The sequence below is a fragment of the Erpetoichthys calabaricus genome, chromosome 11 (genome assembly GCF_900747795.2).
Source record: "Erpetoichthys calabaricus chromosome 11, fErpCal1.3, whole genome shotgun sequence".
Taxonomy (NCBI): domain Eukaryota; kingdom Metazoa; phylum Chordata; class Cladistia; order Polypteriformes; family Polypteridae; genus Erpetoichthys; species Erpetoichthys calabaricus.
In genome coordinates this window covers 29,217,331-29,271,188 of record NC_041404.2, presented here as the reverse complement: position 1 = coordinate 29,271,188, position 53,858 = coordinate 29,217,331, and the positions used below count along the sequence as shown (strand labels likewise).

Here is a 53,858-nt window from a genome sequence, read left to right as displayed (position 1 = left end):
AGGATGAGAAAATAATCGAGAAAAGAAATTTAATACAGTGCAATGTCATGTGTCCCTTCAACAGGGATTCAGAATAAGTTTGTGGGGTCTGGATTCATCAAAGCTCTGTCTTGTGGGCTGCTCTGGCCAAAACTGAAGTCTCCTTCCTGGACGCCTGGGTTGTATGTCAGCAGGACCAGAAGGGGTGAGGCTAATTGCCTTCACAGGGTGGTTTCTCGGAACTATAGGGAAAGAAGGAGCTCAAGCCCAGCAGGGCAAGTGTACTTGACCATGAGGTCATGGGCCCAGGAAAGGGTGTCAGCATTGTCATGGAGGGTCTCGCGCCTGTGCAGTACCTTGAATTAAAAAAGCTGGAGACATAGGAACGAGCAGGGAATCCAAGGGTTTGAATTCCGGTGGGAGCAGAGCCACTGCAAAGGAGTGTTGTCTGTCACGTAGGTAAATTTTCAGCCCAGTGGGTAATATTGGATCTGTGTAATGGCCTAATTTATGGCAAGGGTCTCTCATTCAATCACTGCATACCTCGTCTCCCAGTCCAGCAGTTTTTGGCTGAGGTACAGGGTGGGATGTTGCAGTCCATCGACAACTTGGTTCAACACGGTTATGAGGCTGGTTTCCAAGGCATCAGTCTGGAGGAGAAAAAGTAGAAAAAAGTCATGAGATGACAAAACCAGAGTGGACATTAGGGCCATTTTTAGAAAGCAACTTCGGCCGATGGGGTCCACACCACTGTGTTAGGCGCCTTCTTCTTTGTCAGTTTGTGAGAAACTCACTCGGAGAAGCAGGGCACAAACCAGTAGTAATAACTCACTAGACCTAAGAAAGCCTGTACTTACCTTTTGGTTTCAGGCCAGAGCCAGTCCCGAATGACACCAACCTTGGATCACCACGGCTTGACCCGCCCTCCAACCACCATATAGCCAAAATACTTAGCCTCGGTCAACTCAAAATAACATTTCTGGGGGTTGATCCGCAGACTGGCATCACATATAGTGTGTAGGACATTCTTTATGTACAGTAGGTGTTCCAGGTACTGAAATAGACAACGATGTCATAAAGGTAGGCAACGCTGTAGGCAGTGTGGAGTGGGAACAGTCTGTCCACCAGATCCTGGAAGGCTGTGGGGGGCCTCGTACAAACCAAAGGGTAGGATACGGTAATGCCAGTTGACACTAGGGTTGCAAAACGTAGTCTTTTATTTCACTGCGCCTGTCAAGGGAATCTGCCAGTAGCCTCACATCATGTCAAGGGTGGACAGGTACTGAGCATTCCCTAGTCTGTCTAGGAGGTCATCCACCCTTGGCATGGGATGGGCATCAAACCGGGAAACATGGTCAAGCCGATGGAAGTTGTTGCAAAAATGTAAACTCCAGTCTGGCTTAGGCACTAATACAATTGGACTGGACCAAGGGTTGTAACTGGCCTTTATCACTCCCAGTTCCAGCCTCCAGCATATTTGGAGCTCCACCTCTGACCTCTTGGCCTCTGTGAAACGGTATGACCGTTCACGTATGACTACACCTGGTTCGGTGATAATGTCATGAGAAATCAGCATAGTTTGTCCTGGCCGTAGATCAACAACCATCTTGAATGAGGCAACGACATTCTCTAGCTCCTGGTTTCCTTGGGAGTTGAGGCTGTCCCTGCAATTTAGCCATCCAGCATCTGAAAAGAGTGACAGGACTGGAGAGGCTGCAGAGTCGATAGAGTCATGGTCAACCCATGGCTTCAGGAGGTTGACATGATAAAAATGTGCTCTCTTGATCTCTGGCTGGGCTGGTAGATGAGGTAATCAACCAAGCCCTTTCATTCTGGACTTCATACAGACCCTGCCAATGGGTGAGGAGCTTGGAGTATAATGTGGGGAAAAGCATTACATACCTCAACGGAACCTGTGCAGGAGTCCTTCAACACACATGTGTGATACTACTCAACACCCAGTCTGGCAACCGCATCTTATACAATTTGAATTGTATGCTGTTTCCTTTAAAGTGTGGTGTTGTATTGTATAGTGTTACATTTTTTGTTAGTTCTTGGCATTGTACTGCTGCCAACAGTCTGTGGGAGACATGCAATAAAGAATTTCATTGTATTGTGTACACTTGACAATAAATATAACCTGAATTGAAAGTAGGATTAAGCAATTTACAATGGTAAGTCAATAATTATCTGCACTTTTGTAATAATTTTGTTTGGGTGGTCTGTACACTTTTCCCCACTTGCATGTGAAAACATGTGTTTGTGACCACTTGGGTCATGTTTCAGTCAGTTTTTCTCACTGTTGTCTTGGAGTAAACATGGTCACTTTGCTCTCTGTTTTCACACAAGAAGAGCAGAGAGCAGTGATTGGCTTTTTATGGGGTGAAAGTGTACTGGGGGGCAGACAATCTATAGAAGGCTTTCTGCCCAATATGGAGACAGTGTTAAACCATGGCAGAGTGTTTACAAATAGGATTGAGAAATTCAAAAATGGTTGGATAAGTGTCAGAAGGGAGCCTTGTTTTTCGATTTCCTGGATAATCCAGTTACTGATTGTGTCAGGGTTGTCTGCAGGATTTAGGTATTTGCTGTCTTGCAAAGGAGTTACCGCTTTGAAGTCTGGCTGGATGAGTATACAAACAATACATTTTGTTAACTTGTGTTTTCATTAATTGTTAAACCCAGGAAATTTAGATGTGCCATTGTTTAATCCGATTGTCCAGAACTGATAATGGCAGGGACTGAAGGACATTTAAACTTCTGTGCAGGAGAAGGCAAGAAGGAGGAGCAAGGACAGTCCACAGAGAACGCTGCCAAGACACTCGGACAGAGCACAGGGGCTTGCAGGCAGACAAGGGTACGTGGTTGGCACGACGTGAGGCACAAGGACGGCAACACTTCCAGGGAGGAAGAGACAGCTCCACAAGGAGACGCTGGTTGTGGGTCCAGCGAGAGAAGGAAGCCGCATGAAAGGACCAAGCAAAGTTGGCAGATGAGAAATGAGGCGTGCCTAGGTCAACAACAACAACAACAACATTTTTTTATATAGCACATTTTCATACAAAAAGTAGCTCAAAGTGCTTTACATAATGAAGAAAAGAAAAATCAAAGACAAAATAAGAAAGTAAAATAAGACAACATTAGTTAGCATAGAAAAGGAGTAAGGTCCGATGGCCAGGGTGGACAGAAAAAACAAAAAAAAAAAACTCCAGAAGGCTGGAGAAAAAAAATAAAATCTGTAGGGGTTCCAGGCCACAAGACCACCCAGTTCCCTCTGGGCATTCTACCTAACATAAATGAAATAGTCCTCTTTGTAGTTAGGGTTCTCACGGAGTCACTTGATGCTGATGGTCATACAGACTTCTGGCTTTTAATCCATCCATCATTGTTGGAACATCATGGTGCTTTGAATAGATGGTGGTGGCACAAGCCACCACCAAAAGGACACCAGAAAAGGAAACAGAAGAGAGAGTAGGGGTTAGTACACATTTTAGAGCCACCATGAATAGTTATTATAATGAATTGGATATACAGAGTATCAGGATTTAAATTACAGTGAAGTTATGAGAAGGCCATGTTAAAGTAATGTGTTTTCAGCAGTTTTTTAAAGTGCTCCACTGTCAAAGCAACACAAGGAGCCCAGAGTGGGAATAAAAAGGAACGACGAAGACACACTGACAGGGATTCAATGTTTTGACACAACTTCTGTTGGGAAACGAGTGTCCGGTGAACAGAGTGCATCCGTGGACAGTTGAACAATCAAGTGTTGGGTCAGCACAGTGTGCCACAACCCAGATAAAACTTTTGGGGAAGTGCATCAAGAGGCCCTGCTGCTGGAAGAGGAATGTAATTATACGGGACACAGGGAAGCAACTTGCGGAGTTGTTGGTGAGTTCTCTGCAATTAACTCTCATTCACAGGCAGACTGTAGACTAGCATTCAAGGCCGAGATTCTGGGTGACCTGAAAACACAGATGAAGGAATGGACTCAAGAGCTGCTGAAGAAACTGAGGCCAGCAGTTCCACAGGTTGATGCTGCCAAGCCACTAGTACACTCTCAGCAAGATAGGAGGCCTTGCACTAACAGCCATTATGCCTGGGATTCACAAGGTAGGCCCATTTGTAATCAGTGCAGACAAGCAGGTCATTTGGCACGGAACTGTCCATCCTCTAGTAGGCGCCCTACTTTAAACTTTTAAGCTCTGCAGCTGTGGGCCGGGTAGCAGGGTTGGAGAGTGATCCCCGAAAGGCCATATCCCCACTTATTGGTGAGTGTCCCGTGGTACAGGTCATCATCGAAGGCAAAACATTAAATGGTCTGTTAGACACAGGATCCCAGGTTACCCTGATGCAAGAGAGCATTTTCAAGCAGCATTTTGCAGATAACATAGAAGTTGGGCAGGCCCCATTTCTTCTAACCCTGAAAGCTGCCAATGGGTTGGATATCCCCTATACAGGGTATGCCACCATGGATTTTGAGGTGGCTACTGTGAAGTTACCAACCATGAATAAGTACAGATATGCTGATTAGAAACCAATAGCGTCAGACATGTAATCTCCAAGGACTGGAGAGGCTGCAGAGTCGATAGAGTTGTGGTCCACCCAGGGCTTCAGGAGGTTGACATGATAAAAATGTGCTCTCTTGATCTCTGGCTGGGCTGGTAGATGAGGTAATCAACCAAGCCCTTTCATTCTGGACTTCGTACAGACCCTGCCAATGGGTGAGGAGCTTGGAGTATAATGTGGGGACTAGCATTACATACCTCAACGGAACCTGTGCAGGAGTCCTCCGACACACATGTGTGATACTACTCAACAGCCAGTCTGGCAACCGCATCTTATACAATTTGAATTGTATGCTGTTTCCTTTAAAGTGTGGTGTTGTATTGTATAGTGTTACATTTTTTGTTAGTTCTTGGCATTGTACTGCTGCCAATAGTCTGTGGGAGACATGCAATAAAGAATTTCATTGTATTGTGTACACTTGACAATAAATATAAGCTGAATTAAAAGTAGCATTAAGCAATTTACAATGGTAAGTCAATAATTATCTGCACTTTTGTAATAATTTTGTTTGGGTGGTCTGTACACTTTTCCCCACTTGCATGTGGAAACATGTGTTTGTGACCACTGTGGTCATGTTTCAGTCAGTTTTTCTCACTGTTGTCATGAGTAAACATGGTTACTTTGCTCTCTGTTTTCACACAAGAAGAGCAGAGAGCAGTGATTGGCTTTTTATGGGGTGAAGGTGTACTGGGGGGCAGATAATCTATAGAAGGCTTTCTGCCCAATATGGAGACCATGGCAGAGTGTTTACAAATAGGATTGAGAAATTCAAAAATGGCTGGACAAGTGTTGAGCATTAAAAGAGAGAGGAACACCAGTTCACGTCCAATACTGACAACAACATTAAGCATGTCTGCACCATGATTCTGACTAACCAACAAGGATTTTAACCCCTGGTACACGTTCAGCCAATGAAATATGGATCACTGCACACTGCTCTTCTTTGGTGCAAATGGAGAGTGGATCAGCCATGTTTACCCCTTGAAAACAACAAGAGAAACTGACTGATCAAGTTTGAAACTTTATCGCTGTGACCACAGACACACATTGTGACAACATTTGAGATACAATTGGATACACTTCTTTTGTTTTTTTCCAACTGGAGCACATGCAGGTGAAGTGACTTACTCATGGTCACACAATGCCAGTAGTGGAATCTGAATCCATGTGTGTATGGAGGTGCTCTTTCACCTCATATCAATTTAGGTTTTCTTCTAGGTACTCTGGCTTCCTCTCACATTCCAAAAAAATAAACACTAAGTTTGTTTGGTTAACTCCATATTGTTCCTCTGTGAGTGTTGTTATGGACATGTGGCGCAAGGAAAACCTAATATAAGACAATGTGTGAACGCAGCACAACTAAAGCGGATGCGCATTCTCACGGAGCGCGCAGAGCCTGCCTGTCTGTAAACAATAGCGCGCCAAAGAAATTAAACTAATTGACTACGCTTGTATAACTGTTGAAGAGCTAGTGGATAAATGAAACGATGTGTACGAAAAAACGGGACGAATCGCGTCCCTTATTGGTTCGATACGGTACGCAGTATTTTCTGTTCCAGAACGGGACGGTCCCGCATTATAAGATACAGGTGGCAGTACTACTGTTGCGTGTGGATGAAGATTATCAAGAAAAAACATGGAAACCGATCACGCGCCGATGTGCCGCTACTACTATCAATAGACTTGGTGTTGGGTTTTCCATATTAAACTGTAAAACAAAGGATCTTCATAGATGTTTTCTGGATAAAATGTTTTTATTTCTTTACAACTCACAAACACGTACTCGCACTTTCGTACTTCGTGGGAGGATCTAAGAATATAAATAAAATCCATAATACCCCGCTCAGGTCATTAGTCTGCCAATAACATTAATTGGGAGAGTATAACCTATCGATTCATTTGGCGCTGCTAAATTAGCAAAATGTGACGTACCGACAGATTAACCGGATTAAATAATGTCTTTAGGGGTTAATTGCAGCTCTATTTGTTGATGGTTGAGGTCATTTGAAAAAGTTATTTTTAAAATAAAGTTATTTAAGACGAAGTAAATAAACTGTATCAATTGTTTTTTGACTACTTAATTCCTTATCTGGTTCTATGAATCAAGTAACTAAGTTAAACGATACTACTCTTTCAAAAATCGTCATATCCTTGTGCCATACCCCAAGACATTAATTTTTTTCATCTTTACCAAAGCTTAACACTAAGCATTTAAACTGACAGTGATATACCTCAGTAACCTACTATACCCTTAGTAATCAATCTTGTTTTATTAATAAAACATTTGCATTCCACACTTCTCTTTCAGTAATTTTCATGCGAGAGAAGCTGGACTGAAAGCACACTGAAACGTCTACTTGTATTATAAGGCCATTAAATGTTTATGTCATAATGGCGAGAATCCTCTTCTTGGGTCCCAGTATAGTATCGATTTTCTTTTTTGGGTCTTCAGATTAAAACGTTTCAGAAACCCAGCTCTAAAAGCAATTTACACAGAGAAAAGAAAAAGGTAAAGACCCGACAGTGCATATGACATACACCTGCTCATGAAGTGGTGAGAAGATATGCAAGTATTCTCATAAGGTTACTTGCTTATCAAGCCTGTGGTGAGGACACAAAATTACAACTGGTCTGTGTCTGTCACATTACACACTTAGTCCTTTCTTGTAAACGTTACAGATGGATACATACAAGGCACAGTTTAAAGCAATCTTCGCATGCGCACTAAGCCATCCATGAACCCATCACCGCCAGTCCTATTGTCACGTGTTCACAGACCTTCCAATCACGATTCCAAGATCCATTTACCGCCCTCGGCGGTATGGGGCTGGGTTCGTTTCTTTCAGGAAGTGGATTACACAGACACAAATTAGTAATATGCTTATTACAAATTGAGACAGAAATTGACTATTTGGCGTACTATTTGTGGTCCAGCATGGCCAAATCATATATTATAGTACATTTCTCTGTTCCTTTATTTGGATAACGTATATGGGTTTGTGTGCGCTTTTGCTCATGTTTACCTCCTTCCAGATCCTTTGTTTTGTGTTTATATTAGTGCGTCAGTAACATGCCTCGCAAAAGATGTACGCGGACATCAAAATTAGAAGAGACGACAGTACCGCCGAAAAAGCGACAACGAAAGACCTCGCATGTATCCGCTGGCACTGACAGAGAAAAGGAGGTGAGTGTCACATGCTATTTACTGGAATGGAATTGAATTGAATTAGAACTTTATTTATTGCCAGGCAACATACTGTAGTTGCTAGGAATTTCTCATGGTGTTACATCTATACACATACCAAGGTAAATCCAATTAACCGCACAATATACAATTCATGACACCACCCAACATTATATACGGTAGAGACTAATAATCCATTGCACAAAAACACAAAATATATAAAACAATCTCACAATGCAGAATTGCACTTATGCCCTGTAATATAGGCTATTACTTAAGCCTTTACACATCAGATATAAACATGAGGTCACCATGACCAGAGTGACTGCAGTTGGGGAAAAAAAACTCAGTTTATGTGTCTAGTAGTTCTTGTTTTTTAGTGACTGGTAAACTTCCCGTCATGGTAATAACTGAAATAATTGGTTACTGGGTTGAGTGTAGTCTTTAATTATATTTACAACATGTAATCAGACCCGAGGAGGATACATTTTCTTAAAAAAAATAATAAGACCAATTTCAGGCCCATGGTACTTTTCAGTGACTGAAAAACACACTGCAGATTATGCTTTTGTGATGAGTTGCTGTGCCATACCATATAATTTTCAAAGCTCCTTTAATCCTGAGCAGGGTTGCAGGGGAACTTGAGTTCATCCCAGTAAGCATTGGGTACAAGGCAGGAACAATCCCTTGAACAGGGTGCCAGTCCATCACAGGGTTCATATCAAATAGTTATGGAGAAAGTGAAGATGCCACCACTGATTGGGGCAGGTTATACTTTTTATGTATTCATCCCAGTTCAGAATGTGAATAATAGTGGTGCCAAGAAATTTAAACAATTACACCCTGTTGCCAGTCTTACGGAAAAAGAATATCCAGTTTGGCAACCCCTAACTGGAGCAGGCAAAAGAAGAAGAAGACACCCTGTTGACAGTCTTCCCAATGGTCATCTCTATTAGCATATCATTAATTAGTCATTTTAAATGCTAAATTATTATTAGAGAAACCATTGTAGTTGCATTAGAACCGCTGAAACCTGCTATTCTGTTGACCTGGGATGCAAGGTACTGGCATTTTTAAAGTTCAGCTCTGTGTTCAAAAATGGCAAAAATGAAACTGCTTTATTGAGAAACATTTCAGTCTTGTTTTGTTTTTGTTTTTTTGAGAATGAAGGTTATAACAGATTGTATGAAATCTTCACTTTCTTGGCAAAGGTTTTTATTGCTGTCTCTTATGGGACTGAATTTAACCAGGGTTGAAAAAGATGTCCAGATGCACGACTACATAAGAAGATAAGGACATCAGAGTTTGGCAGTATGGCAAATGGCAGTAATCTGCAATCCAAATGAACAGAATGACAGGTTTCAGCAGTGCTGTTGCAATTACAAAGTTTTATCTAATGCCCATTTATTATTACGAGGGGTGTTCAAATATAAACAGGAATTTATGAGCTGCACTTTATTTATTGAATACAATGAAATGACTTGCACACTATTTTTCTATGTAGTCTCCTGCCACTGCAATCCACTTGTTTGAGCACTCAGGAAGGTTCTTAATCTCAGAAGAGTAGAAGTCTTTTGACTGCATGTTGACCCATTCTTGTGCAGCGTCAATAACCTTCTCATTCGACTTGAATTCCATCCTTCCTAAAAATTCCTCAAGTGGACCGAAGACATGATAGCCCTTCTCTGAATGGCTTGTACCAATCATATACTGTAGACTGAAAGAGACACTCATTCCCAAACTGATTTCTAAGTCTGGAATAAATCTGAGCTGGAATGACTCCTTCATTTGTCAGAAGTTTAATAATAATCCACTGTGCAACACTACTTTGTACCTCCTGCTCCGACATATTGATTACAACTAACAGGAAGGGGGGAAAGAGCAGCTAGCACTACTAACGACAACTACCAATGAGTCATGTCTACCTTGCACTCTATAAAAACAGAGCTTAAAAATTTCTGCTTATAGTTGAACGCCCCTCGTAAAATGACTTAATTAAGGATAAACTAAGGGAGTTGACCATTAGGACACTGAAGCAATGACTGCTGAAAATAGGGCTTTGCTTTCATATGTGAATAATACATTGGAAATGGAAGTAATTTCAATTAACCAATAGCAACATGAATAATGCCTTGGCTATATTTTTAAATCATTTTTATTGTATCTTTATTTAAAATAATCATTTTCTATTAAAGGATGAACACTTTTGGGTGCATCCAAACATTTAACTTGTAAATAGGGAGAATTTCCTAAAATCTATACATAAAAGTTCAGAATTGCTGTTTTGTTTTAGATGAGATGCATTAAGATTGTAAGATTTTTTTAAAGTAGCCCTCCATTAACTTTATTGTGATTTCATGTTACTTGTTCTTGACGTAGGGTTATCACCTTTGCTGCACAGGTCTAGTATTGTGATGAACAGATCACAATGTACAGTTTTTAAATGTGCTTGTTTTAAGTATGCAGATGTTTGAGTTCTTGTCTACTTCCAAATTCTTTAAAAATAATAATAGGTCAAATTTAATACATGAGAAATAAATTCCTTCTTTCAATTACATACTTTTGCCACTTTGCAGCCACCTGTAAAAATAAATTTGTTACCTGCATAGAGTACAAAATATATATTTTGTTTTCATTTATTATTCTTTTTCCTTTCTTTTAGAAGAAGACCTAGAGACATTGTGTTCAATAAAAAAAAAAATCTGTGATGCTTTAAATGTACTGTAACTTATTGTTTTCTTCATTAGGCAGAAGATATTAAATTTGAAGAAGATGACACTGATGAAGATTTAAGTAATGGAGGAAACTGCAAAACTGAAGACAGAGGTGTTTATTTTAATGTTTCTTGGAAATATTAGGTGAAGGAAAGCTATTTTAAATGCTTTATTAATGCCATTATTCAACGACCCTGGTAAAATTTTACCAAATAAAGTTTGATGAGTAGTTTTTGACTAATGCATACTTTAAATTGTTTTTTTCTCTACAATGGACAGTCCAGTGATGCAATGGACTTCTATTGCAGTAATGCAATACTTCCTCACATTACTTCGAGCACAGTTTTGATTCTGTGCTTTTATTTATTTATTTTCTTTTTGCATGGACTTCCTCCAATGCACCCAATTTGATTTATGATTTCTTTAATTGCCTGAATGTGAAAGCTTATTCACTTTTGACCTGCAATGAACTGGCATTCCTTTTAGGGCTGGCTTCTGCACTGCGCCCATCCCTGCTGAATAGGGTGTCAGCTCTCTATGACTATTACTGGGTAAAAGGTATGCATAAAAGTTGTAATTTACATGCACACTCAATATTGGGAGTTTAATTTCCTCAAAAAAATTATGCATTTTTATATCTGTTACATTAGTAATATAGATGCTCATTATTTAAATAATACACTAATTCTTTGTACATTTTTTGTTATAGCCTTAATACTTGCAGCTCTGTATACATATTATAGATTCATCTGTCCAGATCTGATTATTCCTTCTATCATTGTACCAATAACTTACACATCTGTTATTTTGAGGATTCTTACAACTGGAGACAATGAAATTAATTAAAATCAGTCATTTAAACTTTTAAAACTCCTTTGCTTAAATGATTTTTTTAATTGCATGACAGAAACCTAGATAGTATATTAACATTGAGGCACTCTTTTTTTCAGCTACACCAATGTAATTCATTCATAAAACCTATGTTAACATTTTAACATCCAGTTCACATTTGGGAGAGATAATGGTGTGCAAACTCCACACTAAAGGTAACTAGGCAAGAGGTTAACTTGGACTGTAAATTGTTAACACAGCAAAATGAACTACTATGCTAAAATGCCACATTTTCCAGAAAGTATAGAACACATGCTAAGTATCCAAATGATGACATTCCAGATTTGAGAATTTTTGAAAGTAATCAGCAACTAAATGATTTGCACCCAGGTATTTCTAAGATTTCCCAAATACAATCGTATGCTCTGGATGTTGTGTTTCTGTTTTTGTGTATGCTTTTATTTTATTTCACCTATGTGAATGATTACTTGGAGATTAAATGAGTGCAGTCACATTTGCTATTACATTAAGAAGAAAGAAAGAGATTCCTCATATTTATTTTGTTTTTGAAATTATCTCTATAACGTTAATCAGTTATTCATAGGTTGTTGCCTACTTTTCAAGAGGTTGAGACTATAATGCTTTATAGTTTCTTTGACTACAATTTATATAATTAACTTTTGACACCCATTTTAAACTCGGGACAGTGAAGGTTCTATTAATTTGATAGCATTTGGTGTTTTACTTTTTAAATTTTTAATTTTTTTTTAATGCTTTCTATTCTGACCTACAGCTCCTGAGTGTTAACATAGTATCGGTAGTCTTGAAGCACATGGTATTATAAAGTGTTATAATAAACAAGGGGGGCTCCGCCCCCTGCTCGCTTCACTCGCCTACCCCCGGCGTTGGGTATCCTGAAACACATTAGTTGAGCTCATTCGTCTTGGAGCCGTGCCCGCTTTTCTTGCGGCATTTCAGATGCGTGTTGTAGGCGCCTGCGTACATTGATTTTATCCAGCCGGGCTTGTGTTTATATATCCGTCAGTCGAGCTCGCTCGTTTTGCACCCGTGTCTGCTGTGCTTCCGCAGTTTCAGACACGCGTTGTAGGCGCCTGCGTTCATTGATCTTATCCAGGTGAGCTCGTGTTTGTATCGTTGAGCTGTATTGTGTTTGAATTCGGTGTAAAGCGTTCAGCAGTTTGTACAATCCCAAGCAGCACATTACTCCTAACTTCACTCCGCAGTAGTGCCACGCACAATATGGCAGTGACGCCTGTGCCTTCCGTAGTAGTGCCACTCACAATATGGCGGTGATGCCTGCGCCCTTCTCACTATCTTTGTGGACCTGTGGGGCCTCCGTAGCCTCTTCCGTTTGAATCCGGGCTGCATCGCAGAATCCTCTTTTTGGCATGGCTGTGTCGTTAGCTATGGGCTTGTTGCTTCATTTCTCATTCACGTCAGTTGAGCTGTTTCGTTTTTGGGCGGTGAGTCGTTCGTTCGCGGTGGATACGACTTCGATTGCGGTTTATGAGACATGCACTGTACGCGCCTGCGCAGTACGTCTCATGGTCCCATCGCCGTGTACCTGTGTCCATGCCATCCGGTTTAGTAAGCCTGCGTCCATGCCATCCGGTTTACCATTTTCGGTTAGTAATATGGATGCTTATGTGCAGTTGCCTAACTTTGATCACATACTGGTATGTTAGTTTGATTGAGATTTGCAACAGTAATTTCAGAGAGATCTATGTGGTAATTTTCTGAAGAAGTATGTGCACTGTTATTTTGAACAACATTGAATGTTACTGAATCTGTTTGATAAGCTATTTTGTAGCCATTTTCCCTAATTACAGTTAACATGTGTAAAAAAACATTTGAGTCACTATGAACTGAGACCTTAATGAGTGTACATAATTATAGATATAAAATTGTAGTGCAAAATATTTACTAGTTATTTGAAATTTCTAAATAAAAATATTACAAATCCATTAACATCACCCATCTTAATCACCAGACTTCCCATACCTGAAATTTCTGGTGAAGATCATTGATTACAGTCATTCCCAATCATTGTAAAGTGGTGATATATGGTGAATTACAATTCTTTCTAAGTAGAGACAAATCGGGACGTGTATTAGCAGAACTGTTTTTTTTTGCTATCTTTGCATATATACACAGAAGTTATTATTATTTTTTATTTTAACACCAAGTGTTACCTAATTCAGTTTTTACCATTTTCATGGTTTGTTTTCTGATGAAAGAAAAAAACTTTTTTTTGTTTTTGTTTTTTGTTTTTATTTTCAGATCTGTCAGAGGAAGATATGTTGAATTTGGCTTTGAAAATAAGTGAAGAAGAAGCAAACAGAATAACACTGCAGCAGCAAGCTGAAGATGAAGCAGTGAAGAAGGCTATTGATGAGAGTTTATGTGTAATTTATAATTTATTTGAATACCATAGGATTTTGTTGACTTCATACTGTTTCTTGTTCTCTGCTTTGTCTGTCTGCCTGTCAATGTATTTGTATATGAATTCCTGTAATAATGCCATTACGGTATTTTTGGATAATGCTGTGACTCCCCACATGCTGGATAGAAATTGAATAGATAAATAATTTTTACACTGTTTTCATTTATATTACAGTATCGAAGCTTACATTTTTTGCTAGTTTAGGAAAAATGCATTTATGTTTAATTGAGTTAAGCAAATCAAAAAGTAATGTTCATACTTATTTGCACCATCACCTGTCTGATTAAAAATGATAATGTTATTTTCAGAGTTGTTTAAATATCATAATATTTTATATGTGATTATTTTGTAATGTACATATTAGTAGTGTTCTATTACTGTAGATACTATAGATAAATTCGACTTTAAAATTCGACAGGTTTTTGTAAACACAGGTGGAACGCAAGTGAAGTAGATAGAGCAAGCAAACTGAACTGATGGAACTCTGTTTTATTCTAATTTAGGAACCAAAATTTTTCTACCACTAATGTTAAACATTACCATGCCAGTATTACATAATAATTACACAAGGAAATGTAATATATTTCTTTTCTTCAAACTATTTCAGCATACCAATACTTACAGTGATGTTGGATTGATAAAATACAAGGAAGATATGGTTTGCAGTAATTCGTTTACGATGGATAATAACCCAGATCACCTAGAGGCATTGGATATTGGCCATCCAATAAACAATGTGTCAAATTCTGTAATGGTCCATGGAAGCACAAGTTATTTGAAGAGAGACCCTCTTATTGTACTTGACAAATTAAGCCAAGATATTCTCAGCAGCTGTTCAGAGTCAGGTTTTGTTTTTTGTTCGCAAGTGGATTCTGTGAGTTTGACACCTTTAAACAGCCAAAAATATGGCACAAGTCAGACCTCTGGGATTACCACAAGCCCTGTATTTCCAAAAAGAAAAAATGTGGAGAATTTTTTGCAAAGTGAGAGTAGCCTTGCTATTTTAAATGAAGGTGATAAAAGCGACACATTGCCAGATAATGTTCCCAGCACTAATGAAGAAAGCTGTTTGTTTCCTAAAAATAGAAGAAACTCTGACTACCATTTTATTATGACCAAAGAGCAAATAGGAGATTGGGGTGCTTCTAAGCAGGTTGGTAGAAGCAGAGATCAATATTTTTATGTACTAATGTGTTTACTTTCTTGTATCTTGATAATAATTTAAGATAATATATAAGAATGTGTATATAATACAAATCAATGTTTCAGTTAGAATAGAACGTTGAAGTTCTGACTTTCACAATTTGTGTTCATTTTTTTCACTAGATATTCTAAAGAACTGTCCTATTAAGACAAGGTCTTTAGTTTGTTAATTTTTATCAAGAACTAACCAGTTTCATATATTTGCAAACCTCTCACTTGGATGAGTTTGTGTGTGTGTGTTATTTATTATTTAATTTACCATTTTTCTCATCATCTTGTTTTGGATAGACTGAAATAATTTCCTTCAGTCTCTCATGGAAAACTGTAACTTTTTCCCCATTCAATAACACTTTTCTAAGTAATAATTAAGCCAAATGCATACCTGTACTATACATACTCTACCTTATAACATTCTTTGTGATTTTGTGCAAAAAAACTATTTTTCTTCCATTTGATTGTGTAGTTCTCAGTTTACCTAAGAAAATAAATTAGCTTTTTCAACTGACATTGCATTAGAAACAGATTTAAGTAGCTTAGTTTTAATGTTACTGTTTAAAAATAATCCATAAAGTTTATCATGTCTTTAGCTCAATCTTTGTTTGAAATTTTGCTCATTTTTGCATGAAAAAGTCAAAAGGAAATCCAACTCACACCATAAAGAAGTAGCAAGCATTTAAATATGGTTCAAATTGGAATACATTTTTTAAAATTATATTTTTTTCTCTGTACATGAGAATTTTCATAGTTTGCAGAAACCCTTGTGTTCTGTTTCTACACAACACTGTAGTTGACCACATTAATATTTAAACGTATGATAGTTTTGTGTACTTTTCAGTACAGATATTGCACGGGCACATAACATCGGAGTACTAGAAAAGCAATTTTACCATAGCTTGCTATCATTTGTACCAAAGTTTTAAATTTTGTTTGCAAAGGGTGAATTATGTTTTTAAATGCATAACTTTAAAGTTTGAGTTTAATCACTAAAAAATATAAAGAAACAGTATGATAGATAGATAGATAGATAGATACTTTATTAATCCCAAGGGGATATTCACATAATGATATCTTAGCGATATCAAAAAAATTATTACTGTGATAAAAAGTGTCTGTTTTCTAATTTAGTGTTCCAAATGTCTCATGTTAGGTCAGTATGGTGGTACAGTGGTAATGACTGCTATGTCATGGATCTAGAGCCCTGGGTTTGAATCTTGTGCTTGGTAGCTGTTCACAATTTGAACATATTCAGACACTTCTCAACCCTTAGTTGGATTAAGTAGGTTTCAGAATGTTATACCCATTCAGTTGCAATTTATTTCAGTTCGGATTAAAACACTTCTCTGTATTTTATGTTTTTGGTGCTTAAATAATTTAGAGCAATATGTCTTAAGTAACCTGTGATTTGCGGTACACTTCTCAGGAGAACACCTGTAAGACTGTGTAGCATGCTACATCATTCTCGTTTCATGTCCGTACTTTTTTTTTTCTCCTCAGTAAATTATCTTCTTATTTTGCAAACCAAATTCCATCCTAGATATAGGTTGTGGGTTTATTAAGATTTGTCTCAGTAAGCAGTCTGTGCTGTGTTGACTTTTACCTGCACTTACTAATATTAGATAATCTTCATTTGTTAAATGACTTGAATGATGGCTGAGATATATACTCCTCGCTCAGAAACGGCTTTCTCAAAACAAAACAAAACACGTCAAAAACTAGATGAAAATAAAATCAGCTCTCTTTACTGTTCTCAGCATTGACATACTAAAACAAATTGCATCACATATTTGAACGAACTTTTGCTTCACCAGTTAAATGAAAAGTAGTAATATTAATCTATACCTAAATATAAATATATATAATACATTTACAAATGAAAAAATATAACAGTTTTATTAATGCTTGATTGTCTACTACAACTGTATGACTTCATTAAGGTATTATTTTTGCCTTTGTACTTTCTATAGGAAGAAACTGTTAATGATTCTGGTAAGAATGAAAAGTCTTTAAAGTGGAGAGAAAGACTACAGTACAAGCGACGCTTATCAAGTAAGTTATTTAAGCCAACTGTCATCCCTGTCCACCAAATTATGATGTTTATTTCATAAATGGATCAGATTATATGTAGTCAAAAAGTGTGGTATAAGAAAACAAAACAAAATCATGTGGGATAGTGTTTAATTAATGTTATAGCTTTAAAAACGTCACAATATATAGTTATGTCTTTGTCTTTTAAAGCACTTTGAGCTACATTATTTGTATGAAAATGTGCTATATTAATAAATGTTGTTGTTGTTGGAAGCATTTCTTGGCAAGGGATAGACTTGTGTCATTCTCCTTACAAAAAACCTTTTTAAAACACATGCTATAGTAGGTTTTCCTTTCCTGATGGTTTATCTTTAATTGGTAATGTATACTGCAGGTATTTGGAGCATATTTCATGTAACAACTGTTATCAGTTTAACATTTTTACAATGTATTATATCATAAATATGAAAATCAAAAGGCTTTGCCAGTATTACTCTCATTGTAACCTGTTACATGTTCTACTAAATTATAATGTACTATTAACACTTTTAAGCTTATTATGTTTATCGGGCATTTAACTGCATTCATTCATGAAAAAATACAGTTACAAATTACCACTCAGCATCTCTAATAACTTACTTTGTAATGTGTTCCACCATCACATAAGATATGAAAGCCAACCTCCATATAAGGTAAACCCAGAAAACAAACCATATGCTGTAATCCTTAAGGAAGTCATTGCATTTTTTTTTTGAGCTATTATATCTCAAGTTTATTAGCAAGTCTAATATAATGACCAAGTGTCTAATAATTGGTCATGTATTGTCGCAATAAAATTTTAATGTAAACCATTAGGTAAATTACTGTGTATATTTTTCATTGTCATGCTTAGGTTTTAATGGGTTTAGCCATTTAAATTTGGTCATGTTTTTCTTTAATGAAATAAGTTATATTTAATTATAGAAAGTTGCATCAGTTTTAATCAAAAGGCAGGCTACTATGGTACACATCAAGCTCAGTCTGAAATCCCACAATATAAACAACTCTTTAAAGGAAAATTAGGATTTTAGTGAACAGTATTTGTTATGGCTGTGCATAAAATAAACTAAGATTTAGCAGCTCACAGTTATCTCCATTATGTTAGGTATGATTTGAAAAATAAAATCTAAGCATTGTAAATGTGACCTTTATATAAATGTTGAATGCCCACCTGGCTTTAAAATTACATGACTGTAAGAACATCTGTAACGTAGCTTATGAAGCATTTCTTTTTAACATTCATTTACCATCTATCCATTTCCATCCTTTTTATGCCTGTTTAGGGTCAAGAGCATTAATGTAACTTTTTTTAAACATCAAATATAACTTGTTAAACATTTTGATAAATGTATGTAAAATTATTAAATGTAATATATAATGGTGAATGTGTGCCTGTGTGTGTATGAGATATGCAATATATAAACTTTGTGACTGCCTTGAGGGCGCTTTTCAAACTTAACCACGAGTGGTAAAGTTCAAGCTGTTCAATTTCATTCAAAACATAAACTTTTAATAGTTGAAATTGTCGTAAAATAATTATGTCTTTATTTCCCAACTAAAGGCACTGCATAATGCTTTTCTGTTGTGATATGGTGTTTAATATAGCTTTAAAATTGAATAATTTGCAGTGAAACTAGGAGATATATACACAATAAATTAAGAATTGTTTAACCTTAATGAACTTACACAGAGTAAAAGTAATTTTCACCATATACTGCACATTTTTTGCACAACAGAATTTGTTATACACTGTACAGTATATTCATCCATATACCATGCACTGGCAGTTTAATTTAGGGCATATTTTATAGAACGTTCTTTTTTAAATCATGCTAACAGTGACACTATGACTTAATTATATCTATAAATATAATTAAAACAAAATAACTGAGCTTCTAATTAGAAAAAACAGGTAATGTATGTGGTCAGTTATCTGTTCTTTTCTGTTCTTATGTACAATTTGGTGTTTCCCCTCACAGTACATAATAATTTTAGGTGAATTATACAGTACACACATATATGTATGTATTTAATTAATTTCAATAGTTGTTAAGCTTGAACTGCTTGACCTTCGCTTTTCTGTTGCCTAATTAACTAGCATATTTTTTTAAGGAATGACAGAGGATGAGCTGGTGGCCTTGGCAATGAGAATGAGTGAGCAAGAAACCAAGCAAATGATGCAGCAACCGAATGAAAGCAATAGTGAGGAGGACACATGGAAGTCTTTAAAAGCGAGTCTCTGTGTAATTATCATCAAGGCATTGTAAATGGGGAAGGGTATTTTATTTCATTTTCTTTTTATTTTCCAAAAATAATTTTTACACATCATCCTAAATCTTGACTTTTGTTTTTTTTCTCTTTCTCCATTAAGCTTGTGAAACCATCTGATTTTTTACTTTAGTCTCACATTCAAAGTTCAGATGCAGGTTGTTCTTAATAAAAAGATGTCAGGTGTTTTACTTCTGTTAAACTTGCAAACGGTTCTTACTTTTTCAGTTCTGCTTTTGTGGAATGGACTTAAACTTATGTGATATAAAATTGTGCATTATGGTAACATTTATTATTTATATCTTTTTTACAATCTACAGGAAAAAGGAAACCGCTGTATAAATTATCATGGAGGAATGGCCCAATTATTAGAAAACAGTAGCTCCTCCAGCTGTTCTGACTCTGAATCTCTGCCTAAAAGTACAGGTATATCGCATCATCAGCAGAACTATGAGCGAAGTCCTTGTCTTCTTTTGAAGAAGCTAAGCAATGACATTGTTGGCAGTTGTAAGGAATCAGGATTTGTTATATGTTCTCAGGATATGCCTTTATCCACATCTCCGCCTTTAAGTTCACAATCCTCCCTGATTAATGATTGGTCAGCACACAAGAGCCCTACGTTCTCTAAAAGCAGTTCATCAAGAAAAAGCTTCACTTCAAATAATATGCACGAACAGAAATGTATTAGGCGGCAACTGGTATTTGGAATGAATAATCTTTCAGATGTAAATGGAGATGTCTGTGATGATGTGGAACCAAATATTTGCACTGATAACCCTACTGGAGTATACCACAACACAAACCAACAGGATGCTGTTTCAGGTAACTTAGAAAGTCCCGTTGGTATTAATGTGAAGAAGACCCAGAAAGGAAGTTCCAAGGAAGCATGCACTGTACACTATTACTGGGGCATTCCCTTCTGTCCTAAGGGCCTAAATCCAGATGACTATACCAAAATCATCTTATGTCAGCTGGAGGTGTATGAAAAAAGTTTAAAGGATGCTCAGAGGGATCTGTTTCATAAAGCAGAATGGGGAGAACCTGTGCTCCCAGAACCACCAGAACACATGAACTGTAAACGGTCTAGATCTTGTAGATTAGGAAAAGGAGCCAACCAAAAGCAAGAGTCCATATGTATAGAAAAAGACACAGAGGAAGATGAAGTAGAGGTTGATGTGGTAGAACCCGATGAGTGTGAAAACTTGGACAAGGAGAGAAGTAGAACAGTGGAGCAAGAAATGGAAGAAGAAAAAAGTGCAAGAAACACACAGACTCCTTCGGTTTGTATTCATTTTGATGTTGCATTTTCACTTATTCATCCTTTATCAAAGCATCATAATCTAGTTCAGTGTTTCTCAACCATCTTGGTGTCAAGGCCCACTTTTTCCCATGTAAGTGTTTTCGCAAACCACCAAAGGGATTAGGGATCCCCTTTTGATAAATCGAGCATGATTGCAACAGCGCTTCCCACTACCATTATAAACAATATTAACTCAGGGTCATGACACATTAGTTGAGAAACACTGACCTAGTTAATGGTTGTGGGGCAGAGTTTAGTTTAATCCATTAGTATCAGGTGCAACCTTGGATAGGGTGCATGTCTGTTGCAAGGCTTAGTTATACACTCGCCCACATTCAGTAATATTGAGCCCATTTAGAGCTCACAAATCAAGTTTGCATTTTTAAAAATCAAATTTTCATACTTCTATAAACATACCTGTTACATTAAGATTTAGCAATTATGAATCTTTTTGTTGTGTGAAACATTTTACTTTGTGATTTGGTTCCAATTGTCCTTTGATGCAAACTGTTTATTCTTTTCAAATCAGCACATCTGTCCAGTTTGGGTCTGGGTCCAGTTTTTATTTTATCCTTTCCCTGCAGTTTTGGCAGATACTAGTTCTTGATATTTATATCAGTCCTTCACAAGACATACAAATGCAAATACATGCCAGGTTTACAATTGTCAATTACTCCAAAGTGCATGATTGTGTGGTGTAAGATATTGGACTTAAGAATCCGCTGACTGAGCTGGAAAACAAAATCTGGTACCTTGAGCCAGGAGGCATTCATTAGTATTTTCAATTTTATTTTGTTTAATTACTGTAACACGATAAAGAAGTTCAGCTGACCCTGAAGTCATAAGATTTAAAAATAAAGTTAGGTGTGAGTAGTCATTACAATCCCCAAAAAAGAATTTAAAAAAATGAAGAAACAGGTTAAATCAGAGCATTTTTTAATAAGAAAGCATTTACATCATTAATGCCACCAGTTTAATTGCCACATCAGTGTGTCTAACTTATGGTTGCTATCAAAATAAACACCTATTAATACACCTATCTATTAATATACACCCCACTATTGTAAAAAAAAATAGTAAAAACAACTAGTAATTAACTTCAAATGTCTGCATAATATTTGTTTATTTCAGACAGGTTTCAAACATTTTCATACCCTTGGAAATCTCTCTATAATTTTACTGAATTTCAAATCTTATGAAGAAATGTATTCCTCTGTGATATTTATATTTAAAAGCACTGAAATGTAAAACTAATTATTAATTTAATTTTGCACTTTTTATTCTAGACAAAGATTTTAAGAAGGAAAAATAGAATATGCAACTATGATATGTGCATTAATAAGTGTAACTATGTGATTAGTTTTAATTTTGTGTTAGATAACATTTCTAATTAACCTTTTTCATTAGTGGTCACTAAGTATGTCAAGTATTAATGATTATTTAAAATATAAATGTGAAATCTGGACAGTGTAATTACAAGATTCGCATGAATTAATGGTATTACTATTAGTAATTATCACAATTTATTATGTATTTTAAACAACTTATAGGTTATTGACTAAGAAATTATACCTGTGTATTATCAGACTTCTTCATCTCATCGTGTTCAGCATTATGCTTTGCAGGCATCACCTCTGCTGTTCAATACTGAAGATACAGGAGAACATGAAATGACACCAAGGTAAATATTTAACATAATATATTTGTTAGGTCATGTCAGGTTGGGGAGCATGCACTGGTACAGCATGTTGATGCACCCACCACACGACGAAACAGCTCAGGATCCTAGTTGGCAACCCTGCGGGCAAACACGAGGTCCTGCCCCACCCCCTGGAAATACCATTTATCTGCTGCAGCTAGGTGTTATGTGGGCGTCCACTTGGCCTGATCCAGCCACTCGGGTCCTCAACAATGAAGATCCTGTGAGCTGGATCGCCCTCAGGTAATCGCGTCACATGGTTGTAGTGCCATAACTGACATTCCCTCACAATGCAGGTAATGTGTCTCATTTGGGACTCCATGAGCAACCGTTCATTCGGACACAAAGTCAAACCAGTAGTACCGAAGGATTCTCCGAAGAGACACAGTACCAAAGAAGTTCAGTCTTCCTCACAGGGTCACTGAATAGCGTCCATGTCTCGCAACTATTTAGCAAAATTTGGAGCACCAGGACTCTAAATACTTGGACCTTCGTCCTTTTGCAAAGATATTGAGAGCGCCACACACCCCTTTCCAGCAACCTCATGACCCTGCCATGCTCTCCCAATCCATCTACTGGCTTCATAGGAAGAGTAAACAGAAACATGAATGTTATTGCCGAGGTAAGTAAACCTCTCAACAAGGTCGACATTCTCTCTGCAGACAGACACACTGCTGATGACTCTGCCCAAGAGGTCATTAAAAGCTTGCATCTTAATTGGGTGTTAATGTTTTTGGTTATTGTCTTAAAGTGCAAGGTCTTCTTAAATGTCTTGTTGTAAATCACAAGTTGTTAGTTTTGTTGGACTTGTTTTGTGCAGTTAAGTTAAGCTAGGTTTAGTAACATAATAGTAATGAAAAATCACTTAATTCAGTTCAGAGTTGTGGGGAACTGGAGCCTTGGGTGTAAGGCCAGTATCAACCCTGGATGGGGGTACCAGCTCATCGCAGAGCCAAATTGCACACAAACTTATACTTAAGGTTTTTTCTTGTGATTCATTTTTTATTCAATCAGCACCACATAAAGCAGGACAGCAGTAAAGGGAAAAAACAATATACCCCATATGGTACCCAGCATCCGGTTGATTTTAATCTAAAGCTGGATCCATGAGGCAGCAGTTCTGACCAATATGCCATTGCATTGTCTGTCTTCAGGAAGTTTCCAGGAAAACTAAATATTAAAAAAAATAAATACATATTTTTATTTGAAATGACTTTCATTTTCAATTGGTTTTTCCCCTAATAATAAAAATATTTTTAGGACTGAAGAATTTGCTGTATGAGAAAACAGTGTTCTATTAAGTTAGCACTCCCATTCTTCTATTAAGGAAAATCCTTGCGCAGATCTGTGAAAAATATCCATCCATCCTCCAACCCACTATATCCTAACTACAGGGTCACGAGGGTCTGCTGGAGCCAATCCCAGCCAACACAGGGTGCAAGGCAGGAAACAAACCCCGGGCAGGGCGGGTACGCGCACACACCCAGACACCAAGCACACACTAGGGACAATTTAGAATCGCCAATGCACCTAACCTGCATGTCTTTGGACTGTGGGAGGAAACCGGGGTACCCGGAGGAAACCCATGCAGACACTGGGAGAACATGCAAACTCCGCGCAGGGAGGACCCGGAAGCGAACTCCGGGTCTCCTAGACTGCGAGGCAGCAGCGCTACCCATTGCGCCACCGTGCCACCCTGTGAAAAATATGCATTGTTTTAATGTAAAATATCACACAATTTTCAATTATCTTAAAAAGACTGAATACTTTAATTTTGCTGAATAATGTAATTTTTTTGTCTGTATAGGCTGATATTTTTTTAATTAATTTACTGCTTGCACTGTCACTGCCATTGGAGAAGTCTTTGGGTGATGGTTGTGACACATCAGATGAATTGTGTTTGCAAAGGGTTTATGAGTTTGATGCCGCACAATGGAACATCTTCAAAAATAAATAATTTCTTACTATGTAGCCAAGTGTATGGCATATGAAGATTTTAATATTTATTTGGATTTTTTTTTTTCCTAGTGTAAGATGTGACATTATGGAAGAGAACTCCAGTGAGCATAAAAGAAATGATGAGACTGAAGAATCTAAAGTTTGTCCTGGTAAACACAGACCATTTTTCACCAATTCTTGATATACAGTGTACCTCTATTTTTATAAAATCCATCTGTCCGTTTGTATGTATGCCCACTTTTCACGAGAGAACTACTTAACAGATTTAGATCGGGTTTTTTTTCTATAATTTTCTTGTACTTTTCAGTTGATTTTGTGAAATCTCACATCGTACTAAGTATTATAGATTGTTTGCAGGAGTGATTTATTCACGCTAATCTGAGACAGAAGCTGTGGGCCAAGGGAGGGAGAAGCATGATTTACATACAGAGTAAAAAAAAAAAAACAAATTACACAGATGACAAAAGTTCGTAGAAGAGGAAAGTTTCAGTTGCGATTTAAAGTGAACAAACAGGAGCAATCATCAGAGAGACTGAGGAAGAGAGTTCCAGAGTTGAGGTGCTATAGCACTGAAGGACCTGCCTCCCAAGGTGAAGAGTCTGGTGTGTGGGACAGTAAGGAGATTACTGCTCGAGGACCTGAGAGAGCGACAAGGAGTGTAAGGAGCTAGTAGCTGAGTGAGGTAGAGGGGGGCAAGGTTATGTAGGGCTTTGAAGGTGAGAAACAGAATCTTGAATTTAATCCTTGATGGAACCGGTAACCAGTGAAGCTGGGAGAGAACAGGGGAGATGTGAGCAGAACGCTTTGTGTGGGTGAGGACTCTAGCTGCAGAGTACTCAATATATTGTAGCTTCTGTATAGATTTTGCAGGGAGGCCAATGAAGAGGGCATTAGCAGTAATCAATAGGGCGGAGTGGTGGCTCTGAGGCTAAGGATCTGCGCTGGTATCCCGAAGGTTTCCGGTTCGAATCCCCATCACTGCCAAAGAGATCCTACTCTGCTGGGCCCTTGAGCAGGACCCTTAACCTGTAATTGGCTCCAGGGGCGCTGTACAATGGCTGACCCTGCGCTCTGACCCCAAGGGGTATGCGAAAACTAACAAATTCCTAATACGAGAAATTGTATAAGGCAAAATAAAGAACATAAAACAAAACAAAAAAAACCAATACAAGACATTATGAAACAATGAACCATCAGACAAGGACAGAAATTGAGCATCAGACAAGGACAGAAATGGACGGAGGCGGGCAATGTTACGGAGATGATAGAATGAAATTTTGGAAAGAGACTTAATGTGTAACTCAAAGTTAAGTGATGAATCAAACAAAACACCAAGATTTCTGACAACAGGAGCAGGTTTGACAAGTGTACCATCAACAGAAATAGAGAAATTGGATGCCTTAGAAAGTTGGGATTTTGGACCTACCAGTAACACTTCAGTTTTATTGGCATTAAGTTTGAGAAAGTTATTTTCCATCCATAGTTTAAGATCAGTGATGCATTCCGTGAGTGTGCTGGGAGGTAAATCTGTAGGGGAGTCTGTACTAAGATATAACTGTATATCGTCTGCATAACAGTGGAAGTTAAGGCCATGTCTGCGAATAATCTGACCCAAAGGAAGGATATAAAGTAGAAAAAGTAATGGCCCAAGGACTGAACCCTGAGGGACACCATGCGACACAGGTGAGGTGGAGGATTTATATCGGCCGAGTGTGACAAACTGTTGCCTATTAGAAAGATAAGATGTGAGCCATTGAAGGGCTAAGCCAGAGATGCCTACAGCAGAGAGATGTGACAGGAGGATTTCATGGTTAACAGTGTCAAATGCTGCACTTAAGTCAAGAAGGAGGAGAATATTAAAGGAACCGCAATCTGCAGACAGGAGAAGATCATTGACTACACGGAGAAGAGCTGTCTCAGTGCTGTGCTGTGTACGAAAGCCAGACTGAAAAGGCTCATAGAGTGTATTATCTACAAGAAAAGCATGAAGTTGTGTAGCAACCACGCGTTCCATTACCTTAGCCAAAAAAAGGAGATTAGAGATAGGCCTGTAACTGGAGAGAGAAGAAGGATCCAGGTCAGGTTTTTTAAGGATTGGGGTAACTGCAGCAGTTTTGAGGGCAGTAGGGACAGAACCTGAACTGAAACTTGCATTTACCAATGAGGCAATAGGAATATTAATTATGGATGAGCATGTCTTAAGCAGAGAAGTGGGGGCAGGATCAAGCAGACAGGAGGAGGCATTAGACTTATTAATAAGTTCAGAGATGGCAAGAGAGTCAACAGGTGAGAAACAAGCGAGTCTTAATGATGGAGATGGCAGATCAGAATGAGTGAGTGACTGTGGTGTGGAGGGGAAACTGTGATAGATTTGATCAATTTTGGTATTAAAGAAATGTAAAAAAATACCTGACACTGTTCAGCTGTATTGGGGCATGCTAGAGGAGGGGGTTAGAGGAGTTTATTAACAGTTCTAAAAAGAGTTCTAGGCCTAGACTTAGCACCATTTATGACAGAGGAATAATAGTTGGAGCGAGCAGTGTTAAGGGCATCCCTATATTTAAGTATGTGCTCAGTGTAAAGCTACGAATGAACTATGAGGCCCATTTTCTTATAAAGCTGTTCAAGACGCCGGCTAGTGGCTTTCATAGCTCTGAGCTCACCGGTGTACCAGGGACAAGAGCGGGAGGCTGGAACATGCCTAGTCCTTAAGGAAGAAAATTTATCTAACAGTTGGGAAACACAGCTGTTATAAAGGGAAACCATGTTTTCAGGAGAGGGAAGACTATGCAGTTCAGAAAGAGACGAAGACAGAAGGGAAGAAAGCAAACAAATCAGAATTAACAGACCTAATGTTGCGATAGAAGACAGACTTTTTCTTGACAGATGTAGTGGTAATAATGCTAAAGTTACATTCAATAATCTTATGACGTTATTCAAGCCATTTGAACAAAGCAAGTCAAGAATATGACCCTGAGTATGAGTGGGGAAATCCACATGCTGTGTCAAGTCAAAACAATCCAAAGTTGAGATAAATTCAGCTGTAAGAGAGCAGTTGATATCAACATGAATATTAAAATCACCAAGTAAAATTACAGCAGGGCAAAGAAATGAGATTACAGTGAGAAGTTAATTAAATTCAGACAAAGTTCACCACAGATTTGGGAGGGCGATAAACTAACAACAGCAGTACAGGAGAGGCGGAAACTATTTTAACAGCAATATATTCAAAAGACTTCAAAAAAGGAGAGTTCCTTCGTTGTCAAGGTAGATCTATAAACCACAGCCAGGCCACCCCCTTTTCTTGTTAACCTGGGTTTAGATATGTGGCTATAGCCTGGGGGAGACAGCAAGTTTAAATGTAAACAGTCACCAGGTTGTTGCCAAGTTTCTGTAAGAAGAAACATGTCCACTTGCTTCTGGGAGATGAGGTCATTAATCAGCAAGGTCTTGTTAGTGATGGAGCGAGTGTTCAAAAGGCCGAGCCTAAAGTTGGAACAGCTGGGAGAGTAGGGCGCAGACACTTCCTGAAGAGGACAAAGATGGCCCATGTTTATTCCTCAGACGGCCCTAGCGTTATGCCAGTGAACACGGTCAGATGTCAATATACTTGGAATCGACGCGTCCGAGCCATAGATCCGCGAGGGGCCTCTTTTAGACCGGTGAATATAGCGAGGAGACCGAGTAATTCCAAGCGACTGCAGAAACTATAAGTCAGGGAGACCAATCATGGATGACAGTCAAGATTTTTATATTCATATGGAGAATATATGAGCTGCATTGCCAAAAAAGTAGAAATGACAACACACAGCACAACTCCAAACCAGAGACAAAACAGGCTAAGAATATCCAGACAGCGGTGGACACCGCCAAGAGCAAACAGAATGCCACACAACACCATGCTAACTCCTGCTACACACGTTAGCCAACCCAAATCTCACTGCATAACCAGCTAGAAAAGGAAAAGTATAGCAGGCAGGCTGCACATTCGCAGTTCAGACTGGCGACTGCAAACGAAGCAAGAGTAGATTCATACTCACCGCAAAAGCAGTAACTGGAGAGAAGGAAGAGAGCTTGCGCAGGACTGAAGCAGGTGTGACCTGTTTGTTTGTTGATTTTTAAAGTTTGTCCTGTTTCACTACTATGTGGGCAGAGCAGTGGGGAAACAGCTACAGTAGTTACATTATATTTTACACCCAATTTAAAAATAATAATCTAATTTAAAATAAGTTCCCAAATATACCTGAATGTGAAAGTCACACTTACATTTTCTACCTTGTATAAATGCCATTTAAGGCATAATTCAAATATACAAAAATGATGTGGCTTAAGCATGCAATTTGATTTCAGAATCTCTTATCAGTCTGACACATCAAATTAGTATGTTTCCTTGAGCAGTTTATAGATGGTTAGCAAACATTCACTTTATAGTGTACTAACATGTTAGTAGCATGAGTGCTGTACAGCTTCGCACAGGAAATTTCCAACAACAGTGGGTCTTGGTTATAGTGCTGAGTGTTAATCAGATGTATCCGAAGTACCATGTAAGTAATTGGGTACTTTATACTAGGTATTTGTTCTTTTCCCCCAGTGGCAAATATTATTAATTCACTACAGCTCCTTACTCTGGAACATACAATTGCACATAAGTAAAATCTTCCTGCCATAGATCAATTCTCGTTTTTCCTTATGACTTGGCTTTTGTTGATGGCAATTGCAAAACACATTTTAGATGAAACTATATTCTTTTGAAACTAAACAGATAATTAATAGTAATGATGGTAATATTCTGTATAAATATAATTCCACCATGTGATAGATCCTATGGTAGCTTTAGTAAGATTTGAATGCAATGCTTTGATTTGTAATCTTGTACTGTTACAAAGTTTTGGAGGATTTAGATCAAAAGCAATATACACTGAATAATTTTTTTACTTTAATATTGTTTACAGGCTGTGTATTTATGTGTCCCATAGAATGAGCATGTTTTAAGCATTGTACAAAAATATTCAAGAGAAATAATATCATGAACTATGTACAGTGTCCACCTCCTTTATATTCTGTTAAAGGGGGACCTCTTTAGTGAGCTGTGCATGCATTTAAACTGACCAAGGCATATCGTTGCCTCTGGCTTGTGCTATACATGGGGATTTAAGTGGGCTAGTACACTGTACCAGCACTTGACTGTTTCTGCTTTGTGAAATGGAGTAGAGCGTTACATCACAGTCTGACCTTGAACTTTTCTGCAAAACTGCATGTACTTTACCACCAATATGCCTCTCCAACCCTCCATCCTTTGAAGTTTATTTACACCAATTAGCCACATTTTTGTAGTATAGGTCTTTTGTAGTATAGGTCCCCCGTGTGCCCCCAAAACATCTGTGACCCACTGAAGCATGGACTCCAAAAGACTTCTGAAGGTGTCCTGTGGTATCTGCTGTAGATCCTTCAAATCCTGTTAGTTGCAAGGTGGGGCCTCCATGAATCGGACTTGTTTTTCCAGCACATACCACAGACAGATTGTGATCTGAGAATTTGGAGGCCAAATCAACACTTTGAACTCTTTGCCGTGTTCCTCAAACCATTCATGAACAGTTTTTGCAGTGTGCCAGGGCGCATTATCCTGCTGATATAGGCCACACCACAACCATCAGGGAATACTGTTGCCATGAAGAGGTGTACATGGTTTGCAGCAATCTTTAGGAGGGTGGTACATATCAAATGTAACATCAATATGAATGCCAGTACTCAAGGTTTCCCAGCAGAACATTGCCCAGAGTATCACATAGCGTGCCGTCTCCTCCCCAAGTAAATGATGCACACGCTCATGGCCATCCTCATAATCTAACAGAAAACATGATTAATCAGACCAGGCCACCTTTTTCCTTTGCTCAGTGGTCCAGTTCTGACAACTACTTTCACATTGTAGGCACTTCCGGTGGTGGACAGGGGTCATCATGGGCACTCTGACTGGTCTGCAGTTATGCAGCCTCATATACTGCAAGTTGCAATGCACTTTGTGTTCTAACACCTTTCTCTTATGGGTAGCATTACATTTTTTTTAGAAATTTGTGCTACAGTAGTTCGTCTGTGGAATTCAAACCAGATGGGCTATCCTTTGCACCCCTTACATATCAATGAGCCTTGGGTGCCCATGACCCTGTTGTCAGTTCACTGATTGTCCTTCCTTGGACCAGTTTCATTAGATAACTAACCATCGCATACCAGAAACACCCCACAAGACCTGCCATTCTCTAGATGTTCTGACTCACTTGTCTAGCCACCATATTTTGGACCTTGGCCCAAACATCACAACTAAAGCAAAAAAGGACACATTGCCTTGTTATATATTGACTAATATTCTTTTTTCTATAGTTCCCTGTAATTTTTGAGATTTTGAAGTATTTAGTATTTCTATTGGGGGGGGCAGTTGTTACCCCTAAATATTGATATATCAAAGTGTCATTTTCTAAGCAAATACAGTACCTACTGACTTAAATGTACCATATTGCTAAATATATATATATATATATATATATAAAGTGGTGTTTTTGTTGATGAGTGTGTGAATTAGTGAATTAGTCAGTCAACTTTGCATTATATATAGTACTAGCCAACCCGCGCCGCATAATTCTGTATTGATGGGTGAACACTTCCTGAACAACACAGTTGTCCAAATGGGGTGGGTTTGAGGATACGACTGTGAGTGAATGAAAAGATGGACCTCTGGAGAGAGCAACATACAATTGTCCGTGACTGAAAGCGGGATCGTCTGTGACGATGGAGGCCACGCTGGTGAAAGTTACTTCATCGGTAGGGATAAGTGTCAGTACTTGTTCATTAAGGTGTAGCGAGTCTTCGTTGTTGACGCTTATTATAGCTTGCATACTGAGTTGTTCCGGAGTCACAGTTGAGAAACACTTTTTTAATGTCTTTTAAGCACAGGGAAAAAAATGAACATGTGAAACATTCATAATGTAATAAGCCACCAAGAAAAGTAACATTGCAACAATGCACGCTACGACCTGATCGCTGTAAACAGAAGTGAAAACAAAATCGAACCCGGTGCATTCTTTAACTGCCTTGTAGCGCAGTGGTAGTGCTGCTGCTTTGCAGTAAGGAGACTGTGGAAGATTGTGGGTTCGCTTCCGGTTCCTCCCTGTGTGGATAGTGCTTTGAATACTGAGAACACCGCTATATCAATGTAATGAAGTATTATTCTTATGCGTCCAGCCCCCTCTCTCTCACGCGCCTGTATGTGTGTGTGTGTGTGTCTCTCTCGCGCGCCTGTGTGTGTCACTCTCTCTCTCTCTCTGGCTAGCTCGCTCGCTGCACGTGTTCCTGCAGGCATACGCCGCATAACTATTTATTGATGGCTGAACACTTCCGGAAAGACACAGTTGTCTAAAAGGGGTGGGTTTGAGGATACAACAGTAAGTGAATGAAAAGATTGAACTCTGGAGAGAGCAACATAAAATTGTCCATGACAGAAAACTGGTTTTGGCAGATACATGCATATCTTTTTGAAAGTTTGGCCCTGTGCTTTATTAATTGTCATCACAAAGGCCAATCTAACAGGAAATTGTCTTCGTGTAAAAGTAAAAGGCAAATTATCCGCGACAAACAAACTGTTTTACCACGCTGCATACAGCGATTCACATCCGCGACAAACATGCCTCTTCTTAGATGGTCCTGCTGCGTCCACCCTCGTTCTTGAAGCATACACACCGCCTGGTCATGTGCTCGCTCGCAAGAGCAACTCACAGAGACCTGCCCACCAACTCTAAGACCATGGCGTGTAAAACAGTTTGCGATGGTGGACGTGGTCATGCGTCGTAACTGAAAAGTCAGCGTGGCTCAGAGGTTCATGTGGACTGTAGCAGAGACAAACGCGAATGATGCCATGTTTTGTGAGTTGCTGCATCCGAGTTGGTGGACGTGGCTCTGCGAGTTGTTGTCGTATCCAATGGTCTTAGAGTGGTGGGCGTGGCTCCATCCTGCGTGGTCTATGTGTGTCTTGCTCACTGGCAGCTTAGTGAATTATATATATAGATATATATATATATATAGATAGATTAGCTGAAGTATCGGGCATTGCCTGGGTATATTTGTAGAATCGATTAAGGAAAGAAAGCCAAGGTTTATGTATTTTTTTTAAATGGTGATCTAGTTGTTATTGCTAGATGCCCCATCCATCATTCACGCTGCCTATTTATCAACATCTCCACTCTTATGATTCGAGATTTTTTCTTCTTGGGTCTTATTGGATTCCAGAATTGCAGGATCACCTTGCTGGATTGTAACCATGAACACTGTCTTGTCTGACTTGTCCTCTCTTTTTATCAAGGTGGACAGTTCATAGTGCTTAAATTATGAAGAAAGTCAACCCTTTGATTCTCTTTTGTGTTGCGCTGCACTTACATTCTCGATCAAGCTTCACCCAACACCCCACTGCAAAAGCGCACAATACTGTTCTTTATATTAGGTAGAAGCAGCTTGCAGCCTTTCCCGTGAAAGTAATGTTAAGCTCTGGTCATTGTGATTGCTAGTCTGGCTTCAGTCTGTTCAGATGTTTCACTTGCTTTGTTCCAGCAGGTGGTACTGGTGTGCAAACTGTAGCACACAAGAACCAAAAAAAAAAAAACACTGGGACCCCCAGGGTCAAAGTTTTGGGTTCCAAAGTAGTCTATCTTGTCCTAGAAATCCACTATGAAAAATTTGTTCCAGATGGGTCAAATAGTGTTAAATTGTATAGGGAATTTAAAGACAGACTGGCATCTATTTTGGATAGTTTTTGTTTTATACAGTACTTCAGACATGTTAACAAGAGTGTTTATTTGTTTTCCAATCCATAATAACATTCTTTTCCCTGGTAGCCATATTTTAATTAGCTTCCACTTAACCTTTCATCCGTTTGCACTTATGCTTTCACTAAGTCCATTGGTAGAACACCAAAGAGATGCTTGTTTTCCCATTGGACGTGAGTTAACATTTTCAGGTATAGGACATAACTTTAGTTCTGTGGTCCATCAACATGTGAGATATTCAACTGGACCAGTTTGAAGTTTTCAGTTTTCTTTTTTCAGTTGCTGGCTAAATGTATTAAATGTGACTTGAATCATTGTTTTTGTAAAGAATGATAATTTATAAATAATTTATGCATAATAAAGATAAATCATTGATAATAAATGATACTGTATTTATCTGTAACTTACTGAATATTATTTGTAGTTATGACCATGACCAATATTTAATCTCATGGAGCATGGAGATTACAGCATTTATGATAGAACAGGCTTTAATTGGGGCCAGCAGGGGACTAATATTAAACAGCAGTAAACAATATTAAAACCATAAATCCTCAGTCTTGCTTGACCACATTCTATTTTCATTCACAAGAGCATTTTCTGCAATTGTCTTATTTAACAATATTTTAGTAAAAAAAAATATGTGTTTGAGATACTGTGCACATAAGACTGAATACATATGTACAAGTAATATGAATTTTTTTTCATTTGTCCAGTGTTGGTCAACATAGACCCCTGTTATATCAGAAACTTTTTTCTACATGAAAACGTGAGATTAAAAATTTTTGGCCATCTCTACACACTAAAAATAGGTCTGTAGGGTAATTCTTTAACACTAGAATTACCAGAGTCTACGAAAAAACTTGTAGATCCGGCCCACCTTAAATTGCTTCTTAAATCCGTTAGCACCTCTCCGCCAGAGTCTTTTATCATTTAAATGTGCTGATAAAGACAAGCTGCAAGCAGCCGGCAATTCCATCCCCCCACTGACTTAGAACGTGCACGAACTTCTCCCAGCTCATACCTTGATTGATTATCTGGGAGTGAAGTGGAGTTTTAGAGTGGAAATAATAGATCGTTATTTGGAACACACGCATTTCATGTGTGTTCCGTTTCTACTGTAATCTGTGTAAACACATTGTTAAAACAGAATCTTTTTCATATTTGTGGGTAAAAAAAAAAAAAAACTGTTCAGTTAACTTATTCAAAATGATGTATGTGCCCTGCATTTTGAACACTATATTTATTTATTCTTTTTGTATGGCCGCATTTTTGGACGAACCTCACAAGCCCAATCGACTCTGAGTGGCTTCTGTCGAAGTTTACCTTTCACTAGTACGAGTGAAATGACAAGCACGGAAATTTATATATTCAAAAATGAGTTTATATATTCCGACACTGACTTTATATAATCAGGCTTTGACGTTTATATACAGTAATCCCTCGCTATATCGCGCTTCGCCTTTCGCGGCTTCACTCCATCGCGGACTTTATATGTAAGCATATTTAAATATATATCGCGGATTTTTTGCTGGTTCGCGGATTTCTGCGGACAATGGGTCTTTTAATTTCTGGTACATGCTTCCTCAGTTGGTTTGCCCAGTTGATTTCATACAAGGGACGCTATTGGCAGATGGCTGAGAAGCTACCCAACTTACTTTTCTCCCTCTCTCTCTTGCGCTGAGTTTCTCTGATCCTGACGTAGGGGGATTGAGCAGGGGGGCTGTTCGCAAACCTAGACGATACGGACGCCCGTCTAAAAATGCTGAAAGATTATCTTCACGTAGCAACCTTCTGTGCAAGCTGCATTCTGAAGTGACATGCTGCACGGTGCTTCGCATACTTCAAAGCTCAAAGGGCACGTATTGATTTTTCACTGTTTGTTTTATCTATCTCTCTCTCTCCCTGCTCCTGACGGAGGGGGTGTGAGCTGCCGCCTTCAACAGCTTTGTGCCGCGGTGCTTCGCATACTTAAAAGCCAAACAGCGTATTGATTTGTTTGCTTTTCTTTATCTCTCTGACATCTGCTCCTGACGCAAACTCCTTTGAACAGGAAGATATGTTTGCATTCTTTTAATTGTGAGACGGAACTGTCATCTCTGTCTTGTCATGGAGCACAGTTTAAACTTTTGAAAAAGAGACAAATGTTTGTTTGCAGTGTTTGAATAACGTTCCTGTCTCTCTACAACCTCCTGTGATTCTGCGCAAATCTGTGACCCAAGCATGACAATATAAAAATAACCATATAAACATATGGTTTCTACTTCGCGGATTTTCTTATTTCGCGGGTGGCTCTGGAACGCAACCCCCACGATGGAGGAGGGATTACTGATATATATAATAGAGAGAGAGAGAGATCCACAAAGGTATAAAAAACATCTAAGGGGATAGACATTTAGATAGATAGGAAGGAAAGGCACTATATGATAGGCAGACAGGGAAGCTGCTATATAATAATAATAAAAGTACTGCTATTACTATATAGATAGACAGGGAGTTCAGGCAGGCAGAGCGGCGAAGGGTAAAAAGAAAAAAAAAGGAAATTTTCTCCCCAGCAGGGAATCGAACTCCGGTCTCTGAGTCAGCAAATCTTACCGGTACACCACAGAAGCTGTTGTATCATTTTTGAACCTTCTGTGAAAGTGCTTATTTGATCTTTGGACTTCAGGCTTTCCACATTTTATAATTTATGCCTACATTTTGTAACATTTATTACTAAAATATGAAAAGTTTCTGTTTTAACAATGTGTTTACACAGATTACTGTAGAAACGGAACACACATGAAATGTGTGTGTTCCAAATAACGATCTATTATTTGCACTCTAAAACTCCACTTCACTCCCAGATGATAGTCAATCAAGGCATGAGCTGGGAGAAGTTTGTGCATGTTCTAAGTCGGTGGGGGGATGGAATAGCCGGCTGCTTGCAGCTTGTCTTTATCAGGACATTTAGATGACAAAAGACGCTGGCGGAGAGGTGCGAATGGATTTAAGAAGCAATTTAAGGTGGGCCGGATCTACGAGTTTTTTCATAGGCTTTGGTAATTCTAGGTTTAATTCTAGATGCATGATCACTGTATCATTTATTGAATCCTGGTGAAAAAAATAGTTCTATTGCAAAAGTGCAAATATTTTTGAGTAAATATATATTATACTTCTGGGTCCCATACTTAAAAATGTGATTTGTTTTATACACTTTGTTTCTTCACATCTCCCTGCTTCATGTTTCTAGAAAGTCTTATTAGTGAAGAGGCTGATCCTGTGATACTGAAAGAAAGCTCATTAGAAGTACAGGTAACATTTTTCCTATGGACTTTTAGAATTATACTTTTAGGAAATATTGAATGTTTAAATTTTGTTTTTCAGTGTATGGCGTAATGTTTTTTCTTGGTCTAATTTTTTAATATATTTTTGTACAAAAGCTTTTAAAGTGCACCCATTCAAGGCTACTTTATAAAATACATTGACCAAACTCTTTATCCTACTTTCAATTTTTGGAAATGTAAAAAGACTGCATGTACAGTCATGTGTAATAGACAATAATTAACAAAAGTGTTTACTATCATATTATTATGTTTGTCACTTAGAAGGCTAATGTCTTTCTTGCCCTTCTACAAGCATTCAGCATTTTACATTTTTGCCATGCTGAAGCTTTACGCAACTGAATTGACCAGGAGTATCACGGTCACACAGTGCCATATGGTCAATGTCTGATGACCAATTCACATCGTCATCAGTATCAAGTCAAGTCAAGTTGGGGAACATGGACAGGTACATTGCGTTGCCACACCCACTACACTATGAAACAACTCGGGATCCCGGTTGGCAACCCCCCTAGGCAGACACGTGGTCCAGTCCCACCCTCCGGAAATGACCCTCTATCTGTTGCAGCCAGGTGTTACGTGGGCAACTCCTTGGCCTGGTCTAGCCACTCAGGTACTCAACAATGAGGATCTTACGAGCTGGATCACCCACGGGGAAACGCGCCACATGGCCGTAGTGCCGTAACTGACGCTCCCCTCACAATGCAGGTAATGTGCCTCATTCGGGACTCCATGAGCAACCGCTCATTCGACACAAAGTCAAACCAACGGTACCCAAGGATTTTCCGGAGAGACACAGTACCAAAGGAGTCCAGTCTTCGTCTCAGGTCACTGGATAGCGTCCATGTCTCGCAACATTATATAGCAAGACAGGAAGCACCAGGACTCTAAAGACTTTAATAACATGATTAAAATAATGGTTCTATTTCAGTTTGTTCTAAAACTACTTTTACATTTTTTTCATTTACATGCCACTATATGTTTTAGTTGAAGACTACACCCTACTCATGAATATTGATGAGTTACCACAGCATGGCAAAAAGCATACAAATATTCCATGATTTGTTAACTGATATGATAACTTATATGATAACTTTTTTTTTTATCTAATTTAGACACTTGAGGTTAACACCAAGGAGATTAATGTGCACTTTCTATCTTTTCAGTAGATCTAAATAAAGCTAATCTTTTTTTTTTCTTGGAAACTCTGCCTCTAAGGCTAGCATCCTGGAGTCATATTTTTACTTATGCAGGTGACACTCTTATTTAGTATCTACCTTTTAAAGAAGCAACCATCTGAGGACCTGTAAAGGTGCCTGTTTCTCAGACTACAGACTCAGATGTACTTATTCTTTTGTGCAGTTGTGCATTTGGGTCTTCTGTTTCTTTTTCTACCCTAGTTAGAATCAGCTTGCTCTTCTCTCAAGGTAGTAATGGATACCTTTGTATGAAATCTTCAGTTGTAACATTCATTTCACAAAACAAGAATAGGCCTTTGCTTTTCTTGAGAAAGTTGTTTGGCTATTTTTGACCGCAGGATTGTATTTTAGGAATGCCAGTTCCTTATAACCCACAGAAAGACAATTTACTTTGTTGAACAGATTAAAATGTTTCAGCTGTGCTAACGCAATTACCAAGGTTTCTCCAATAATCATTTAACATTTGAACATGATTAATTATGGATGAGCCAAGAGAGTTTCCTTTTAGGACACTGGGGTAATGGCTCCTGACAATGGGTCATATGTGAATATTACAGTTATTTCAAGCATTAATAGCTATTTGCAGCCTTATAATGCAGTGGCTATATTTTTAGATCAATTTAATGGTTCCTTGATTTAAAAAAATATCAGTATTAAAAACATGAGCATTAACTGGCACTCTGTGTGTGACAGGGCCTTCAGCTGTATAGCACCCAGACTTTGGAATGACCTCCGGAAATTAATTAGACCAACTGACTCCATTCATTCTTTTAAAAATCAACTTAAAACTCATCTGTTCGGGAAGGTTTTTACCTTAACCTGACATTCTGTGTCCTCTTTCAGTCTTCTCTCTGTCCATATGCTCAGTATAATTTGTGTGTGTGTTATATCACAAGTGATGTTATTTGTTAGGCTTTTCTTTTAGTATTGAATTTAGTATTTTACTCCGGTTTATTGTCCTTTATTCTATTTAATGCTTTGTGTATCCTATATCTATCTGTTTTAGTGTTCTATATAGGAAAAATTTCTATCCAGTGTTACAGTGTTGTATCCAGTGCCTTGAGCAGGGGAAAAGCGCTATATAAGTAAAATGTATTATTATTTCTGGATGAGTCCAAACTTTTCAATACTAGGGGTATATATTTTCTGTACTCTCATTTTGTTCTTTTGTACTGAATCACTTGTTTTTAATTATCATTGTTACGTGTCATCTATACTGAGAGATGACATTGAAAAAGTAATATAGTATATAAAACTGTAGTTACATTTCTTTTGAATAACAGTTACTCCATTTGATTCACGTGGATAAATTTTTGCATCATCATTTGTAAATACTGACATACCATATATACTGAGAATGTACACACTCATTTAAAATAATAACAGAATGTTCATTCCCTGGGATTAAAGTAGGTTCCACATAGCACATTTTACTTTTAGGGTTTGGATACGTGAATTGCCAAAGCCACACCATGTTTTGGTTCAGCAAAGATTAATTTTAAAAGTGCAATTTTTGATTTGCTTATTACAGTAAGAGACATTTAAAATGTTTCTTTGTTTTGCAGGAAGGCGTGGTGCTGGTGAATGATGATGACTATGGTAACGACAAAGTGGACAAGTCCACTTTCTGCAGGAGGAATGACAATATTGAATGCCCTATCTGCAGAAAAAGCTTTCCTCCTCAGCACATTGAATTGCATGCAGCCTATTGTATTGAGGAAATAGTGGATGTAGAAGAGACAATTCCAAAAGGTATTCACACTGACATTTCAGATACTTTTTTTATTCAAGTTTGTGCCATTCAAAGTTTTTTAACAGTAAATTTAATTTGTTTTAGAGAACTGTAAATGCACATTGACCGTTGTAATACAATAACCTAAAACTTTTTATGACAGAAAACACTACATAAAAGTAGCTTTAATTTGGTAACTTCCTTAGAAAAATAAACAAAAGGAGATAATTGGCATTTTATTTGTAATTACATGCAAGTAATATTTTTGAAATACTTCTTTGTACACATAGAAGTTTTTAATTGTTTTAATTGCATTTTGTTTTTATAAAATGAAGTATTAAAACATATACATTAAAAATTTAATGTACTAAATTAAAATTAAACATACTGGCATTTACTTTTAGTGAAGTCTTCAAGACGAACCAGTAGAAAACCAGATTCACTAAACTACAAATTCAACAGTTCCTCAGTCAAGTAAGTAAGTATAGCTGATTAAAGCATTTAGTTTTAAGATGACTACTTTAATAATAAACTTAAAAGGATCATGATTATCCTTTTACTACTCTGAGTTTATTTGTTTGCAATGCCATATCGTGGTTTTTATGGTCTCTCTAAATAAAGCATGGCATAGGAAAAAAACATTAGTGTTTCAGTTGGCCCCTCTGCCACAACTTCTGGGCTCTAATAAATGATGCTTTTACTCTTATTCCAGAATATATTATTGGAAATATGAAAGTAATTCAAATGCACGCTGTTTCCTAATATACATGTATGCGACTTTAAGAAATGACTTGAAATGAGATCATATTGTATGATTATGGTCATATTTACCACAACTTAACCTTATAAACCCTGTATAACTGTGGTGGGCTAGCGCCCTGCCCAGGGATTTGTTCCTGCCTTGCGCCCTGTGTTGGCTGGGATTGGCTCCAGCAGACCCCTGTGACCCTGTGTTAAGATATAGCGGGTTGGACAATGACTGACTGACCCTGCATAAGTCAATATTTTGCAATTTGGAAATTGAGCAGGGCTCCAGTATGTACTTGTGGACAGATCACACTTGCAAAGACTACCAACAAATCTCATGAATTCATGGCTGTGTGTTTTCAAAATTCTTATATTGGTATTATAATCAAAATGAGCAGGTGATAGAGAGTGAGCCACAACCAAGTGGTTTTAGCACAGTTAACTTTTGCCTTAAAGTCATGCTGCCGCTTTAGAACTTGATTGAACCCACAGCACAAGAATACAAGATTGTTAATGGAGCTCATTGTGAAATAGCTGTAAAATGTGTCGTTGTACTTGATTGTATGTGTTTTTTCATTTATTTGCTCTGTGTGATTGTGTGTCCTAAGTAAAGAGTATAGATGCTTGTAGCTTTAATATTGTTACTCTTACTGTGATTCAATTCAGACATCTTAAATCTTGTACAATTCTGGATGTGTCATGGCTAAGTGATACAAACAGCAAATAAAATATATATTTCTAGATCTCAAGTACAATATGTATTTGTAGATCTTTGCCAGACTATTTTCATATTTCCAGCATTAAATTGTTGGAAAATAATTTAACTGTCTTAAAGTGTGTTATGTATTTGTAATTTTGATGTGCTCTTCTTTAGAACATCTGAGAAGTGTTTCATCTGCCAAAGCCGGATTTCTTTAACTGAGTACAACAGCCATGTTGATAAATGCATTATTGGCAGCACAAAAGGAAGTGACGTGGTAAGATACCAGACATTGACATTCTTCCATGTTTTCTCAGTTTCACCCAGCACTTTGTTCATTACCTGAGTAAAAAATAATTTCTGTACTTTTTGGATAGGGAGCTAGTGAGCAAATAATGTAGGCTGATGACATTGTGTTTTCCAGCTAAGCAGGATATACTTGTGTTCTCATCTGGAGCCTTCATTGGTCACAAAGGGCAAATACAGAACATATAGTTCTAATTAACTTTGCCGTATTGCATGCTTTAACAGTACAGTAAAACGGGTATATACTTTTCATAGTTTCAGTTGTACTTATTTGTCAGAATGCCACTAACCAATAATCTTACTTCAGCTACTGAATTATCAAGTTGCTTCTTTTAAGACTCTGTGTAAATCTGATTTATAGAGCAAAGAAAGGCTACTGACTGCTTTGGAACAAACTGAACATCAGAATATAGGTGAGCCTTTGGTATAATTTTACTGTTTTCACACACACTATGCTCATATGATGAAAAACTGTTTTATTGATAAATTCATTATCTTTGTTTTTTTTTTTTTTTACCTCCTGACTGTACATTGGTCAATCTGTGATTGGTCACTCCTGTTCTTGCCCACATTTGTGCTGCATGTCCTGTTTAATTTTAGTTTCTCCTTATTGTGGAAGACCAGCCCTGGCACAGACAGGCAGACACCATGGTTCAAGCACACACACATTTATTTACAAGTGTAATCAGTCCCGCACACAACCCAGTGTCCTTTCACCAATCACCCTCAGTCTGGGCCTCTCCAATATCCAACCTTCCTTTACCGCCTCCACTCCTCTCCTCCAAGCTTCGTCCACGTCCTCCTGACTCCGGCTGATGACTGGAGGGAGGCAGCCTCTTTTATGCCCATGCGGACATGCTCCAGGTTCCCCCTGATGCTCCGGGTATCCCTGATAATGCTGGCGGAAGTGCTGACGTCCAGGGCTCCTCAGTCGCCTGGGCACCCCCTGGCGGTGGCCACTGGCTCCTATAGGATTGAGCTTCCATGTTCCATTCCCGTGGCCCCCATACCAACCAAGGCAGCTGCCCTCTCATGGTCTGGGGAAGGTATAGTCCCTCTCCCGGCCCTTCTAGAATTCCCGGCTGGGCACAGCCACCCGCCACATTACAAATACTGTTTAACAAATACAATTTGTTTTTATGGCGCATACAACTTTCATAGTGGAAAGTTTTTCAACACATAACCAGGATTTTTTTATGTTTGAAGTATATGAAAAAATAACTCCTAAATATTCAGTCCAGCATCAATCAGTTCAGGGTTGTAAGAGGGTGGAGCCCATCCAAACATTACTGAACACATTACAGGAAAAGTCATAGACAGAGCACCAGTTCATTGTAGAGTATCAGGATTTAAAATTTATGTTTGAACATTTTGCTCGGATAATTAATGTTTACTTTTAAAATTGTTGAAAGTATATTCTTGAAATAAAGAGTTCCTTTTACATTTACACAGGTCAAACAGTGATTTAATGTAGATTTAGTATTTCTTACATTCTTACATTTTCCATTGTTTAATATTACATACAGTTCTAACACATTTCTAAATTGTGCTTACCAGAATATCTAGTTTTCATGAACTGTTGTATTTACAATATAAGATTGATATTACAATTAATTGTGACATATGCCAAACTAGAAATAACTACTAAGTCTATTCCTTTAACTCAGAAAAGCACTGTGGTTTCAGAATTTCATTTGCATGTATGGAATTGTTCAGACAGTCTTTACTTTTCTTGGTCTATTCAGGAAATGCAGATGTGGGTCCATCACATTCATTCTTCAAAGAGAACCGGTATGTATATACGGTAGTGTTTTTTGTTGAATTTTGTTTCATTTTAATATGTTTAAAATTAAATGGTATAGTTCAGTGAATAATGTATTTTTTCCATTTTGTTTTAGCACAAGTATCTCCATCCATAGTGATGATGATGATGATGGTGATGATGATAATAATGAAACATCTAGACAAACTGCAGACAAAACTGCCTGGTCATTTAAAGTGAGTGACTCTCCAATCAAATCATTTGTTCCTATTTCTCAAGCCACAGACTGCTTGATTGACTTTAAACAGCAGTTTACCTCCAAGAGAGGGAAACGAGGGGTGGATAAAGCTAGGAAAAGGAGGTATAAATGATTTTTTTATTTGTCAGTATATCATTTGAAATGTAAACATTTTTTTTTATTTGACATCAGGACCCTACGTTTATAAGAAATGACAACCACAGTTAAAAAAATAGAATTTTTATGGTCTGCTGAATTGTCTAATCAAAATCTTTTTTGTGCATTAATATTTCTGTATTTAAAATTTTATATGGAAAGATTTCCCTATAAGTATGTTTTGAATCAAATTAAACTTGCAGCAAAAACGGTTTGATCATTTTTATTTTCTAAATTTGAAATGTAAATGAGTATCTGACAATAAATGACTTTAACACTGTGGTGTTTGTATTATATAAATGTTTATATTCTGAATATGAAGTAGCAGCCTTATTCATCTGCAATAAATTCTTCTGAAGCATTTTTATATATTGTGTTGTTTTAAGTACTTTTTTACCACTGGGTGGAATGTGTTGTTTTTTTTTTAAAACAATAAAACGTGTAATTAATTTGTTCAGAATCTAATAAAGGAGTTATGTATAATTACATGGACCTTTCCAGGTTTTGCAACTTTTAGCTTCATCTTTGCTGTATTTCTTTTTATTTTAAAGTCAAATCTGTATTCATTTTTTTCAGCAAATATATTTGCAAAGTTTTTTGCTTCTCCTCAACAGACAAAGAGAGATTTTTTTCATATGATTTTCATCTTTATATACTATGTTGAAAAAATGTTCCTTAGGAGAGAAATGAATAAGCAATATTTTCTTGTATATTATTTTAATGTGATTTTTCTTAAAAGAAAACTTTGGCAGTTATATTTTTAGAAGACTAGGGGGCTCCGCCCCCTGCTTGCTTCGCTCGTACTACCCCAGGTTTAGTTTACCGGATATACAATTTAAAGAGATTGTTATTTTCATGGGAATTGTTACATATGCATTATTTTCACTTTTACTTTAAAACTTATGTAAAAACAATATTTGTCCTTTATTTCCAGCCCCGGGCGTGGTTAAATCTCTTTCTTGCAGGACGTATAACGCTGCTCACATTGTGAAGGGGGGGAGGGGCTGAACACACGCTAAAGAGATGCCAACGAATCAGCTGATGTCTTGCTGCTGCTGCTGGAGAGCTGCGTGCTCTGCTTGTTGCGCTGCACGTCGATCATTTAAAAGCCTGTACAGCAGCTGTCCTTTTACCACTTCACGTCTCTGCCACTTGCGTTGCGAAGGGGGTGCTGAACACACACTAAGGAGATGCAGTCGGATCATCTGCTGGCTTGCTGCTGGCAAGCTGTGTGTTCTGCTTGTCATTGTTTTAAGAGCTGAGAGCACATGAAGTGTGTCTGCCAAAAGCATTCCAACAACTGCTAGGTTAGATGTCTGTGAACTTGTTTTAAATTGTTTGTAAGTAGGGCGTGATGTGCAAAAGTCACCATCTCGCGGGTTTTGCTTGCTAAGGTTGTAATGTCTTGTCTCGCGTGTCGTCAAAATGTCCCTCCGAGATGATCTCGTCTCGATCGTTTCGATCAACCTCACTGGAGGCACGCTACGCTCCTGCCACTTCGTGTCCCTCCTGCTCACGTTATGTAGTGCGGACGGATCAGCTGCTGACTTTGTGCTGCTGCTGCCGAGGTGCGTGTTCTACTTGTCGCACTGCGCATCAATCATTTAAAAGCGCGTACAGCAGCTGTCCTTTTGTCTCACTGCCTTGTCTCGTGTGACGTTAATGTGTCTCTCGCGGGACGTCAAATTGTCTTCCAAGAAGATCACGTCTCGTCTCCCTCCCAAGATTTCCTTTTATAATAGAGAGAAGAAAAAAAACAAAACAATTTTGTTTTTATATGATTAGAATAAAACTTAGTAGTTTTAGCATTTTTGGGCTTGTAATACAATACATTGTCATGATCTCATTAGTCCATGTCTTGATTTATTTTAATTATTTTTTTGTAAATCCTACTGCAGTATTATTTTTATTTAACAGACTCGACCCTGGAAGATTTAATTTTTTCAAAAAAAACAAATCAAAGGAATTTTGAGTTAGTGTTGACAGACTATAATAGAATAAACTGCATATAGCTATAATGGCTCCTCAATGCAAAAGAAATGCCATCTTTTAGTTGGTGTGGTGTGCCTTGTCAGACAGGTAAATGAAGACAAACTGTGATGGTGGTGTACTACTAAAAAATAAATGTAACTGTTGGTGTTTATTATAGACAGGTAGCAGTTATCCAGTGAAGTTCAGATCCAGTCCTCCAAGTCGTACTCTCTGCACTTCTAGTGGGTCATGGAGCGTACAAGTGCAGTGGCATTTTCTGCTTTATGGAGAGCTAGCTTACACTTGATATACCTGACACTTTTTTAATGCTAGACAGATTTCATCTTCTTCAAACATAAAGAAACCCAGTGTGGTGTGGAAAAAGAGACAGGAGGGGGACTGGTCATCTATGTGAATGAGGAATGGTATAAAAAAGGGAGCGCATTACAGTTAAAACTACAGTTTATCATTCAGACATTGAAATTCTGGCTGTTGGAATTTGTCCATGTTGTTTGCCAAGGGAGACGAATCACATTATCCTTATTAATTTTTTATCTTCCTCCCTCTCCAAATGGGGACCTAGCAATGGATATGTGACCAACACTTTAATGATGACACACCCCAACCCTGCACTGATAATATGTGTTGACTACAACTGTGTGACTTTGGAAGGCACTATGACAAATTTCTGTCAGTTTGTGACTAGTTCTACTCAAAGTAATAACAAGTTGCACCTGCTGTATTCAAATGTTAACGATGCCTTTAAATATAATCCGATGGCTCCTTCAGGCAAATCTTACCACAACCTGACTCATCCCCCCTATAAGCCTGTTATTAGATAGCAACCTGTTACCACCAGAATAGTGAGGAACTGGAGACTGCTTCTAAGTGACAGACTAGGAAATGATGTGCGAGTCACATAGAGACAATATTGAGGGACTCCCTCTTCATCACGGATTATATTAACTTCTGTGTTGACAGTGGTTCCTACAAAGACAGTATGTTGGTTTCCAAACAACAAGCCCTGGAGTACTAATGATCTAAACGGTCTCCTGAATAAGAAAAAGAGAGCATGCAAATCTGGTGACAAAGGGGCTGTGAAAGACATAATGTGTGTGCTAAAGAAAAGGCTGAGTGAAGGAAAGGAAGCTTACAAAGGTAAAATAGAAAACAAACTCACTCAAAAATAATATGAAGAATGTCTGGAATGGTCTGAGCATAGTTACAGGACTCAAGCAATCCAGAGCTTAGGTGCTAGAAGGGAATGTGGACAAAGCTAATGCTCTGAACCAATTTTTTAATAGATTTTTCCCTCTCACTGCCACCCTCTTCCAATGACCAATCTTCTCACACCATCCCTTGTACTTCAACTGGAATGGAGAGTGACAACTCCACCTCTTACCATCAGTGTGGAATGTCCAAATCTGAAGACCAGATAAAGAGATGATTGAGGAAACTACACACAGGAAAAGCTGCTGGACCAGACAGAGTCAGTCCTTGAGTTCTTAATGCCTGTGGTGCCCTCTGTCACCTGTTCAGTCCGTTCCTCAAGCTTCAGATAGTGCCACTGCTGTGGAAAACATCCTGCATTGTTCCTGTTCAAAAGAAGGCCTTGTTCCTGCTCTACAAGGCTTATTTTCACCTGGACAAAGCTGGCAGCACTGTGAAGATTATGGTTTTTAATTTCTCCAGTGCCTTCAATACCTTCCAGCCTTCCCTGTATGGGAGTAAATGCGGAGATATGCATATGGATAAGCCTGTGGTGTCCTGGAAAATGGACTACCTGATGGGCAGACCACAGGTTGTGAGGCTCAAGGACTGTGTGAGCAACACTGGAGCAGCGTAAGGAACAGCCCTGTCTCCTTTACTCTTCGCTGTGTACACCTCCGACTATAAATATAACACCAGTTCATGTCACTTGCAGAATTTCTCAGCTACCTCTACACTTATTGGGTGTATTGATAAATGGGACAAGACCGAGGAAAGCGTACCAGTGGAAAACTTTCTTGTTTCTTGGTGCAAACAGGTTTGTCTGCATCTTAACATCAGCAAAAGCAACGAACTGGTTATTAAATTTCACTGCACCAATGAACCTGTACACCTGGTCACTATTTAAGGAGTGGATGTAAAGGTGGCTGCGTTTCTTTAATGTGAGAAGTAACATCCTTCACATCTTTTGCAACTCTGTGATAGCTGGAGCGATTTTCTATGCTGTGGTGTAGCAAAGGAGATAATTTAAACAAAACTGAGTGCCATTATGAATAATGCTGCACATCCTCTCTCTCTGACACACCAACACTGAGGACTTCTGCCAACAGATTATTCAGCAAAAGTGGGTCAAGAAACGCTATGGGGGCAATACATCTGCATGATGCCTCACTGTGACTGTGAACTTTTCTTTCTCTGTAATCTTCTTGCTTTGTAGTCATGCTGTTGTGTGTTCAGACCAAAGTGTGCGTGTGTGAGTGTGGATTTATTTATTTACCTATTTATTGAAAGAGTTTATGTAAAAACTCAAATTCCCCCTTGGGACAAATAAAGATGGATCGATCTATCTCTGTTCAGGTGTTCTTCATTCCCCACATGATCAATGTTTTCTCTCACAAGTACAAACCTTTCAGTAGAGAGCACCACTTCTAACACATCATTCACCTTCCCACAGATTCTCTCTCTCTGCCAGGCTCCTAAAAGTTCATACGGCTTTGAGTCAGAGAGCCTGTCACGTTTAATGACTGCACCTGCTGGTTCTTGCTGTCTCGAGCGTTTCAGATTAAACAACTAGGAATTGCAGAGAATGATAAATTATCTCCACTGTGACTTGGGTATAACAAAGAGAAAAAGACATCTGGGAAGCAGACATCTGTGCTGTTTCCAAAGTCCCACGAACCTCTCCTCTGTTTGCACAGTCCAGAACACTCCACATCCCAAGGACTGTTTGTAATGCGAAGTTCTGCTCCATCAGACTGTCCTACATGACATTGCAAAGACTGACCACAACTTTATCCGTCTGTCTCCTCCATGTCACTACTGTAGTGACTTCATCATTAGACACCCCTGGGTTTGCCTTTAGAACAGGGGTCCTCTATGACGGTCATGGAGGGCCGCAGGTTTTTGCTCCAACCCAATTGCTTAATAAGAAGCACTTATTGCTCAAGTGACACTTGTGCTTCACTTTAGTTGTCCCGCTCATTATGATTTTAAACCCTTACTGCTTATTTTAGTCTTAAACAGCTGTATTCTTAGTTTTTAATTGCTCCTAATTAGCAATAACATGCAAATGACAAAAGAGAGCAGCATTTCTCCATTTAGCTTGTTTCTGTGTGTATTTGTCATGCACTATTGGGTTTAATTAAATACTTGGAAGGAAAATGAAGGACAGAGAATTACTCCTCCATTTTAGCCTTAAAATCATTTGGATGATATCCTTAGAAAGGGGAAGAAAATCTAAGATATGAGATTGAGCTGACATAGCAGAGTTAAAGCGCTAACAAGCCATGAAATTAATTTTTTGGCAAGGATTGCTCTCTATAATTGATCAACCGGGATAGAACAAAACCCTGCAGCTCCTACGGCCCTCCAGGATTGTGATTGTGCTCTGTAAGCCTGTCCCTGTGGTGTTGTTCTAGATGACGTTCTCTTTAGTTTTTAAGTAAACCATCTAGTCACTTAGTTTTAAATTGTTCCTTATTCCCTTGTACCAGTTTTCCAAATGTAACCTTACTTGGAACAACACATTCCTGACAAAATGTGATTATATGAATTCCTGGAAGCTGAATGAGACCCTCCATGATTTCAGCATCACTAGAAATTCTTGTATTGCATTAATTTCTAAAAATATGATCGTGTTCAGAGTCTAGGGTGGCGCAGTGGTAGCACTGCTGCCTCACAGTTAGAAGACCCGCGTTCACTTCCCCGGTCCTCCCTGCGTGGAGTTTGCATGTTCTCCCCGTGTCTGCGTGGGTTTCCTCCAGCGGTCCAAAGACATGCAGATTAGGTGTTTTGGCGATCTTTAATTGTCCCTAATGTGTGCTTGGTGTGGTGTGTGTGTGTGCCCTGTGGTGGGCTGGCGCTCTGCCCGGGGTTTATTTCTGCCCTGTGCTGGCTGGGATTGTCTCCAACAGACCCCCGTGACCCTGTGTTAGGATATAGCGGGTTGGAAAATGACTGGCTGACTGTTCAGAGTCATATTATATAATTATCTGAATTGTACAGCAGTCCCCAAGTTATTTTTATCACATTGTCAGACTAGTAACCTGCTGTGAAATACTCGTTCTGATGTTTTATTGGAGCCTCCCTGACATATTATGCAAGTGTTAATTTTCTGCGTGGTGCAGATGTTTAACACAAGCCATCCAAAGCCGTGTCTTCAGCAGCTAACTGGCAGTAGCTGAGGAGGTGTCTTCATGGCATCATTGTAACATAGTTACTGAAAGCCGCACTGTATTCTTAAATGGAGACGAATCAGTTGTCTAGCTATTTTTCCAATGCTCAACTTTAATAAAAAAGGCTTTTGTTTACAATCCCTTCTTCTCTCTTTAAGGGCCATTTGATTTATCACCGTCAAGATAAGTATTTAGGCAGGTTAAATTTTGAAAAATACTTTTGTCATTTTTTGGGTTTGCTTTCAGTACTGCATGAAGACGTAAATTCAAAAATGTCTCGCATCCGCGGGAAGACGATGGTCATTTTAATGAGAAATTGTCATTTAGTGCAGAGCAGACCACCAGTCTGCAGCAAGTGAAGCAATCGGCTGGCTTGTCCTTAACCAAAGTTTAAGCCGACTTCCTGCTTGCTTGCTTTGCTTGCTGCTGCCCCGTAGAGTCACCAGTTAACCTCACGTGCATGTGGTTGGCATGAAGCCGGGGTGACCATTCCTGCCAGCCTTGTGCTACTGTATCTACCATGTGAGCCCAACTCATTTTCAGTTTTCCTAAATTGCATTGTGTTTGTTTCGTATCAACCCTGTATAACAAAAACTGATTTCACATTTCAGTTTAAAATTCTAGTCTTGTTTGCTTTCTACAGTATTTCAGACTTCATGATCTTCAGTGTGTCTTCATTTATGGTAGTTGCAAACAACCGGGACACAATAAGCATCTGTGATAAATGTAAATCCAGCTGTAAGGTTAGAATGCCGATTCTTCAAAACTTTCGATCCATGCATCTGTCCCGGTTGTGACAGTCCCAGCAAGCATCAAGAATGAAGCAGGAACTATCCCTGGACGGGACGCCAGCTCATCGCAGGGTGAATACAAGCCCACACATGCACTACTAGTGTCCATTTAGCATCACCAAATCCCCCATCCTGCATGCTTTTGGAAGGAAACTGAAGCACACAGAGGAAACCAACCATTAAAACGTGCAAACTCAAGGCAGGGAACACCCGGGACCCCCATGCTGCGAGGCAGCAGCGCAGCCTCCATGCCACCGTGCCCCACGTGTTTAATCGATGCTTTAATGCATCTCATCATGAAAATGATAGCAAGAATTTACCTTAGCATTCTAAATGTTCAGAGAGCGGCTCCTCCTGCCTCAGAATAAGAAGCACCTAGCGATTAACAACTGGGTCGGGCAGGGCCGGATTTATATGAAAAGAGGCCCTAGGCTATTCCACTTATGAGGCCCTTTCACCTTCCATTTTTAAGTTTGTAAATTACATGAGAGAGAATAAAATTTTGCTAACAATTTGAATGTAGGCCCCTCTTGATCTTGAGGCCCTAGGCTGAAGCCTAGTTAGCCTACAGGAAAATCCGGCCCTGGGGTCGGGGAACACTTAACACAAAGCATTTAATGTGCTACATTAATTCTGACGGGGTTTGAGAAAATCTAGGAAATCAAACATTGATTTGAAGACGAAGTTTACGATGTCCTACTTTAATGACAAAATAAGCCATGAGAATAAAGTCGACATGTTGACTTTATTCTCGACGTACACTTATTTTTCTTCAGTATTTTTTTTGTCTTCTTTGTGGCCCTAATGCGCCTAATTACACCTTGAATTGAAACAGCCTTACGTACTCATAAAAGAGCTTCAGACCCGTTGCTCTATTGATCGTTTAACTTTCAACTTTATTTTTTCCCTTGCTTGGGCCTCCTTTTGCTAAGCTAAGTTGTGTTTCATTGTTGTTATATTTGGATTATTGTATATGTTGTAGAGTTAATTTTGTCCGAAACCAACCCCCTTGACGATGCGCCATCCAGTTATTGACTCCTATAAATTTTGTGCTTTAAAAATGTACGCAGAAAAGGGGGACAAAAAACAAATGTATTGTGACCCTCAAAACAGTTAGTGGCGCCCCAGCCTATACGCGATAGTTGCTTTATTGCTGGTTTTCTGTTTCTGTCTAAATTTGTGTGCACTTTGTTGGAAATGGCTGCATTGGAGTTTCCATACTGTGAACATTCACAAGGCATCGATCATCTCCGTCTAGTGCAGGGGTCCCTAACTCCAGTCCTGGTAGGCCCCATTGGCTGCAGGTCTTCATTCTAACCCTCTTCTTAATTAGTTCACTGTTTTTGCTGCTAATTAACATCATTTTAATTCATTTTATTTTCTCATAAATCGAGTGGTCAGGTCGTCGTCACCGCCGGGCTGCGAATGAACAGATTTCCGGTAGCATTTGCTGATTACTCACGGCTTTTGAAGTAACATTAGAACACTCTAGATGCTCGCCAGCCCTATCCACTTACTTCTTCCAAAAAAATATCAAGTCGAATTGCTGGAGTAATGGTGTCAGTGTGCCAAATTTTTAATATGCTAAAATAACCACTGGCAATGGATATGTGCACAATGAACCCTCAACAGCTAATATTGCATCGTTTAACCCAAGATCATTCAATGGCAAAACATTGGTGCTGTCAGCAGTGCAGGATTTACGTATAAGCTACACAAGCTATAGCTTAGGGCCCCCGCCTTCTTGGGGGCCCCCAAAACAAATTGTCCGAGTGAGCAATTGTCATATATACTTAAATATACTACAGCATTATTTGTCCCAATCAGGCCCGGCCTTAGGTATAGGCGAAGTAGGCAACCGCCTAGGGCCCCGGATCGACTCCTTGGTCTAATTTTCACACATTTCACAGAGCTTCCAGGGGGCCCCTGGACCCCCCTTTCGCCTAGGGCCCCATAATACCTAAGACCGGGCCTGGCTGTCAGAATGCATTACAAATCCCAAACTTGATGTGATACGCATAACAGAAACCTGGCAAAAACCGAACGACTTTACGTCTCACACAGAAGCGACACCATCAGGATACATAGAGGGAGTTAGAGCATTAAGTGTTCAGTACTGTTACGTTTTTCGGGCCACTGTCACGCACGCACGAACACTGTCACTACACAAGTACGGGGCAATGTCACGCACGCACGAGCAGTATGTGACGGTACAGCAGCACGCGCTCCCAAGGCCAGTGCCTTACCTTGCATTACAGGTTACTGAGTTGCCTTCACGCAGTCCATGGTACTGTACACCGGGCTGAGGAGCAGTGTGGGTCCCCTAATCACACAGGACGTTCATTTCAATAGCCAAGTACAGTTGCCGTTATAGCACTTTTTTTTTCTCCTTCTGAATGTCAGGCAGTCATTTTCCAACCCGGTATATCCTAACACAGGGTCAAGGGGCAGGGCAGGGCGCCAGCCCACCGCAGGGCACACACACACACCAAGCACAAACTGGGGATAATTTAGGATCGCCAATGCACCTAACCTGCACGTCTTTGGACTGTGGGAGGAAACCGGAGCACCCGGAGGAAACCCACGCAGACACGGGGAGAACATGCAAACTCCTGAAGCGAACCCAGGTCTCCTTACTGCGCCACCCTCTTCTGAATGTGAACAGCATTAAACCACAATACGCAAGCTAGTAATGTTTGAATTATAAGCAGTGGCAAGTGTTGTCTGTTGGTTCTTTATAGCACTTAATTAAAGTGAGTAAAGGTCGCAGAGCAGCTCCAGGGGTTGGAGTATTCAGTGTACTGCTGTGACGTTTGACTCTTTCGAGCCAGTGCCCGTTCCCAATTTAACTTTTAAAAATGTATATCAGCCAGAAAATGTAAACCGTACTTTTCTGTATTGTCATTCTCTTCTGTTAGATTTGTCACCTTGCATATTTTTAAGACCACAGTTAACATCTTGCACATATATGAGGGGTTTTGCCGATATGAAGCGGAACTTGCACTAATCTCCGGGGATGTCATAATGTTAAAAGCGGACGCTGGCACCTGCATGTTGCTGCCGCTCCTCCCTGTTAACACTTCTCGTTAAAATTCGCGTTAACCTTGCACTTTTTGCTCTTCTTGCATTTCTTTCATTTCCTTTTATTGTATATATAGTTCAAGGATGCAGTCTACTCAAACAGCATTGATTATAGATCGTCTTTTATGGATTTTTCCTTGACTGTATTCGCAGCCTCGGAGACACCTGAATCTTTCTATGGTTCACCACACGAGACTGTCTTTTGATTGCCCGCTCCTGCCCGATGCTTGATCTACGAAAATGATTTGCTCATAAATCGCGGGTCAGGTCGTCGTCTCCGCCGGGCTGCGAATGAAAAGTTTTCCGTACTTTGCTCTATTGTCATTGTCTTCTGTTAGATTTGTCTGTATGTATATTTTTATAGCCCATAATTAACATCTTGCGTAAATATGAGTGGTTTTACATACGAAGCGGAACTTGCACTAATCTCTG

The 53,858-nt window shown here is 38.8% G+C and overlaps 1 protein-coding gene across 5 annotated transcripts; it reads left to right on the top strand.

Moving 5' to 3' along the window:
- The first annotated feature begins 7,351 nt into the window (after positions 1-7,351).
- On the top strand, positions 7,352-43,687 carry uimc1 (ubiquitin interaction motif containing 1). 5 transcript variants are annotated; one of them, XM_028812882.2, is made up of 16 exons: positions 7,352-7,729; positions 10,477-10,555; positions 13,576-13,700; positions 14,346-14,891; positions 16,906-16,987; positions 19,118-19,248; positions 19,594-20,553; positions 22,199-22,254; positions 24,301-24,380; positions 36,271-36,332; positions 39,126-39,312; positions 39,697-39,766; positions 40,914-41,016; positions 41,407-41,458; positions 42,791-42,836; positions 42,944-43,687. In XM_028812882.2, the coding sequence occupies exons 1-16, from the start codon at positions 7,616-7,618 to the stop codon at positions 43,176-43,178; spliced, it is 2,928 nt and encodes a 975-aa protein (XP_028668715.1). In that variant the 5' UTR covers positions 7,352-7,615; the 3' UTR covers positions 43,179-43,687. The 5 variants fall into 5 exon arrangements, 4 of the variants coding, with proteins under 4 accessions (XP_028668715.1, XP_051789874.1, XP_028668714.1 ...); XM_051933914.1 differs by having other exon boundaries at positions 22,184-22,254; XM_028812881.2 differs by having other exon boundaries at positions 7,353-7,729; positions 22,160-22,254.
- The last annotated feature ends 10,171 nt before the right edge of the window (positions 43,688-53,858 follow it).

Excerpts from the sequence above, each read along its gene's own strand:
- uimc1 (XM_028812881.2), top strand. The coding sequence starts at position 7,616 with ATGCCTCGCAAAAGATGTACGCGGACATCAAAATTAGAAGAGACGACA. Across the intron at positions 39,767-40,913 it reads TTCAACAGTTCCTCAGTCAA|AACATCTGAGAAGTGTTTCA; the intron begins GTAAGTAAGTAT and ends GCTCTTCTTTAG. Across the intron at positions 41,017-41,406 it reads GCACAAAAGGAAGTGACGTG|AGCAAAGAAAGGCTACTGAC; the intron begins GTAAGATACCAG and ends TCTGATTTATAG.